We start from the raw sequence: 72089 nt of genomic DNA on the forward strand, positions 1-72089 counted from the left end.
CGAATATTGACAAAACATGCAGTGAATTTTCTTATTCAGAAAATGAATCAAAATTTGATCCAAAAGATTGTTCTTCAATAACTATACATCAAGGCATAGAAATTCTACTTGATAAGTGTAAAGTTTTTTGATTGGTCCAGAAAAAACGAGTCTATATCAGCTGGTACAACAGTATCTGGGGTAAAAAGGATTTTTTTAAATTGTTTGCGCTACGCAAGAGATTTCTGTTTATTTTGAATTGACACTATTAAAAAAGTATGCATCGCCATGCTTGAAGAGTTTAAGATGCTTGAAGAGGGCTGGAACTAGAAGAGGGTTTAAAGGCTGGAACAATAAAAAAGTATTTGTTTTCATTATTACACTTTCGTAGATTTTTAATCAATGATTACAATTTGTCATGTACTCATTTATTAAAAATCATTAAACATCATTACAATTGTTTGTTTGTAACTCGGCAGATTTGTTTCAAATAAATTACATCAACAAATTACAAAAAACAACAACTTGGAAAAAAAGCTATAATAGCGCAGACCAACAAGGTTTTTATAAACGGCAAGAACGAGATCATAATTTGCGTACAACACCAGATGAGGGGTGGAAGTATTTTTCAATCTTTAAAAAATTTCAATATTTTTTTTCATTTAATGAATATTTTTTCAAAGTGAGTGAAGTTTAATTAGGTAAAAATTAATTTTCTATCACAATTTAGTAAAGGTTTATTTTCACTTCATTATTGATGCTGTTTATGTTTTTATAAAACAATATTTTAAACAAATTAACTTCTTCTTTGCATAAAAGTTCTTTAGCCTATTTAAAAATTCAATTGAACTCTCTACTAACTGAAATTATTCTTATTGATAAAAAAATCTAATTTAGTTTTTAAAACAAATTCTAATTTAATTATTTTTTAGAGCAACAACTTTACACCTAAACAAACTTTTTCAGCATAATGATACAAAAGAAAAAAGCAAGACCATCAATGACTATTAAAGAGCAAACTGAAAATACTTCATTATTGAAATATTCATTTCATCGAATTCGAAAAAAATTAGTATGAATTAATACGAATAATAAAAATAAATTCATTAAAAATAGAGTAAGGTTTTTTTTATTGTATTAATTTTTAAAAAAAGTAGAAAAAAAATTTCTCTAAAATTTTTTTTAAGAAAGATTGTTACTACTAATAAGAACATAAAAAAGACCTTTATTAAATATAAATATTTTTCATTTTTTAATGTTATTAAAATACTGTAGAATCCCGTTAAGTCACCGTCTGAAGGGGAATAGATCTATAGTTTGACTTTGCAAACGTCCCAGTTAAGAAAAGCTCTTGGTATGTTGGATAGTGTATTAATCAAAACAAATAAAAAGTCATAAATAAAAGTGTATCAATGAAAACAAATGTCTGACTGATCAAGCTAGGTGACTTGAAAATATCAACAGGGTTTCATTAATATTATTAACAAGATAAGAGACCTATCTTATTGATAATATTGAAAAAATCTGTGAAAATATTTAGTGTGATGAAAACATATGTGAAAAAATGCAGAAGATTTAATTATAAGTGGTCTAGTTTTAATGAGTAAATTCGGCCATATACATACAATATACAAAAATAGAAATGTTCTAGAAACAAGGTAAAAAGGCTTTTATTGACTTTATTTGGCAATATAACAGTTATAAACAGAAGGTTAAATTACAAGCTGCTACATTTTTCTGCAAATCACTTTGAAGCATTGCACAGCGGACCATAATTCATTTTTACTAGACAAAACTAATAACTCGTCATATAAAAAAGATTTAAGAACTTTTTTTGTACTGTTTACTAATTTGAGGATTGCGGTTTTAATGGTGACATTAGTTTTAATTTGAGGTTGCTATGGATATCTAAATTGCTTAGCCACCACATATCTTATTAACCTTAAAAATTTAAATGGAAAAAATAAAACTGAAAAAGTAATAACTTTATTGGATTACTGCACATAACTACCACATTGAGTATTTTTATATTACAAATGTAGTGGTATTATGGATTTTTTATTTGGTTGATAGTGACACCTGAAATGCCTAGCAACATTCATTTTGCATAGTTACAACTAATTTGGCAGTCTGATTAAAAATTATTTTATGCATTTAAAAATCTTGACACATTCCTAATTACTAATTTTAAGTATTTTTATGCAATTCCAGGGCTCTACTTTATATTTCATGAAACTATTACATAACCCATATAAAAAGGTACCTAAAGCAGGTAAATAATTGTTCAATATTTGAAAATTTGGTGAGACAGAAGAAGAGCTTTTAGTATACCCATATAAAACCTAGATGATTAAGTTTATCAGTTTTATTTGTTGGTGGTCGACTGTTATCGTTCAGTTTGCAATTTGTTTTTTTCTGGTAAACAAGAACTCGGTCTTGTCAGCATTCAACTTTATACAATTTGCGTTAGTGTATAGATTACAAGCTTCTATAAGCTTTTTAATTCAAAACAGGGTAGAACTAAAAAGTGTGATGTCATTAGCGTAGGTTACAACTCCTGTGTAAAAATTTGAATGATGCTAATACCACGGTAGTTATTCAGATCAGTTAATGATTTTTTATAAGATTTAGCAAGAGGTATAATAAGTGATGTAGACATCGATTTTGGGGCCTGACCATTATTAATAGTAAAATTAAAGAATTTCCTTAGCCACTCTGTTAGGGCTTTGCAACATGTATGTTTTAAATGTTCTGCAGAGATTTTAAACGCATCTTTGGTCTTGTTTAATTTTAGGCAAGAGATAGCCGTTTTAATACTTTCATCTGATATTATTACCAAATCCAATTTGATACAAGTTTGATGTGGTAATAATATCAGATGAAAATATTAAAGGGTACAATGCTTTGGTGTTTACACGTTTTTCGCAACTATCGGCAAATTCTTTAGTGATTAAATCCTTGTCTTTTTTATTATTTATAGTAAATAGTTTTGAGTTTGTATCAGACTTTACATATGTGAAGGCATTCCAAAAGTTTTATGGGTTGGTATTTTTTAGCTTCTTGCTTTTTAAATATTGCTTAAAAAGGTTATAATTATGAGCTTTTTTGACAGCATTACGGAAATTTTTACATGCCATTCGATATCGATTTTAAGTGAGCGAGCTTAAATCTTTTTCGAAACCCATCTCACGCCATTTCTTAAATCAAAAGTAAGAACCTATTTTCTTCTGCTTAACTCGGGAGTCCACCAAGATTTTGAGTATAAAGATTGTTTTTTCAAGAATAAGTGTTGGTCAAGAGCCTCAGATGCACCTTTTGTAATAAAACAATAGATTTCAATAAGTTCTTTGTCGTAATTACTATTTGTAAAGTGAAAACTTTCAAAATTATTATTTAAACACTCATTATATAGTTGCATAAAACTTAGATTATTCCAGGCATAATTAGGAATGCTATTATTGTCTGTAATTTTGTAAACATTTCCTCGGAGAGATTGCCCGCTGAGTCCAATTACAATTGATGTTGGCAAATGATCACTCATATTTTGAGATGTAAAAGGGGTAACAATACAATTCTCATTCTGAATAGAAGTATTCCTTAAAAGACCTATGTGACCAATGTAAGATGCGTTTGGTAATGTATGATGTTGATACGTTATTTAGGGCCAGAACCTTTAATTACGTCTACTTGTTCCAAATCATTTGTTTTTATAAATTCTAATAAAACCATGGAGTAGCTATTTTTTGTGCAGTTTGATCTCTCTAATAAATCATATATTCCGTCAGGAAACGATTGAAAATCACCAATTACAATTACTTCGCCAACACTTACATAACTATTAATAAGGCCTTTAATTACATCTAATTGATTCGTGTATTCATCCATAGATGTTCGATTATTTCGCGGTGAAGAGAAAAAAAAATACCAATAATTTTAGTATTGCTTTAAATAAGGTTAGTTACAAGAATATGATCATTTTTTAGAGAATAATGATCATTTTGAAACAAATTTTTCCGAACAAGAAACGAATTTGCACCAAATGGTCGAAAATGCTTGTGTTTATTTGCCTGGTGGAAATATGAAGAGTGAGTTTTTTTACAAATATTTTTGATAATGGGATATTCTAGCTTTGAAAACCAATGTTTGCATATAAAAGTTATATCACGAGAAGCTATCAACGATTCAGTATATTCAATGTTTAACGTAAGTCCATGGGAAAAGTACATAACTTGTATGTTATTGGAAGTATGTTTTCTATTAATGCGCTGTCTGAATCCATTTTTATATATATAAAGCTTCCTGGTTTCCATTGATTTCCAGATTTTGGACAACACTTAAATATAAGCACTTTTTTCGAAACGGTTTTCGATTATTATTATAATGTTATCCCATAGAGCAGGGTTAAATACTATGTTTTTGTCAGAGCTGTTTATTAAAACTTTGTTAGATCTGTTGTACTAATTTTCTTTGTTTAAATTAGGTGATATGGCTGTGATACCTATTTCCGTTTTTAAATAGAGTTTTAAACCCTCTTTATTGATTTGATTGCTAACGCCTTCAACTACATTTGGATAAGACCAGAGTTTTCTTTATCAATGGAAGCAGTTAGTAGAACTTTCTTATTATCAATTACAAATTGAACTGATATTGGTTCATATTGTAGCCATTGTTTGTTGTTCTCTTCAAAGCAAAATTTAGAGTTTTTACATTTATAACTTTGTCAAAGATGCTTTATGAGATTAGACAGGTTATTATTTGCAGTTAAATTTATACCATTTACAACTGTATCCAAAATATCAGGATTAGTTAAGTTCAAATTTTCTTGTATTACATATGAACAAATATCAATATTTTTCATGTTTTAACTACATAAAAAGTATGAATTTCATTAACAAAATCTTATTAATAGATATTTTATGATGCATAAATAATAAAACAAGTTTGTAACACTAATCAGGTCTTGCTGAGAGCCAATTATAGCATAACCATTTAGAATAAAATACATATAATGTTTTCGCCAGATAAAATTGATCAATCCCACTCTTTGACAATTTATCTTCTTTTTCTTTCATATCTCGTTGCTCATATATTTGCTGCGACATCATTCACCTATTCTTTTTTTATAGAAACATCAAATTTCTCAGTGTATTTTCTAAGTAAGGCGTACACACATATACCCGGTTTTGCATCCATTTAAAATTAATATAAATTCCATTGAATTAAAATAAATGAATATAATAATAATAAAAATAAATTTAAATGATATTTAATAAATAGATTTATAAATAAAACCTTTTTTTTTGAATAAAATAACATGTTTAGAATGCGCATCTGTTAAATGTTTTAATTGAAAATCACGATTGTTTTAATTGGTTGTCACGATGTATTAAATGAATGTCGTGCTTGTTTCAAAAGGATGTCATGTTAGTTTTAAATGGATGCAAAACCCGGTTAATCTGTGCAATACTTATAAATTTATTCTAGTAGATAAGAAAATATATCATAAAGAAGATTTCTCTTTTGACTTGAACTTTGCTCGAAAAAGTCACACAAAACTATATCAACAACAACTTCGTATTTTTTTTAACTGTTACCTCTTTTTAACTTAATCGTTAAGCAACTTAAGTTTCACGGAATAAAAATTTTAAAGGTTGTTAGTGTGTTTTGATTCGATGTGTTTGTCAAAATAATCACGACTTCTATAAACTTTTCTACAATGCTAGTATATAGATGACTTTTTCCTAGCTGAGTGAAGGTAAGCATGCTTAGAAAAGTTTGAAAAGTCACTGACCCTTCTTTGACAAACAGCGCATTTGTGTGGTTTAAAATTGTTATGAATTCACATATGCATTTTTAATCCGTATTTCGTGTAAAATATTTTCCACGAAGTATGCATAAATGAGATTTCTTTTGCGTGATTGAACCAATTAGACCCAAATCAATCCCTGATCGATAGTTGTTGTAAATTCCTTCATAAGCAGCATTCCAAATGTCATAATTAGATTGATCTCTTGGAGAATTGTAGGTATTTAGATATACCTCACTTTTCTCAACTTTTTTACTTGTAAGTTAAATCAACATATTTGATCAGGGCATTGCAGTTGGAATCGGAGTCGCGGAGTCGGAGTTGCGACATTTTTAGCGGAGTCGGAGTCGTTAAAAAAAATCGCAACTCCTACTCCAATTGTAAAACTTCTCGGTATTGCACAAGCATGTACAAAATATTTAACCTTCAAAGAATTTTTCATATATTTGGAAAAAAAAAATTTTTTTAATGTCGCGTAATATTTTTTAAAGAATTCAAAGACTTTTGCTCTGGAGTCGGAGTAGAAGTCGGAGTTGGTACTTTTTTTTTCACACCCCTGTATACGACAAATATAAATAAATGCCAAATAAGTTAGTGTATTTTACAAAAACAGACTGCTCAATGTTCTTGAAGAACAAGACAGTAATAAATTCGTAAAGCACAACTTGAGGTTTTACGCATGCGCAATCTCAACATTCTATATTATTCAAAAAAAGGTTTTATTTTAATATAAATTTTTATCTTTTTATTCAATTTTTTAAAATTATTTAAAATTTTATTTAAAATATAATGTTCATTTTCCAATTACTGTCGAGGTATGTCATCTGACCTAAGACACGCTTCGAAAAAGCATGCCTCACGCATTCTTGTAATTAGTTCATTTCTTCCAGCTGGGGCCGTATTTCTTCGCATTATATATTTGAATTTCTTCGTATTATTTTTAAGATAAAAAAAATTTCTTCACACGGATTCAAGAATGATGAATATGATGGCAAATGTTGTATTTGAACGTTCTGAGCCCTCATCTCAACATTATTAGAAACATTTATTTCGTCATTTATAAACATTTTACAACGATCTTGTTGTACAATTTTTATCAATAAAATTTAAACAAAAATTAATAACGACAGGAGCAAGTAGAAGACAGAAGACTTGTCATCAAGCCCCTATAGTAAACGTAAAATATTTATTACAAAGTTCTCATTATATAAATTTACAAATACTCGTTATATAAAACAAGTTAAGACATAATTACAACAAGAATACGACAAATTGCAAAAATTAAATAAATACATACAGTAAGAAATATCACAAGATTTTTTTTTTATTTTCATTTTAAAATACAAAAATATGTTTGTGTCTGTTAATTCAAGTAAATACTGTTTAACTATATTTTTAAAACAATTTATTGAAGTTATACTTTTCATATTTTCACTAAGAACTATATTCCACAGACGAGGCCCTCTATATGAAATTGAATAATCAGATCTTTTAAGAGTTGACTTAGGTAAATTAAAATTATGGATAGAGCACTTCGTTAAGTATTTATGATTTATTTTTAGAAATCGGTTATTAAAGAATTTTGGAAGCATGTCATTTTGATATTTAAACATGAATAACAAGTTTTGGAACAAATTTAACTCATAGACATTAAGAGCTTTTATTTCCCGGAGTAACGGCTTGGAGTGGGCGTATTTATGCACATTACATATAATTCTACTGGCTTATTTTTGCTTAATATATATATTTTTTAATGCTGAACGGCAAGTACTTGCCCAAGTAATATTACAATAGCTTATGTAGCTATGGATAAAAGAGTAATATAAATCTATTCAACATTTTTACTTAGTAGGTGTTTTGTTTTATGCATAATGTCTATAGTTTTAAAAATTTTGTTTTCAACTAGCGTATTATGATTTTACCAATTAAGATGTTCATCAAATATTATTCCTAAAATTTTAAGTGATGAAACTCTGTTTACTATATTGCTATTTATTATTAGCTGAGTAAGTTGCAGAGGCAAGTTATCGGATTTAGATTGATGATGAAATAAAATGTACTTAGTTTTACTGATATTCAAAGAGAGTTTGTTTGAATTAAACCAGTCATTTAGGTTTTTCAGCTCACGATTTACTGTAAAGAAAATTGTTTTTATATTGGAATGGGTATAAAAAAGATTAGTGTCATCAGCAAAAAGAACAAAATTAAGCATGTTTGAAGATAGGTAAATATCATTTACCTAAACCAGAAATTGTAAGGGTCCAAGAATAGAGCCTTGAGGAACTCCGCAGCTTATTGTTTCTAACTTTGTACACGTTGAATCATAAGATATTCCTTGTTTTCTATTTTTAAGGTAACTTTGCAGTCATTTTAAGTTGCTATTTATTACTCCATATGTTTCTAGTTTGTACAAGAGAATTTTATGATCAACAGTGTCGAAGGCTTTTGATAAGTCAATGAACAACCCGAGAGTATAACTTTTTTGAGCAAAACCCATCCAGAATTTGACTGGCTAAATCAGTTACTGCATGATGTGTTAAATGCCCTTTCCGAAAATTGTATAAGATATATGCTTTTCAAGATAACTATACAGTCTGTTATGCATAATACGCTAAAGCAACTTTAACAAGAAAAACAAAAAAGGATAGATATAGGTCTGTAGTTAGATGGTATAGAATCGTCGCCATTTTTGTATACAGGGACTACTCTTGCTATTTTTAATTGACAAGGAAAAATACCAGTTGTTATTGAAAGATTGAAAATAAACAAAAGAGGTAATTTAATAACATCAAAAACAGCTTTTAGAACATTAACATTGATATCATCAAAACCGGCACTTTTATTTACTTTAAGCGCATTAAAGGATGCCTGAAGTTCTTTTAGAGACAGTTCCGACTCATCCATTACATAGTGTATTTTTTTTTAAATAGGATTGGAATGTTTTATTTCCAGGAGTTATATCTGCTGCTAATTTTTTTCCTATGTTTATAAAAATTTGTTGAAGTTTTCAGCTATTTCTTTCTTATCAAATATTTGTTTGTTCAAGGTTAGCTTTAATCTATTTAGAATAGTGGTGTTTTTTTGTAATTGTTTTTTTCCCTGTAACTTCTTTAATTACTTCCCATGTCTTTTTACTATTTCCAGTTGAATGTTCTAAGAGGATAGAATAATAATTTTTTTTAATTTGCTTTTTATTCTTTCAAAACAATTTTTATACTTTTTGTATTTAATTTTATTGTTATAAGTTTTATTTTTTAAAAAGTTTTTATACAACCTTTGTTTATTTCTGGATGATTTTCTAAGAACATTTGTCATCCACGGATTATTAAAGTTTTTGGAATTAGTTGTTTTTTTAATTTTTGGAAAGGATCTTTCGTATTGTTTCGAAAACAACCGTAAAAATAAGTTGTATGCATCATTAGCATCACTGCACTCAGTTAAAAGATTCCAATCAATTTCTGTTGATAATTCTCGAAATTTTATAATAGATTGGTTGTTTATTTGTCTTAGATATGTTGCGAATAAATTTTTAGATTCAGGAATTAAAAAGTAGTTTATAAGAAAATTTGGAAAATGATCGCTGATATCAGTTTTTAATATTCCACTTTTGATTTGGCAAGTCATGGCAATATTAGTGATAATGTTATCAATAATTGAAAAAGTATAGCGTGTTATGCGCGATGGTTTGTTAATTACAGGTATTAAACTGTTCTGAAATAGAGTATTTACAAACCGTTTAGCGTAGGAATCATTATTTATTTTTTTAATATCTATGTTAAAATCACCAATTAAGTAAATATGTTTTTTAATGACTTTTGGCAATATATTTTTTAAGTGTCTTTGAAACGCCTAAAAATTACCATTAGGTGGTCTGTAAAGAGAATTTATAAAAATATTTTTGGTTTTCTGATTAAGAATTTCAATTGTTAACGACTCACAATTAGCGTCATTGACACAGAGGTTTTGTAATTTTCTAAAAGTAAAAGAATTAAGAATAAAAATACTTACGCCCCCGCCAACGCCGTTTTTCCTGGGTTGGTGTATTGAATTATAACATGGTAGAAAAAAAATTAGAATTTAACTCATCGGCATTTTGACACCAATTTCTGTTAGACAGATTACACTAAAATTGTAGTTTAAGTTTTTTAAATTTATTTTTAGGGATTCAAAATTTTTACTCATACTCCTGATGTTCAAATTTAGTAATGAAAAATTGGATAATGAAGAATTTAAATAACTTGAGGCATCACTTATATTAAAATAAACAGTATCTATTGAAAAGTTATTAAAATAATTCACGTCAGGGTCAAAGTCATTTGTTAAAAGTATCGTGTTTTCTCTAACAGATATATCAAAAACATTCAAAATATTATTTTCCGCCATTTAAAAAAAAAAATGTATATATATGTTACCTTTAAATATTCATTCAAAATATATATAACTTTTTAATTTTGATTTAATTTATTATTTTTTCTAAATTTAAATAAAGAGTTTTTTGAAGTAATAACTTTATCATACCTAAGATAAACATTTTCACCATTAAATCGCCTTTTCTTCACTTCCGTCAATAGCTTTTTTCTTATATCCACAGTTTCACGGGAAAATTCTACGTTCACATACACGTTAGTTCCTTTAAGCTTGTATGATTCTTTCAGAATTTTTATCTTGTCTTTATACCTCAACAAATTAATAATAATTGTTCTGGAGTGTCCTTTTCTTTTTAATCCTGTTCGATGAGCCCGCTCTACATCTATTCCAGTTAACCCTAATTTATTTGCAAAAAGCTATTGAATTTTTTCTTCTGTTTCATTCCAGCTTTCTTTTTCAGTTTCCAACAACCAATCAATTCTCAGATTTTTTCTTCTGGATCTATTTTCAGATATTCTTTGTTTTTCCTTGATATTTTCACTAAATGATGTTTCTTTTCTCGATTTTTCGTTTTCTCGTTCGTTGATACTGGCAATTTTTTTATCGAACAGCTCCTCGTGGATATTCAAGCTCACCTTAACATCTTCTACATCATTAACTAATAACTTTATTTTGTTAGAATTATCATTAACTTTTTGTTCAACTTTTTCTAGTCTTTCATTGAATATCTTGGTGTTTGCATTTAAAATGTCGCTAACAATTTTTTCTTGCTGTTTCAATATAATCGCCATCTCATTTTTGTATTCTGAAAACAATTGCTGCAGTTTCTTTTTTATATTCTAAAAACATTTCTCTTAACATTTTTTGAATTTCAACAATTGTGACTGCCATATTTATCAAACTTTCCTGTTGTTATTTTATTTTTTCTTCTTTTTTTTGTTGTAAATAAATATATGTTATTATAAAATTTGTTTAAAGATTAAACTTTTTTCAGCCATAAAAAAAAAATACACGTCCGCTTACTTCCGCGCGCATTGTGCATTATGATGGATTCTGACATTATCCATCACCATGGTGAGTTTTTCCTCTGTCCCCAAAACTCGTACAACTTCATCAATATATTCTTGAAACAAAACTGTGTTGACTGACACACTGACAGCTTTGCAGTGAATAATATTTAAACCATTGACGGCCAATATCATCGAAACGTTACGCTGCCCAGGGCGAATGATCGGGTTTGGTGTTAATCCTCTTCTTGCCCATGAATGACTGCGGAACATGTGTAAATCAAATGGACTTTCATCAATAAAAACAATGTTTCGATAGCAATGAATAAGCGAGACTGAAGTATACCACCTAATATATTCAATTTGAAGGTTTTTTACATCATTGTTGTTTCTTCTTTCATAAATTGGACGAGTAATTTTATATGTGTATCCAAGATTGGTCACCCATCTCCAGACAATTGTAATCGATACATTTACATTTAATGCATATTTAATTTCAGTTATAGTTGTCGTTGTATTATCGTTTATAAGCTCTTCAATTCTTCCACTAATCTTTTCATTATAAATAACGTGACGAGCGCCACCTCTAGAACCAGGAAGTGTCGAATTCGTTCAATCGTACCTTCTTAAATTTGATTATATTATGTTTCGATTAACTCCTGTCAACAATGAAGCTTCAGATTGAGTTTTTCTTTGATCAACGACTAGATTTACAACAAGATCTCTCATGTTTTGGGAAACGGAAATTCGTGGCATGAAGATTCAGATTGAGTTTTTTGCGACAAGGAAATTTCAGATTGAACATTTCTTTGATCAACAACCGATCTCAAAACAAATTTTCGCGTATTTTGGCAAACAGAATTTCGCTGCATGTTTTAATGAAAATCTAATATGCACATGCGCTAAATGTTTTAATAGGAAATCATGTTTGTTTTAATTATCATCATGCATGTTTTAATTGAACGTCATGGTTGTTTTGTCAATACAGTATGTGTATAAAAAATATGTACCGGGTTTTGCATCCATTTAAAACAAACATGACATCCATTTAAATTTAAAATAAAGTAATGTAATATTAATAAAAAAAAAATTTAAATAAATAAATATGTAAACAAAACCTTTTTTCTTTTAATAATATGAAATGTTGAAATTGCGCAGGCGTTAAATATTTTAATTGAAAATCACGATTGTTTTAATTGATTGTCACGATGTTTTAAATGAATGTCATGGCTGTTTTAAATGAATTTCATGGTTGTTTGGAATGGATGTCATGTTTGTTTTAAATGGATGCAAAACCCAGTATATAAATAAAAAAAACTCCATTTCTCAAATGAATCTTATTTAATTTAGAAAAAGTGATTTAAAAAATCTGAAAAAATATATTAAAAAATGGTTTTTATAACTACAAAATTAGTCAATAATATTTTAAAAATAAATCAATTAAAAACCACAAATATATTTTTGTATTGATAGATTTTAATCTATTATAGAACCTGTTTAATCTCCTTGCCTGAACTATTCTAATAACATTTTTTTGTCGCCTATTTTCAACAACTATTTATCAGGTGCAAGTTCTATTTTTATATAAAACAAAACATGTTTAAAAAAAATAAAAAATACAAAACTGTTTTTAAGTAAAAAAAAATACCCGGCAAAATTAAAAAAGCATCATAATTTTCAATTAAAGTTATTTATAAAAACGCGCATTGCTTTTATTTTCCCCCAGGGTACTGATAACCCTCGCTACTCTTGCCACTGTATTTTATAACAATTAAGAAACTTTTTCGAGACTTCTCATGTAACAGACATTCTCTTGTATACACTTGTACACTTTTGTGCAACCTCTTCTCAATACTTGTCTACATACTTTATGGATAATCACCAAGCCAATACATTAACAAAAAAAAATTACATAAAAATATAGAAAAGTCTACAAAAAGCTAGTTTCTTAACATTCTGCAGCCGTATTCACGTCTCTCCGTTTAGCTTAACGGAGCTTTTGTCTAAAATTTCATTACAATATTTCTTAGTAAAGAAACGACGAAAACTTCTATAAGTTCGTTTAAATAAAACTAATACCAAAATAAAACATTTATGTCTAAAAAGCTATATTTTTAAAGAATTTTTTTATTAATGTAGTTAATGATAAGTTTTTGACTAACGCTCCGTTAAGTTTAACGGAGAGGTGAGAATACGGCCCCTGCTTTTCAACACAATAAGCTCAGATTTTTTGGTAATTTCTACGCTGAAAAATGCTTCCGAGCTTGCACAAATAGTTTTAAATAAAAAAGCTTTCACATAATAATAAGAGAAATAAAAGGTCAACCCAACTTCAAATGTTTCTATTTCTGTAGACTTTCTTCTTATTTTTACGCTATTTGGGCAATATTAAAAAATATTTTCACGCGAATTCCTTAAAAAAATTTGAATGGTGAAGGGACTTTAATTATCTAATAATAATAAAAATTATTTTAATTAACTTTTTCCGAATATTTAAGCTTACACCTTGAATTGAAACTAGTTCGTTAGTAAGTAAAGCAATGAGAAAACTTTAACAAGTAAATGCAAAATTAATTGTTGATGAATTCTTCTATTTCAAAAATATTTTAGTTTGGGTTTATAAAATGAATTCATATTTAAAATATGAAACAAAAAAAAAACTCTAATTGCACGATTTATCAACGATAAAACCAGAGATTTCCCTGCTTTTCTGATTAAAAAACACATGATTTCGCCTCATGTCTTCAGAGGCGATTCTACAAATAATATGAAGAGGGGGGGGGGGGGAAGGGACAAATCCTTAAAAAGTACCAACTGATGCCTTAAAAAAAAAAAAAAAAAGATCAAAACTAAAATTTACCCGACTGAGTTGTGTCAAATACCCGACTAGGCGACTAAATTCGTAAAAAAACCGACTATAACTTAAAAATCGCCTTCTTTGGGGTAAAAACCTCTGCCTGTCTTATATCCGTTATATATCCGTTATAAAAATAAGTGCATTTCATATATTAACTTATAATTTATTGTTTATTATAACCTAATCCATCCACTTATCCGCTTATTATTTAGACTTCATAGTAACAATAACAACAATAATAATAGTAACAATGATAATAATAATTCTCCATAATTGACAGTTGACCTACAAATCAAAGTTGTAATACAATTTTTTGATCGAGAAACATGTGGTTATAGGACTTCCTAAATACTCTAATAAATCTACTTAGCTCTACTTGTTATATCAGCTACGGCTGAGAAAAGTTTTCGTAGACAGATGATTATCAAAAACTATACGTCTTATTGTCTGATTTCAGTTATATGACTTTTCTAAAATATAATTTTACATACCAAACCATTGTAGTAATGTTAAATGTTAATTATTTTATTAGAGATAGTTTTAATCTAAAATAAACTCAGTAAACTTAAAATTTTAGTTGTTTAGTACCTCGGCTGCACGTACCAGTTATGGTAAAAGTTATATTTAAACATCTATGAAATATAATAATCGTCTGTGTAATCCTCAAAAAAAGTTTTCTGGACGTCATTGCTGCAGATAGAAAATATATTCCAAAATGCTAATAAAATTTCTCAACAAATACATCGTCTGAGCATTTTTTAACCCCACCCTACACGCCCCCCCTCTACCCCTCGTAACCTTTTCCTCCCGGTTTTCTTTCTCCTTGCCTATCTCCCCTAGCTTAAGACTTCAATCCGCTACTGGTTTTTTTCATCTTTTATAGATTTAATGTAATTCATAAACAGCTTTAATGCATTGAAAGTGAATAGACATTGTTTTGTAATATTGAGATTAACAAAGTTCAGACGAACCTAAAAAAAAGTGTTATTGTGTTGCGAAGTAGGTCGTAGTTATTGCGGCGATGTTAAAAGATGGTGATAGTGTATAAAATTATAGAAAAATATAGATTTATAAATAACAGAAATACAGAGTACTATTTCTTAAGTTGTTAAATTATTTTAATATTTTTCAATTATATTATATCATCAAGTTTATTATGGCGCGGGACTATGATCATCTTTTCAAGCTGCTAATAATAGGAGATAGTGGTAATTTTTTTTATTTTTACTTGAAGTAGTTAACAATCTTACAGCATCATTTAATATATTTTTAACTTAATTTCTAAAATCGCTTTTTAACCATTTACTTTTAGGTGTTGGAAAAAGCAGCATATTGCTAAGGTTTGCTGACGACATGTTCTCAGGTATTTATATTATTAGTATTTAAAATATATTTTCTATCTTCATTTAAATATCTATTATAGATAATCTATACCAAAAACTATTTGAGAACTTACTTTACATATGGTATTGTATTAACTTGAAGTACTTGATTAAATTATTTATTTTTATAAATTTTAACCATTATGTAGTTTTTAATTTATTATATTATAAAATCTGTGAAAATTAAACCATGATCATCAACATTGCCAGAGAAAGTCAAATTTACAAACTTTACAAACTTACTATTATCAAATACAAATTTCTGTATCATATCACTTAGCCATCGTGAAGGCAACTTACCCAGGAGAAGAATAATTATAATATAAAACTCTTAATTTAATTTTAGGTTATTATTTGTTGAAGTAGCTCCTAAACCTTAGATAGTAATCTTTCAAGTTGTAATAAAGCACTAAGTGTATTCAGTCCTGATCTGCAAAACAAGTTTATGCAAAGAAAAAGATCCTCTTCAAAAAGTTACTTTAATGTCATATTTAAATTAGAAAATGGCATTATGTAAAGCAGTCATGGTAAAGTGGTTAGAGTTCTAGCCTCAGAATCAAGAGGTATAAGGCTTGATGTCTGCTCTGCCTATATGCGACATCATTAAGGAAGGTGTTCTTACTAATGTCACATATAAAGCCTAAACTTCCTTTTTAAATGCTCTTCTGCACTAATCTGTAATAAGATAGTTAGGTTTTTCTTTATATTAAAATTAAATTAAAAATTCTTGTTCACACAAGTGTGGAACCATGGGTATTAAGCATAAAAATAGAAAGAAAAAAAATCTATTGTCTTTAGAAATGTCTAAGTGTTAAGCAAGTTACAAAAGTTGTATAAATCTTTCTCTTCTAGATCTTCCTTACATGGGCGACCAATATGGTCATATGGGAAATATTGAAAAATGTTTCCAATATGACCATATCACATTAAAAAATGTTTCTCTTATGACCATATATAGTCATATGGGAAACATGACTATTTAGGGTCATGTTTCCCATATGAAAGATATGACAGCATTTTGCAAACTTCAAATTTAAGTATGCTTATGCTTATCTCAAATGAGAATGTTTTTCAAAAAATTGTGATGGAAGCATGGGAACAAAGATACCCCAAAATGTTAGCCCCTTCTACCCAAACTTTAGGGCAGTGAGTAAAATCTTTTAATAAGCACTTCAGTCCATTTTATGATCTCGTAATATAATTAAGCTAAAATGTTAATTTTAATTTTATTGCATTCAAAATGTTAATCTTATTTTAAAATGGGTTTAACCAATTTTGTAGCACTTCTGGTTGTCAAGAAATTTGCATTTTTATACTACCTAATTTGACATTTTTTAGACAAAAAAATGCGTTTGTTTATTTTAGTTTTTTTTTAACATTTTTTTTACCATCATAACTGCGTAAAAATTTTACGCAACCACTTTAGGCAATAATCCATCTGTTATCATTAAACAATATACAAATAAAACAACTTTGAGTTCACAACTAATCTTTAGAAAAAATATATATACAGAAAAAATATATATACATTAATATAGTCATAGACACATTACACATTAATATAGTCATAACTCTATTACAACATTAAATTGTGAAAAAGTAAAACACAAGTTTGCCTTTTAATTTTAAATTTTCTTAAATATTATAAATACGATATTATAAATATTATAGATCAATATAAGCGATATATATCTATACATATATATATATATATATATATATATATATATATATATATATATATATATATATATATATATATATATATATATATATATATATATATATATATATATATATATATATATATATGTATATATATATATATATATATATATATATATATATATATATATATATATATATTTAAACAATATAAATAATATAGATTAATATATACGACTAATTTATAATATTATATAATTTATAATATATTTATAATATAATATTACTAATGATATATAATAACTATATACGATACGTTATAATAACTATAAACAATATAGATATAAATATTATTGATTAATATATATATGACTAATTTATAATAATATGTTATAATTTATAATATATTTCTACTATAATAATATTATTAATATATATAATAACTATATATGTTACGTTATAATAACTATAAACAATATAGATATAGATATTATTGATTAATATATACAACTAATTTATAATAATATTATATAATTTATAATATGTAATATATTTCTAATAAAATATTACTAATAATATATATAACTAATAATTATTTCAAATAAATTGTAAAATAGGCTTTTTACAAAACTATAGCCTTTCCTTTTTTAAGGTCAATAAGCAATGGAAAAGTCCATGCTTGATTTTCCTCAGTCTCATAGAAAAGTCCGGGGCGACTGAATAAGTGTGAATTTCATAACTGCGAATCTGCATAAGTGCGACTGGTGTAAGTGCGAACTGGCATAAGTGCGAACTGGCACAAGCGCGAACTGGCATAAGTGCGAATCACTTGCAAAAACTGGCATAAGTGCGAACTAGCACAAGCGCGAACTGGCATAAGTGTGCCAAAAGAATTTGCAAATATTGGCATAAGCGCGAACTGGCATAAGTGTGAACTAGCATAAGTGCGAAACAATTGCAAAAACTGGCATAAGTGCGAACTGGCACAAGCGCGAACTGGCATAAGTGCGCCGAAAGAATTTGCAAACATTGGCATAAGTGCGAACTGGCATTAGTGCAAACCAATTGCAAAAACTGGCATAAGTGCGAACTGGCACAAGCGCGAATTAGCATAAGTGCGCCGAAAGAATTTGCAAACATTGGCATAAGTGCAAATTTACATAAGTGGCGAATTGGCAAGTTCGCACTTATGCCAATTCGCACTTATGCCAGTTCGCATAACTCTTCTCTCAATGGGCTCTGGAAAAGTCCTTGTTCTAATAACTGATTGCAAATTACTGAACAACTCATAGTTTGTTAAGTCTATTCGCTTACTACCATGCATTTTAGTTTTGTAAAAATATTTAGGTTTACATTTAACTTCCATAACATACCTATAAAAACCTAACTGTTCTTTTAATATTTTTTTGCTTTTAAATGTGTCAACTAACAAAACATATTCATCATCTGCTTCTTTTGAGGTCAACCGCACCTTCGTCCTCGATTTTAACAACTCATTAACCAATTAAGCTTTTTTTAAGAAGGCTTTATCTTCAGCTGTTTTTTTAGCTTTATGCTTTTCAGACAACCTTTCAGTAATTTCAAACTTTAGTTCTAAATGACGTTGTTTGTATTTATCTTTCATTTTATTAAAGTTTGTTGAAGCTTTTTTTAACAATGAGTCACCCTCATCTAAAGTCTTTTTATCCAACCAGTCTAGTGTTTTGTTTTTATACCAAATAGTATAAGCTTGTATAGTTTGTATTTTGGCATTTGGCTTTATACGAATTAAAAGATCCAATACCGCAAAGTCACTTTCTGACGCTTTGTTTGTTGTTGGAACATTCTCTGCAGCCTTACTTATATTATCAGAAGGATGCCAATATTTACCTCCAGGAAGTTGATCAGCAGATTGTCTTTCCAGAATAACTAACAAAGAATGACAAATTACTTCTAATGTCTGCTGTGTTAAAATATTTAAATCAGAGTCATTAGTCTCTTCAAATAATTTATCATACAAAATATCTTTATGAATATTAGCATGACTTGGACTGAATATAGGTGTTTTCGAGATCATAATCGATGATGCATTTTTACACAAATCTGAAAGTTTCATTTTTAGGGTTAACAAAAATGGATTCATATCAAGAATACTCTTTTGTGATTCAATTATCTGCCAAAGTGGACCTGTAATTATTTTATCAACTATTCCAAGAGCCCGCACTTCTGCTAAATATAATTTGTTGCTAATATCTTCTTTAACTGCAAGTAAAAGATTATTTTGATTTGGCCAATTTTAAAGAAACTCTAAAATATCTTTTGAATGAAAATACAAAGCTGCAACCAAGGGTGCAAGCATACACTTACTTTGTCCTTTACCAGCAAGAAATGCATTAAAATACCCAGCAACTCCAGCTTCATCACTTCCCCTTACATGAAAAGCTTTACATGCAGTTCTTATTAATCTAGTGGCACCTGATTCAGCAGTATTGAATGCAAAAATATTTGCATAACTACTACTTAAAACTAACTTTTCGAATAAGTTAATTGTTTTATCAGTTTTTGTTGCAAAGTTAGGTAATAATTTTGCCTTTTTTTAAACCTTCCCAGTTCTTTATAACATTAGGCAGTGACTTTCTCCTCATATATTTAAGCTTTAAATTAAACAGTGGATTAACTGGCCCATGATCAGACATGGTAGTTTTAAAAGAACATACATGGTTAGAAAAATTGTTTTCCTTGGTGCTACTTTCTAAAATGTCACATATATCGTCTAATGTTTTGTCTGTGATGTTTAGTGGTACCGTCACTGTGAAGACAATTTCCCGAATTAATTTCTACAGTGTTTATCATTTCTTCTGCAACTTGAAGTTGAGCAAGTGCTACAAGAAATTGATTTAAACTTTTTACAGTCGCATATTAAAGACGTTAGAGCAAAATTGAGATCAATTGCAGATGGAGGTGTTTTTTCATATAAAAAATAATATATTTTTATTAAAAGATAAATGCTTTATTTAAAAAAAATATAATAGTAGTTTGTTTTTTTATTTATAAATAAGTTATTGATGTTTTTATTTTGTCCGATAACTTCCGCATCACCCGTTAATTCTTTTATTTCCTTATTTTGTTTCTTTTTTAATTGATGAATCTTTGCTTTATTACTTGCATGTAATAGTTTATATGTCCTTCTAGGGTCGTTAGATGTAAATTTTTTTTTCATATTACTAATACGAACATTAGCAGATTTGAACTTATTTATACAACTAGATGAAGATGGGTCACGTTCTTTGAAAATATGTTGTCGAAACAAACTAATGTATAATGCATATATAATTTTGCTTTGCCAACTTGGTTATGGCACTTAGGATGTTTTGATAATTTGTGTGTTTTAAAAATTCGCTGAAAAACTCAAACTAAACTGAAGAGAAAATTAGAATAAATAAACCATAAACTGAAAAGAAAAAAAAAATCTTAAATAATAAAATAAAAGAAGAACCAGTAAAAATAAAATTAAAGAATTAATATATTTTATAATTTAAAGGAATCTCAATTAATAGTTCAACCTTTTAATTAATTTGATTTAAAACCATCTCAATTAATAGCTTAAACTTTAATTTTTTCTATATCACTATGTTAGTGTAGTGCTTTGGTTGATTTAATGTTATATTTATGAGGCCTGACTGTTTGTTTGGCGTTAGGTGAGGTTTAGAATCCTTTTAACAGGAAAAATTTTTATTAAATGTTTTTTTTTTTTTGCTTAATAGACATTACAAAAAATCAAAGTTTCAAATTTTTTAATAATTAAGTTTTGAAGTAATTAAGCATGGAATTAATAACTTTGAAACTTAGATTTTTTCTAAATTCTACATTTTCTAAAAGAAGTGAAACACTTTTAAATTAAGATAAAGATACAAATGATTTTATTTTATCATTTGTAAGATTTTTGTTTTTGTTTTTTGTTTAGAATTGTATATTTTTATTTTATTATTTCTTTTTCAGTTTATGGTTTGTTTATTTTTAATTAATTTAGTTTAAGTTTACATTTGTTTATTCAGCACATTTTTTTAACACGCTAATTTTCAAAATTTGCCTTGGCCCAGTTGTCAAAGCAAAGTATTACATTTGTGGTTATATAAGGTGTGACCACACACATTTTACGAAAAGGCCTGTATACCATTTAATATTATATATATATATGTATATATATATATATATATATATATATATATATATATATATATATATATATAAATTATACTATTTAATATTATATGGCTTATTCTGAAGGTTTGTCTCAGTTTAATCTTATCTATTATGCAAACAATCACATGTTTACAAAAAGTAAACAATTTGGTGCATTTAAGATTTCAAGGTTTTTTTTAGGATCTTATATAACAACAATTGGCGTTGATTTCAAAATTAGAACAATTAATATTGATGGTGAAAAAGTCAAATTACAAATCTGGGACACTGCAGGACAGGAAAGGTTTAGAACAATAACTTCTACGTAAGTTTTTTTCATCCAAGTTCAAGTTATTTTTTTTTTAATTTTAATTTTAGTCTAATAATAGTTTAAATAAAACTATTATTTATAATTATAATAATAATTTAATTCTGTTTTTATGAAAGATATTGAAAATTGTATTTAGTGTTAGCGCTTATTAGACATTATAATCAATTTAAAAAAAAAGAAAGTAAAAAGATATATTACGTGTGCATGCATCTAAAAATAGAGTATTGCTATTCATTGTTATTAGAATACCAACAATATTTTTATAGTTGTAAGCAATAAACAACTGAGCTGTCATAGAAGAGATTCAAGATTGGCTGCCTGCTCTACGCTACCAAAAAGTGATGACTTTTTGTTATTATCAGGAAGGTCACTAATAGAAATGAGGAAGAACACAGGACCTAGTATGGAACCTTGTGGTAACCCAGAAGTTATTAGAAATAAAGGAGAGTGTTGTCCATCAAGTACTACTTTATTACTGTGGTTAGAAAAGAATAGTAATGATCAATAGTTTTAAAAATATTCCCAGATACACCATATTAAGTAAGCATATAGAAGTGACCATCATGCAGACTTTAAAATCTTAAATATTCAATGAGAACCTGTTATAACAGTTCAAAAAATCACCAATGAGACGATTGAATTCCGTATTGATTGTCAGAGAGCAAGATGTAAGATACCAATATTAGAAGTTTGTTAATTAAGGATCCAAAGACTTAACTATTAATAGTAAGAAAACTGTTTGTGCAAAGTTAGAGGGGGTCAGAGCAATCTTTAGAGTTTTTAAAAATTGGAACCACTTGAAATATTTTCCTGCGATCTGAACCACTTGTACTATTTTCCAGCGATCAGAACCACACGTACTATTTCCATCAATTAAAACCACTTGTACTATTTTCCAGCAATTGGAACCAATTTTACTATTTTCCAGCAGGCAGAAAAAACAAGATTTAGTTAAGCACTTGTTAAATTATTCAAAGACTATTGTAGAGAGTTCTGTTCTGAAGAGTAATTATGTATGGCCAATAGGAATGTTATTTTAATCACGAGCAGTATAAAAATTTAGGTGTGAAATAACTTGAGCCATGGAAGCAACAGTAATTTTGTAGCCTAAGATTGGATTAATCTGTTTCTTTGGGATGACAAGAAAAGTGTGGTCAGGTTCAAGAGATAAATTAGAAGAAAAGTTTTTTGCAAACAGTTCTGCATTATCTTTTGGAGAGGCAATAAAACAAGACCAATATATTTGAGATGGAATGTTAGACTTTTCTTTTAGAGTAGGTAAAGGTAAGGCTTGACTTAAAACCAACAATAAGGAATAAACGCTTTAATGCCTGTCTGGAGAATAGAATCAAAATTGTCAGCAGAGTAATGAAAGACATCAATCTAAAGTTCATCAAGAATAAATGTGGTGAAAAATTATGTGATAAATGTAGAAGAGGTACGTTTTAGTGAGATCATAATATGATCTGTTCAGAATATAAACTAGTACATAGAATTTTTACAATTTTTTTTTAACAACAGAAAGGTTCACATTAAGAATAAAATGGTAAATTTTTGTCCATTTTTAGGAAAACTTTAACTTGCTCTTAGACCCTGATTTTATCTAATTTGAAAAATAAACAGTCCAACAAAATGGTAATTAGTTCTAATCGTCAAGTTTAAGGTGCTCTTCCTTTATTTATAAATATTTCTTCAATATGCTGAGACAAGTTATGTTCATATTTTAAATAAACCTTAGAAAATAAGTTAATTAAACTTACCAAAACAAATTAGTTAATAGGTATTAACAAAAAACTTTTCAGCTTTTTTGTAACTCCGCCATCTTATTTCTGTATAAAACTGTAGTTTTTTTTTGTCGATAAATTAAATTTAAAAATTTAATTTATGCACAAGCTTGGATTTTCTAAAGTTTATTCAAAATATGAATGCAACTTGTCTCTGCAATTTTAGATTGTTATAAGTAATTTTTAGAACAATGAAAAATCATTGAAAATTACCAAAACAATAAAATGTTTGTTTAAAAATCATATTTTATGAATACAATAAAAAAAACTTTACTATTACAAAACAAAAATCAAAAATTGACAAGTGTTTAAAAAGTCAAGACAAAAAAATATTGACATAATCCAACTTTTTCTACCGCTATGATTTCACACACACAAGTAAAAAGAAATGCATCTCACTTTTTTTCTTCTGAATGTAATTTGATAACAAGTTTCTGAACTAATTTAGCTGCTTTATCTGAAAAATCATTCACAACATCAAGATTCATGTTTTAGGTTTTTGATAGAAATTGTTTAAAACCCAATACTCTAAAGAAAACTTTCCATTGAATCTCAGCTTTTCCATGACCAATTGCAATCACGAGCCAATATTTCTCTGTAACTAGTAGAACTAAGCTTTAAGCTCATCAGAATGTCTTTATCCAGCATCTATCTTTCTAAGGAATATTCCTCAATACAGGGTTGGCATTAAAAAACCCGCCCAAAAAACCAGCCTTAAAAAAAACAATAAAACCCGGGTAATCTGGGTTTTATTGGGTTTTTTAAGATATTAAATAAGTTTATGAAATATTATAACCAACTTTAACATTATAACTATAATATAACTAAATTATTATTAACTATTATTATTAACTAAATTATTATTAACTATTATAACTAACAATAACAGCTAACAGACCAGGTTTACTAATATTTGAATCATTATTTAGAAATACATTATTACAATATTTATTCAAATATTTTTATCGATTGAGATTTGTTAATCTTTTATGTTATTTACCTCACAAGGTGAATTTAAATGACTAGTAGTGGCCAGAGAAGGCCACTACAGTCGAGAAGGTTACCTTATTGTGGTTACAACCCTCTCTCAACTCTTTAACTCCTAAACACGAATCTTTATAAACAAGGCTGCTGCATGGAGAAACAAGTTTGTTCATTTGAATTTCAAGTTCAAAGTTAATTGAAACTTTAGTTACTATCTCCCATTCCCTAGCCTTTTTTTTGCCATTTTTATAGAATAAATTTAAAATAAATTAATACTTATAGATTTAACATGAAATTTTTCTATTATAATTTTAAATTATATTTAAAAATCTTTTTCAAAATAATTGGAAAATTTTTTGTTATAATTATTAAATAACAATATATAAAATATTTATTTTAAATAAAGTTAAAGTAAAAAATGAAACTAATTTTTAATATCATTAAACAAAAAAACAAAAAATTTTTTACAGAGTGGAAATAAAAATAAAACCCAAAAACCCCAAATTTACCCATTAAAACTTATAATTACCCAAAAAACCCCACTGGGCCGGGTTTTTGCCAACCCTGGAACTCACTTTAGACCAAAAAGTCTCTTAGCTCTGTTGCCTCATTCTTTACATTTCTGATCTGCAATTGCTATAATGACTAAATATGAATCGAGATACCAAGTATGTCTCAGTATGAATTTAGAAACACCTTGAGCCTCAGCTTAAAAGTTTGTATATTTATTATGAAACAATTAGTCAGACTGTGTACCTGTATCAGAGCAATTGAACTTAGCGCAGCTCTAAGAAACCATCCAGTATAAAAAATGAAAAGAAACTTTGTGGTTTCATTGATTTCTTCCTTGCTTTCTTTATTGATTTTGGTTATTAAGGGATTTTGTTCATGGGTAAAAACAGTTTTAAGTAAAATAAACATGCCAGATTCATGAATCTGGCATGATGAACAGGTTTTGAAAATGATTGTGAAATTTGAATCAGTCGCTGCTTAAAAGTACCGTCAAATAAGTTCTGCCAAATTTTGACAATCTTTAACAAAATTTCCAAACAAAAAACATTTTACTAAGTTATAATTAAATTAAATTACTTTAAACAAAATTATTATTTGAATAAAATTGGAAAATTAAGCAAAAAAAGGCAAAACTTTTACTATAAGTTTTTCTGGAAATAGAGTCATATTTAGATTTTATTGAATTGATTTATAAAGCCTTGTATACTAGGGTGGGTCATATTTTTTAATTTATTGTCACTACTACAAAAAAAATGCTATAATATGCAAATGAAAAGAAATCGAAGAAAATTCGAGCTTCCTTCAACATCTTAGGGGGGTCACTTTTGTTTAAACTTTTTAAATAGCACTTTTCAAATTTAAAAAGTTTAAACAAAAGTTTCTAGCGTAGTTTGAATTCACCAATAATTCAAATGGAATACTTCAAATTTTATTTAATTAACTATAACCTAATTTGACATTGACCCTATTTCTAATTTCATTTTTCACTCACTTTATCACTCACTGTTCTATTGTTTAAGATTGGTGAATTATAATCATACACAAGGTCATGTAAAAAAGCGTGTTAAAATTCACACATTTTTTTATGATTACTTTTAAGGGTTATTTTAATGACTATTGTAGTTAAAGAATTGTCATAGGAGTTTTAATTTGTGTATATATATATATATATATATATATATATATATACATATATATATATATATATATATATATACATATATATATATACATATATATATATATATACATATATATATATACATATATATATATATATACATATATATATATACATATATATATATATATACATATATATATATATATATATATATATATATATATATATATATATATATATATATATATATATATATACATATATATATATATATATATATATATATATATATGATTTTATGTAATGAACATGATAGAATCAATAACTATCAGATAGTTGTTTTATAATATATAAATGCTATAATCAAGGCCGTCCCAAAAGGGGATGTAGGGGGTATCCCACACTCCCCAAAGCTGTCATATAAGCATTTGAGTTAGCACATTTAGCGTTTGAGTTGGCAAGTTTTGAACTATGGTTGGCAAATTTCAAATATGCAGACATCTTTCTTTTTTTTTTGGTGTCACTAGTTGGCAAAAAATACATACACCCCCCCCCCACCCCCCACCCCCAATGAGAGACCTCTTCGAGACGGCTTTGGCAATAATCCAACACTCACAATATTGTGAATGTTCTGAATGCATATTGCAATATTAATATTGAAATATGCATACTTTAAATATGTTTTGATTGTTAATGATTGTTAAAGTTTAACACATTGTAGAATTGTTTGAATGTTTGTGTATTGATTTGTTGGCATTTTATATTAACGTTCACAAGAGAACATCGTTTTTTCAAATTTATTTTTTGTAAATGTGGATTACGAATGATTTTTTATTCTTGTTCTTTTAAAATTGCATAAAGAACTTGAAGAAAAAGTTTATCATAACCTGAAGTGAAACAAACACTCAGTATTTAGCCAACCCTGTAAATTTCCATAAAGTCAATTGCCGACAAAAGCAGATATCTTTCAGCATTATCTTTACATTAGACACACTAAGACTTTCTCACAATCCTTAGACTCTGAAGAACCATCAATCAAAGACATAAATAAGATAGTAGCTGATGATATGGTAAACATATGGTTGAGGGTGGGGTTGCCAACGATATTATATAACAGCATTCTGAAAAGCTTGGATAAATTGGTTACTGATACAAAACAATTGAAATAATATGTTGGTGAAAAGAGAAGTTCATCTACATTTCAGTGCCAAATTGGTTCTTTCAATAAAGTATTTGACATTTGTCCTTGTAAATGTGTTAATTGTGGTATCAGGACCGGTTAAGCTGCCATTGTTCCACCAAAATTCCTTTTAAGGAATGGGAGTTTTGGTTCAATAAAAAGACAGCTCACATAGTGGACACCATCCCAAATATCGCAATGTATTTCTGTACAAATAACTCTGTCAAATAATGGAACAAACAGATTTTGGCAATCAAGATGCATGCAAAATCATTAACGCATGCTTAAAAGATATATAACTTAATTCACCACAATACATATTAGATCCAGCAAGATTTAAAAGACAAAGAAACCTGTGGCGACAAAAATAATTCGAAGAACATACAGAATTATCCATAGGAATCATTGGAATAGGTCTTGATGGTTGTATAGACAAAACCCTAAGATTAGTGAAACAGGACGATGGTAAAGTAAGCAGAGCTACTTCTATCAAAAAAGATCATTACATTATCTGTTCATATCCCAACAGCATCTACTTTTATCACATTTGTCCTCAAAGTGGTAAAGCAGTTGATGTGGCAAAAGAAGTTATTTCAGTTTTAAACAACAGAATTTCTCTTGTAACTTTACAGAGTGTTTTTTGTGATGGAACCAATGTAAAAACAGGCTAGAAAAATGGTATCATTCGTTTACATGTTTATCATTCATGAAAAACGTCATGGAATGCTTGTTTCCGCTTCAAACTCGAAACTTAAATATCCAAATTTTGACAGTAAAAAGAACTTTATATAAGGATTTTGCATTTTCACATTCTTTTTTATACAAATTTAGCTTTTATTTTTTATGCAAATGTTTTTACTTATTTTCAGGTGATATGTAGGTGAATAACAGTGGATCTCATACCCATAATATAATATAAGCAAAAGTTGCCCCCTTTAAACTAAATTCAAAAATGCTAATATTTTTCAGGTAGTCATATTACATGGTGTAGCAACTTTTCCCACTAGTAACGATGCAAAAATCAGAAAAATTAAAAATATGACCCACCCTATTGTATACTCACCTTCTTAAAAACCTTATTGCTAATTATATATCAGCAAAATTGAATAGCACTCAGCCTATGCTCATAATTCCAGGAATCAGTAGGAATTAACAATCTTTTTAAACATTGATGTTCAGTATACAAGTCGTTCCAATAAACTTTAAATTGTTTTTTCTCTGGTCCAGAATTATAACTGTTTTAATAAAGTTCTCAAAAAAAGGTAACATGGCACTCAAGCTCCTTTTGGTTTCCCTGTGTTAGCATTAATGGTGTCAAACAAAGACTCTGAACTTTATCCTCTAATCCAAAGTTAGATTTGAGTTCTTCTATAGCTTCTTTTTGGTGTTCTCCAGAACCTGAATTAATTTTTTTTATTTTTGTTCACTCCCAACAAGACTGCAAACAACCAATATTATGTTGGGAGTTACTAGATAACAAAGAATAGAGTTAAAGAGCAATGCTGGAATTCCAAACTGGGTTTGTCCTTTAATCTTAGCAAGAAAAGTTAACCTATCCTTTAAAAACTGTTTTCCTTCAGTATATTCTTTGACAATTTTTTTTTGTAACTGACCAGTTGGACATTTTAGTTTGAACGATCAACTTTTATTTAGACATCCTACAATAGCACTCAGTTTAACTTCAGATATTGATTTTCTCAAAAAGTAGTACTGAAGAATTTCTTCAGTACTACTTTTTGTAGTAGCAAATTTATTGTTGGGAATAGTAGAATTTATTTTTCTTGCTAGAAAAGTATCATCAATTTTTAAAATTTTTTTTGGTTTGTGGAATCTTATTAAATAATAAAATTTTATGTTAATCTAAAAGTAAATGTTTAAATATAATTATGGAAGATAAAAGAATCTTTAATAAACAACTAGCGTTGGTCGTGCACTCAAATTAACTGTTAATATTAGGATAATATTAAAAATAGATTAAATTTTTAGAAAACTAGTAAAATAAGTAACAAAATAGCTTTGTTGTGCATTACAAAGTAAAAAAATATGACATAGCTGATAACAAACATTTATCATTCTACAGTTGTTTAGTGAGGTTCAAAAAAAATTGCCTCAGATGCTAAACACTGTTATCCCAAAATAACTGTTGTTGTCTTCACTGGTGTATTTTATCTCTTTTTTCTTTTTATGTTTAATACAAGTTTATCAATATGCTCCACAATGGAGAGTAGGCATTGTTTTAAATTGATGTTTGAAAATATAATTCACCATATAATTCACCTAAATAAATGTTTCTAAATATATATTATTAAACGAATAGTTTTATGTAAATTATTAAATATGTATGATTTGTTAGTTATTATCGAGGCACTCATGGTGTAATTGTTGTTTATGATGTGACTAACGCTGAATCTTTTGTCAATGTTAAAAGATGGCTTCATGAAATAGACCAGAATTGTGATGTAGTAAACAAAGTCTTAGGTTAGTTTTTTAGCAGTAAATAAATGTTTATACATTAAGTCTTAAATTATTAAATAGTTTAAAAAATATTAATGGTGAAATATTTTTTTAGTTGGTAATAAAAATGATTGTTTAAAGAATAAAGTTGTTGATACTCAAGATGCAAAAACATTTGCCGCTCAAATGGGAGTTGAAGTATTTGAAACATCAGCAAAAGATAATCTTAATATTGAACAGGTATTTTTTTTTTACAACTGCTTTTGTAGTCAAATCTTGCAATTTATTTTTTAATTTTTTAAACAGTTTAAAGTTCCTAAAATTTTCTGTTCCTGTGTTGTTTTTTTTCTGACAAGATTTTATTACCGATATATAATATAAAATTAATATTTTTTATTAAATATAATAATTAATATTTATTATATAAATAAATATTATTTATTAGATTATTAAACTACAATTTAAAAACTTTCATATAGTAAATTCTAATAATTATAAAAATTAAGCTCCTAAAGAAAAAAATCAAATTGTTTAAGTGTTTAGTTGTTATATATGTAGCTGTTCTAAGTCTTTGTATCTAACATAAGTCTATGTGTCTAACATGGAAATTGTCTAATGATGTTGTCATTAGATAATTTGCATGTTAGAACATGGAAATTATAAAGTCGTAAAAATAATATTTTATGTTTTTCTTAGCTTATTATTTTAAAGACATGATTTTTTTAAATATTGTGTATTTATGTTACTATTTATAAAAATTAAATGTTTAGTAAAATTATAAATTTAGAGTAGAGAAACTTACAGAGAAATGTGATTATATTTTGTTTTCATTTTACATGCACTGACAGAATTTGTAGAGGTGAGGTAGAAGTTAAAGTTATTGAGAAAGTTTTTTATCTGAATATTTTGTAATTAGTAAGTGACAGAGGGTGCAGCTAAACATGAAGTTTTTTACAACCCTTGCTCTGGCTAAATAATATTAGCAGGATTTTTTTAGCCGGGGCTAGGATGTAATGTGTAATATATTATATATTTATGTATATATTTGCTATTTGTTTATATGTTGGAATATAATATATATATACAATGCTTATATGTGTATATAAACTTTAATTCACATTATAACAAATCAAATACAATCATATGCTATTAATCTATTGGTATATTACTAGTATATGGTATAGTACACATTGCCCATGTTGTTTACTGTCTTTTTACTTAATACTTATGCAGCCCTCGCTAAAAATTCTTGCCAATATTATTATTACTAGCTGGAGCTAAGGCAAGGGTTGTAGAAAATTCCATACTTAAATGAATCCATACTTAAAAATATATTATTCAATTTATCTTGGCTTTAATTTTGATCCTTGATTGTGCTATAGTATGATAAAGTTAAAGAGTTTTTTATCACTCTACCAAATTAGAGGTGTGACAAGAAGATGGCTCAGTATAACAATAACTTTGATTGAATTTTAGTTATTTTTTATCAAATTAAAACAATTTGTTTAAATTTATGATTTTAAGGATAGATGTGCATATGATATCTTTTTTAGTATAACTATTTTAATGTAATTTTTAGTAATATAGATTAAATTAAGAAAAAAATTTCTGTCTATAAAATATCTGGAAAAAAATATTTTGTTTTATTGTTTTTTTATATAGGTGTTCAGTCAAATTACCGCAATATTGTTCATTTGTATAGATTTTAAGTCATGTTAATGAAATGGTTTTTATTTTGTTGTTTATTTATATAGGTGTTCAGTCATATTACTGCAATGGTTTTGCGTTCTAAACGTGAACAACAAAGTAAAGTATTAGAACAAAAGCATTCTCAGGGAGGAATGAAACTAGAAAAAAACAAACAAAAAAAGAAATCTGGCTGTTGCTGATTCAAATATAATTCTTTTCTTTTTTACTCTCTTCAATTGTAATTTTCGCTATTGGTGATGCATATTGGTGATGCATATTGAAATCCTGCTGAAACAAAGTCGTGTCTGTGTAAAAAATAATTTCATTTTATTGTGTAATTAAATTATGGAGCAAAAAATTGAAGTTAATGAATATGAAGTTTAATATGAAGAAAATTTCACTATACACTGTTTTTTATCTAATTTTCATTTGAAAGATGCCAAACACATGGTTTTGATTCAAGTCATGGAAAGACTTTTTTTTATAAATATTTTTTTTATTTTCATCTTTTGTTAAAACTCTAGATTTATAAATTATAATGTAAAATATTTTGCATTGAAAGATCATTTAAAAAAACTTTCATATTTTTGCATTTTAAATAATTGTAAGCTTATTTTTGTTATTCTAGCTAATGATAGTAGTTATTAAATATAAGTTTTATTGATTATTTTTCTCATTTTTTGGGGAAGTGGTATGTGGGTGGGCGGATGAAGGAGTTACAAATATTTTATTATGAATAGAAAAATAGATTGCAATATATCTTTCTATTCTACACTTACAGCAGTATTTGAAGTAACAAAATTATAGAATACAGTTATAGTATATAAAATATATAGTAAATGAATATTAGTATAATAAGTAAATATAAGTTATAAACAATAAATATAGTATATATATATGTGTGTGTGTATATATATATATATATATATATATATATATATATATATATATATATATATATATATATATATATATATATATATATATATGTATATATATATATATATAAACCCTCGGAATTAAAATAATAAGGTTGGCAATAATTTGCAGATCTTAATCTGTGTGAGGTTGGCAGAAAAAAACAAAGGTTAGACCATAAAACATAAACAAAGTTGGCAAATTTTTGCCAACCTCAACCACTTCTTGGTCGTCATTGCTGAATACAATGTCCCAAAATCTAAGGGCTGATTTATACACACACACACACACACATATATATATATATATATATATATATATATATATATATATATATATATATATATATATATATATATATATATATATATATATATATATATATATATATATAAAGAGAGATATTATTAGAATATTTTTTACAATTTTAAAAGTAGTTTAATAAATATTGTAATGTTGTTTATTTTATAATTTTTTAGTAACTATTTAACATTCATATTTATTTTTACATGATGTGTCTTTGCTCATACATGTCGTTGAATCACTATTATTAAAAGACAAAAAAAAAATGCTTTTAAACAGTTTGATAAGTGGTGTATCAGTTAGTTCAGTTTTGAATCAAGATCACAAACAGTACGGGAAAAAATTTTTATTTGATGATAATGAAGATACATGTTGGAACTCTGATAAGGTTTTTTAGTTTATTGAATTGTGATGAATCATGATGATGGTCATCATCATGATGATTATAATCATGATGAATAAATTTATTCTGTGGTTATTTTTAGGGCAATAGTCAACATATTTGCATAAAGTTTGAAAAACCTGTCACGATAACAGATGTTACCATTCAATTTCAAGGTGGTTTCTCCTGTCAACAATTTAATATTTACTGCAGTTCTAAAACTTTTTCCGTGTATCCTGAGGATGTTAATTTTGTTCAAAAGTTTGCAATGGACGGATGCAATGAAGCTACCGACTCTGTGAAGATTGTATTTTTAAATACAACAGACTTTTTTGGAAGAATTATTATTTATGATTTAAAGTTGTATGGTTTAGATGAATAAGTAATATAAAAAGTTATGCAAAATTATTGGCTTGCAATAATAAAAATTAACAATAGTTATAAAAATAAAGTTTTATATTGTGAAGTTTTAAAATATTATTATATAATAAAATAGTTATAATCTGCATCTGCTATTTACAGATTTTTAAGAAAGAATGAGTTTCAATAAAATAGTTTTTTGTGGTTCTGCTAAATTTTTGCTTCCTATTACTCAAACATGGAAATCTTGCATTTTGCAACATTCTTACAGTACAAAGTTTCAAACGAGGTTTATTTATTATGTTATGTAGTTTATAATGTAGTTTTTCATGCACAAAATGTTTTCATTGTTTAAAGCAAGTGTTGTGAATTTAAAATGTTTTCCTTGTTTAAAGCAAGTGTTGTGAATTTAAAATATTTTTCTTGTTTAAAGCAAGTGTTGTGAATTTAAAATAGAAATGTATTGAAACTCAATGTTATTTTTTATTTTGAAATTTATTCTTATTATTTTAATTATCATTTTTCTTTTTATAATATTTTTTTCAAAAATACTGGTGCTTTACAAATTTGTTTGTGACTGGGTTTTACTGTTGTGAAGTCTTTTTTTACTGCAGTATGGAACAATTGGCTTAAATGTTGTGGGCTAAAGCATAAAATGGGATAAGTGACAAGATAAACTTGTTATTGGTGTTGAGATTTTTCAAAACATTAGCAATAACATTAGCAATACCATACACCATTTTGAGGAGAAGTGTATTTCTTAAGCACTACATAATTTACATTTTAGCCTTAATCTTTTTTTTTTCTTTCTATTCTTATGCCTATCTATAAGCATATCATTCTTATGCCTATCTAGAAGCATATCATTCTTATGCCTATCTAGAAGCATATCATTGTATGTATGTTATTTAATTTGTAGTCAATTTTTTATTTTATATTGTTAAATGTTAGGTATGAAAGAATTTAGTAAAACTCTGTCAATTAAATTTTTTGTTGTTGTTGTATAAGGAATCAGATTAGAGTGGAAGTTCTGCTAGTTAATCAAGTTTATAGATTTACTCATAAATAAATCAACTAACATTCTGAACATTTGTTCATTTTTCTTTGTTTATATTACCTTCTTTACAAAAAAAAATTTCTATTAGCATTTGATATTTCTCTATGGGCTTTTTGCATCATATATAAGAAAGTTATTTAAATAAAAAGTTATGTATTTAAAATAAAATTTTAATAAAGTTTTGCTGTATGTTTTGCAAAGAACTCATATTGGATTATCTTTTTTTGTTTTGTAGAGATGTTACTTTGGATTATGACCTTTACAACCAGACAATATCAAATCTAGATCCAATTATTGTTTCTCATGGGTTGTTTGGCTCAAAAAAAAACTGGCGTTCTTTGTGTAAAAGAATAAATGAGTTAACTGGTAGAATGGTATTTTTGTTTTACTGCATATATATATATATATATATATATATATATATATATATATATATATATATATATATATATATATATATATATATATATATATATATATATATATATATATATATATATATATATATATATATATATATATGTATATATGTATGTATGCATGTATGTGTGTGTATATATATATATATATATATATATATATATATATATATATATATATATATTGTATATATGTATGTATGCATGTATGTGTGTGTGTGTGTGTGTATATATATATATATATATATATATATATATATATATATATATATATATATATATATATATATATATATATATATATATATATATATATATATATATATATACACACACACACACTTGGAAATCAGGAATTTATATTATTCACATATTAAGTAGATGATTTCACTTGAATATTGTTGTTTCTTGCCAATATAACAGCGTTGTTTTATTACTCCCATCAGAGATAACTCTGGTAGTAAACTGGTAGAACAATCAGCTCACAATCAAAAGGTTTAACTCCATCTTATGCCTCTGTAAGTATTGTGCTCAAATCTGTGCTTAAATACTGTGCTTTCATGGTACGTAAGTACTGAGCTCAAACCATTTCTCCATACAGCCAACCCCAACACGTACTTGAATGTAATGCATTCAAATATGTGTTGCGGTATGCATTCAGGTACAAGTTGGGGTACCTGAATGCAAACCCCAACCCTACTAAAGTACCTTAGTAAAAGTTTTTTTATTATGGATTTTTAATTAAGATTTTGATAATAATAGTATGAAAACTTTACTAGAAAATAGTTGGAAAAATCAGAAGGATCTCTCGATTTTTTTTAAAAAAAAGAGTAGCAGAAAGTTCTGGAGATTAAAAAGTTCTTGTTTTACAAGGCCGTAACAGAATATTTTTTACAAGGCTGTAACATATTTTTTGTAAGGCTGTAACAAAGTATTTTTTGGGCAACAGACTCTTGTAGAGTTTATGTAAAAAGTAACATAAGCATAATTAGACTTCTATCAATAGATTAACTAGTATATGTTAAGAAGAGTGTAAGTTCCTACCCTCGTAAGTTTTATATAAGTAAAAATATAATTGGTGTTATGTGATTATGCAAAGACAAACCCAGTTTTTATTTGGGGATACCAATTTTTCATGGATTACAGTGATAGAGAGTGGGCCCGAGGAAATTTTCTAGTTTCCCTCAATCAGACACATCCATGTTTTTTCCAAGTTAATATGTGTGTATATAATATTAATAATAATAATAACATAAATTGTTTGTAAATTATACTAATTTTAGTGTTCACCTTGTTTATTTTTATCTAAAGCTAAATAGCTTTAGATAAAAATAAACAAGGTGAACACTAAAATTAACTTTAACATTTCATTTGATGAATAACAATATTTTGTTAAAACAGGTGGGGGGATTATACTCATTTTACGCACAAATTTACTACACATTTTATTGAAACTATTTTATTTAAGAATGTTAAATAGTAAATATTATTTGAAAGTTTTGATGATCAATTGTTCAAAGTATTTTAAACTACTAAAATTAAAATTACTAACATCATAACTACTGAAAAAATTTAAAATTTTGAAACAAAGTATTAAAATAGTTTTAAAAAAGTAATTAAAGGTAATTAAATTTGACAGAAATTAAAAGACAAAAGAAATTTAAAACTAATTAAAAAAGACAGTAATTAAAAGGCAAAATATGAAACTGTTCTATAAATAATTTAAAAAAATTAACATTTAAAAAAACTAACAATTTAAATATTAGCAATTATTTTCATTTTAACTTTACTAAAGTTTGATAATATTCACCGTTTTAATTTTAATGCACAAAAGTGATAAGTATGTTAAATTTAAATAATAAAAATGTGTGTGTGTATATATATATATATATATATATATATATATATATATATATATATATATATATATATATATATATATATATATATATATATACATATATATATAATAATAATAATAATAACAATAATAATAATCTTTGTTTGCGAAGACCTTTTCATCAATATCATCTCTTGATTCCACTAGTTGAGTTCTACCTGATATTGCCAACAAACAGGTTGATCCATTGCTTGACATTCGTATCACTCCAGCTTCTGTATCTAAAGTGATTTCCTTCTCAGAACTTTTCTACAGCTTGTGGTTCGGACAACATACATGTTATAGTCTTGCAGAAGTGTTCTCCGGAGCTGTCATCTATACTTTCAAAACTATTCAACAAGTGCTTATCAGAGTCTTGTTTTCCAGCCTGCTGGAAAGCGGCATCTGTTATCCCTATTTTCAAAAATTCTGGAGAGTGATCTGATTTGTAATGCATTGTAAACATAGTCAAACCTCCTCTTGCTGCCAACCTCCAACTATTATCAAATCATTGTAATATTGCTTCTCTTTTCTACAAATACTATAATGGGCACTGCTCTAAAGAGCTAGCGTCTCTTGTGCCATCTACTAAAATTCATTTTCATGTTACTCGTCATTCAATTAGTTCTCATATTTTTTCTGTGACTGTTCCTAAATGCTCCAAAAACTCTTATTTGTCTAGTTTTCTTCCTCAAACATCAGTTCTTCGGAATTCTCTTCCTTCATCTTGCTTTTCTGGTTCATATAATTTGCAATCTTTTAAGTTGTCTGTCAATCCTTATCTTGCTCTACAATCTTCATCTTTTCTCTTCCAGTAATTTCCAACTCAAATAGTGGTTGCTTGCAGCCTTGTTGGAAGCGAAGATGTTGAATATATATATATATATATATATATATATATATATATATATATATATATATATATATATATAATATATATGCATATTTATATATGTATATATATATATATATATATATATATATATATATATATATATATATATATATATATATATATATATATATATATATGCAATTATATAGTTTGGTTTACTGGAGTTATCTTGTTTGCGGATTAAGCCATCAATATATCATTGTTGTTATGTATGTGTATTTATTGTGTTTACTTTAGAAATTGTCATATATAAGTAGAGTAGTTCATTACACTTATATGAAACTTATATATACTACTTATATATTATAAAATTGATTACATATAACTTTTTTTTTTTTCATATATTAAATGCAGGTAATCTGTGGTGCTTGAAATAGATTAATGAAACTGATTAATGAAAGCCCACAAAGAAACATGAAACTATGAAAAAGGAGGATAAGTAATAGCACAAAGAAAAATGAACAGATGTTTAGAGTAAACACACATTTATTTTAAGAAGATAAAGCTTATACAAAAATCATAATCAACAGTAAATTTATTGTTAAAGTATACCTAAAACAAAGCAGGACGCATAAGTAATCATAAATCTTCATTAAAAGTTTAACTTACTATAAACCAAAATACATATATGCATAAATATATCAATATTTAAAATGAATAAATATAAAACAATAGGAAAGAGAATAAATATAAAATGATAGTAAAAGATAAAGAAAAAATATTATTGCTTTGGGTAATCATAATTTATGTAGTGATGGTAATAATGCGGTAGTGGTGTAGTGGTAGAGCGCTCGCCTCATAAGCGAGAAGTTCCGAGATCCCCACCATGTCCCTGGTAGTACTGCGCTCATTTTGTTACTCCGCGCAGCAGCCTTGTTCGTCAAGGTTCGTGTTTCGTAGTTATAGAGTTGAGAGAAGGTTGTAACCACAAAAAGTATCCTCCTCGACTGTAGTGGCCTCCTCAGCCTTGGGGAGGTGAATAATTAAAAAAAACTTCACCTTAGAATCTCGTTTATTATTAATGGCATATATATATAATAATATATATTATTAATGATAGATTTAACATCTATACATAGGATTTATATAATACTTTTAATATTCAGGTTGTTGCTTTTGATTCTGTAAATCATGGGTCTAGTTCACATCATTCTGATATGAGCTTTGAAGCAATGGTGTATGACCTCCAAAATTTACTGAAAAAACTGCAAATAAAGAAATCGATACTTGTTGGTGAGACACTAAAGTTATTATATTTTAAATAACATCTACTAAGATCATATTTAAAGATTTTTTTATGAATTTAATAGCTGAACAATGGTTGTTTATATGAGTTTTGGGTTTTTTTATTTTTTAAATGTAAATAAATCACTTTGCTTATTTGCCTTAAAGGCTTCATATTAGTTGGTTTCTTTGCTGCAATAGTTGCATGATTAAATTTAAGCGAGAATAAATACGAGATGAATTTAAATGTTAATAGTTGTCTTATTGGATCTCAAATAAAGGGATTCAAAAATTAAAAAAATAATCATTTTATACTAAAATATATTTAGATTTTACTGCAAAATGGCTGTTTTTAACTAAAAATGAAAGTTTTTAACTAAACTTGAAAAAAGTGCCTTTTTTCAAGTTTTTTTATTTTGATTTTTTTTCTCAATGTTTTTCATAAAATGTTTATTATTTTTCAAGTTATTATAAAATTTATTTCACAAGATAGTGTTCAATTTTCTTAAACTTTTTTAAAACAATAATAAATTAGTAAAAGTCACTTATCAATTTTTTATTTAAATTTAATTTTTTTTTAATAAAGACTTTTCAGAAATCGTTTTTTGAAGAGTCTTTAATAATGAAACATCAAGTAAAGTTAAAATATTTTTATATTCTCATGTATGTATATATATATATATAGTATATATATATATATATATATATATATTGAATATCTTCACTTCCAACAAGGCTGCAAGCAACCACTAATTAAAGTTGGAAAGAAAAAGAATAAAGATAAAGAATTAAGAAAAGATAAAGATTGTAGAGCAAGATAACGATTGACCGACAACTTAAAGGATTGCAAATTATATGAATCAGGAAAGCAAGATTAAAGAAGCGAATTTCAAAGAACTGATGTTTGAAGGAAAAAACTAGACGAATAAGCGTTTTTGGAGCATTTAGGCACAGTCACAAAAAAAAGATGAGACTTAATTGAATGACAAGTAACACATGAATGAGTTTTAGTAGATGGCACAAGAGATGCTAGCTCTTTAGAGCAGTGTCCATTATAGTATTTGTGGAAAAGAGAAAGAGAAGCAATATTACGACGATGTGATAATGGTTGGAGGTTGGCTGCAAGTACAGGTCCGACTATGTTTACAATGCGTTTTTGCACCTTGTCTAAAAGAGAAATGGCATCATTAGAAGATCTGCCCCAGATATGGCAGCAGTATTCCATACAAGACCGGATTTAAGTTTATAGAGATAGAGAATAGAATCTGGAGTAAGAAAGTGTTGAGCTTGATCAAGAGATGCAACCTTAATAGATGCTAATTTTGCAACTGATTTGATATATGGTTCCCAAGAAAGATTGGAAGTAAGAGTTAATCCTAGAAGATGAAGAGTGGATGACTGATTGAGTACATTACCGTTCATAATATAGGAAGATCTAAATTATTGTGATAACGATTGGCTGAAAAAATTTGAGTTTTATCTGAATTGAAGTTCACCAGCCACTGAGAGCCCCATGCTATAGCAGAATTGAGATCCTTTTCAAGCTCAAATGCCCCCTCCAAGCAATCAGAGAGTGTTGGCTTCTTATCATGACAAGAATAAATGCTAGTATCATCAGTAAACAATGCCACCCCAGATGTGAGAATATCTGGAAGATTGTTAATGTAAATTAAAAAAAGAAAAAAAGGCCAAAGACTGAACCTTAAGGAACCCCTGAATTTACAAAATAAGAAGAAGAGTGCTGTCCATCAAGGACAACTTTTATACTATGATTGGAAAGAAAGTATTCAATAATCTTAAAGATGTTGCCAGATACACCGTAAGAAGAAAGCTTATGGAGAAGACCAGCATGTCAAACTTTATCAAAAGCTTTAGAAATGTCAAGAGCGATGGCCTTAACCTCTCCACCTTTATCTAATGCACAATAAAATCTATCAGTTATTACTGTTAGCAAATCAGCTGTAGAATGAGAAGATTGAAATCCATATTGATGATCAGAAAGTAAGTTATTAGGTTCAAGATGAGAAATTAAGTGTTTGTTAATTAAATATTCAAAAACCTTGCTTATGATAGGAAGAAGACTAATGGGGCAGTAGTTAGACCAATCAGATTGCTCTCCAGAATTTTAAAAAATAGGGATAACAGATGCCGCTTTCTGGCAGGCTGGAAAACATGACTCTGATAAGCACTTGTTAAATAGTTTTGGAAGGAAATCATTTTAGATACAGAAGCTGGAGTGATACGAATGTCAAGCAACGGATCAACCTGTTTGACAACTAAATCAGGTAGAACGCAGCTAGTGGAATCAAGAGATTATATAGATGAAAAATTTTTAGCAAACAATTCAGCTTTGTCTTTAGGTGAGGTGACAAAGTCTGAACCATAGAAGAGAGGTGGAATAACTGATTTGCCCTTATTATTGAAACTATTAAAGATTTTCCAGAAATTACGAGAGCCTAATTTTTGTGATAAAATACGAGATTTCATTTCCTGAGAATAGCAGGCTTTGGCGTTAGACAAAAACCTTTTTACAATGGTTCCAAGCAGTAATAAATAAACGTCTGTTTTCTGGAGAATTATTTTGCTGATAGATATGAAAGTAACGGTTTTGATTGGAAATTACAGTAGCACAATGTGAGGAAAACCATGGAGAAGAGTGAGGCTTGGCCTGGAATTGTCGAGAGGGAATCTACCCAAGGGCCATCACGAAGAAAATCACAGAAAGAGTCGCAGTCAGCTTTAAGGTAGTTGTAATAGGTGCAATGATAGGGGGATTCTGATGATGAAGAAGAAGAATATATTTGTTTTAAAGATATCAAACTGTGATTAGAAGCACCTAAGGGTGAATGTGGAGAAACTGAGCATTGACTAGGATCAGAAACAAGACAGAAGTCGAGCAGAGAAGGTAAATGATTCGGGTTGTCTGGAAAGTGAGTTGGAAAGCTAACTATTTGAATTAGGGATTGAGAAAGGCAAAAGTTGTGGGCTTTAATGCCTGCAGAGTCACTGACACTAGAGCCAAGCCATTCTGTGTGATTAGCATTAAAGTCACCGACAACAACAGTATTGGCTGATGGATAAAGAGAAAGGGCTCGGTCAATATTATCAGAAAAAACATCAAAAAGAGTGCAGTCTTGAGATAAAGGAGAGCGATATAGAACAAAGAGAAAGGCAATCGAGTAAAACAAATGGGTGAATTCTTATGAATGTAAATGCTGAGGCCAAGCATCTGACTATTGGAGTCTTTATGAATTAAAGGAAGATAACCATCAACACTAAGATCACAAGATGAGACAGCTGAACTCAAATTAGTCTCAAAAAGAGCAAGTAGGTCTAGTGAACTTTGCAAGAGATAAGGCTCAACAGAAAAAAAGTTACTTCGAAGACAATGAGTATTAGTGAACGATAGGTTTATAGAACTTGGTGATGACGATTGCTTTTTGTGTTTTAGAGTTTTTGGTACTTTATTCATTTTTAAATTTGTTAAAGAACTTGACTCAAAGCATATATAGTACCCAGTACACTGTTTAATAGCCCAAGAAATTGCCTCATTACTATTTATAAGCCCTAAGCTGTAACAAAGGGCTCCAAATGTGGCCTTGGCAATGCACACCAAAAATACGAACAGGGACACCATCCATGCGCAAATATCAAAGTATTAACATGGGACTGTTAATACTTTGATATTTTTCAGTTGTTGATGGCTATCAGCTGGCCTCAGAACCATAAAACTGAGTTGTAAAGTTATACCCTCATTAGGAGATAATAGAATGAGTTGCCTAGTCATAAAAACAGAGACACAAGCAAAACCCATGCATTGAGTCAAGAAGGTCCAGCATTCAACATCCTAAACTGGAAACAATGTATTAAAATTACATCTGCGCCAGCCTAAAAGATGAATATATATATACTGGCCTTGTTTTAAAGCGTTGCGCTTAGAATGATTTATGAACGCCTCAAGCAATTTTACATAAGCTGTAAACGATTTTGGTTAAGCGACTTTTTATCATTTTTTAACTTTTAAGTTAATCTATAGCGGTAAGATAAAAGATTTAATGTTTAAAAAAATGAAATTAACATTTGAATGTCGTTTATATAAAAATATTTGTTACAATTGTTTGAATGACAATTATTTTAAATATAAGCACTAATGGAAAAAACTCAAAGAAATTTAAATTTTATTTTGTTTTTGTTTTACTGTAATGATTGATTTTTTTGCTGGAAAAATGTTAATACTTTAAGCTTGAAGCAAAGATCATAATAATATTATTTATTTCTGATTAAAAACATTTGATATAATTTAAAACCACTTTAATAAAAATATATAATTTTATTCTGATAAAAAAAATATAATTTAACTTTGATTTAAAAAATATTTAATTTTGATTTAATAAATATATTTAAGTTTATTAAAATTAAAGTTTATGTTTGATTTTAACTTATCTGTCAAATTTATTTTAAAATGTTAATGAATATTGGTGAATATTTAAATTTTATTTGTTCTTTAAGAAAAAAAATTAGCTCATTTTTATCGCAATGGTTTTTTCAGTTTCCTTCATAAACATTTCATTTTTTACGCAAAATTAAATTTTAAATAAACAGCTGCATCAAAAATTTGCTTAAAATGTAAGTTTTTTTTTTTTTTTTTTTTTTATAACGCAAGTTAAATTGCAGCGATTATTTTTTAATAAATGATATGTACAGTGATATGATCTTAATGTTGGAAAAATAATATTTGCTTTTACAACAAAATTGTTAATAAAATAATAAACTTTTCATGAATAAAGTAAATAAATTAACATAATTTTTTTATTTGTTACTCGCTAATTTTTTTAAATAAAAAATCATTTGTATTTGCAATGCTGCAATTAGGAATTAAAAAAATAATCATTTAAAAATTTAATGTATTTTAATTCATTTATGCAAATGTCGAGCAAAGAAAGAAGTTTGTTAATACCAATCATTTTTAAATATGTAATATTAAATTTAATTATTTAATATTAACAAAAAATAAAAGAAAGTAAACATTTTCTTATAGTAATAAAAAAGAAGTTAAATAATATTTAACTCATTTTGCGGTAAATAATATTTTTGCAGTGATTTAAAAAAGTTAATGTCTTTAAAAAATAATTTACATTAGGCTATTGTGTTAAGGATTTTTTTAATTTAAAATAAGGCCTGATATATATATCAGTCTTCTTATATGTATATATATATATATATATATATATATATATATATATATATATATATATATATATATATATATATATATATATATATATATGTATATATATATATATATATATATATATATATATATATATATATATATATATATATATATATATATATATATGTATTATATATATATATATATGTATGTATATATATATATATATATATGTATATATATATATATATGTATATATATATATATATATATATATGTATATATATATATATATATATATATATATATATATATATATATATATATATATATATATATATATATATATATATATATATATATATATATATATATATATATATATATATATATATATATATATATATATATATATATATATATATATATATATATATATATATATATATATATATATATATATATATATATATATATATATATATATATATATATATATATATATATATATATATATATATATATATATATATATATATATATATATATATATATATATATATATATATAGGAAAAACAAACATTGAGTTTGTAAATAGACTTTTATTTTAAACATCAACTTTTGTTTTAAAATTTGAAAAACAAAATAGAAGTTTTGCCATTTTTATTTTAACTATCACTGATCTATCCAGAATTTATTTGGGGACACCAACATAAGAGTATAGAGATCGTTAGAGGACCTTTTGTAACAAAATACTCCTTTTAAGTGATTATGATAACAAAATTTAATTTTTACAGCAAAACTATAGCTATATGAGTTGCGATTAGGTCACCTTCATACTTATATTGAGTCATATTATATTTATTATATTTTTTGTTATAGCTATAAATTGTTTATAATTAAAGTTCTTTATGAATGATTTTGCTACTTTAAATGATTGTTTATATTTATTAAATAAATAATATCCAAAACATAAATGAATTTTACATTAAAGAGCCTATTTAACACTAAAATAAGTTTTCCCATTTGGTAAGTGCAAATGCTTTAAAAAATGGCTTTTGACAAGATTCTTCATTATTTTTATTAACTTTTGCAATCATTGATTTATAACATAACAAGGTCATTAATTCATTTAAAAGTTATTTTTTTTTTTTCAAATTGCTGTTCACTTACATTTCACACTTAAGTTTTTCAGCACAATTATTATAATGCTATTAAGTTTTAAAAAACTTAATTTATTAATTTATTTTAGTACCTTTTTATTACATTTTTACTGCAATTATACTATTATTTAATGATAAATAATAGAAAGTTCAAAGCTTATAAAGTTTAGTTTTCGCATTGTAAATTGTAGCTATATTTAATTGTAATTGTAATTACATTGTAATTGTAGCTACAATGTGGTAGAGAATTGTACATTAAACGTATTTTAAAACGAGTTAATGTTTTTATTACAGCAATTAAAAAAACACTTTTGTGGTTTAGTGTTTTATATTTTAATCTAATCACAATGTCTATTTAATCTATTCATAACATATTCCATACTCTATAGAAGTGAGTTTTAATCAAACATTTTGATTGGCTTATAAAATACATTTCAATGATTAGCATTAAATATACTTTAAAAGTTGCATTTATTACTATTTCAAAACAGACATTTACAATAAAAAATTTTTATAGGTGATTTAATATTAAAGCAGCGAGACAATAAGTAAAAATTTTATTTTGACTTGTTTTATGACAAACTTGTTGTTAAGATAGAAATGTTTCAAGTTAAGTTTGGGATGAAATTTTAGCGCCCAAACTAGAATACTGGTGTCAAAATCATATGTCACTGTCAACTGAATATGTCTCTGTTACCTGGATGCATCACTGTCACTTGGATATGTCACTGATTATTTTATTTAGAACTCATTTTAATTGTGTTTTTTTTTTTTACAATGTAAAAGGTTAATACTCAGTATTCAAAGTTTGTTTTGCCATTTTATTATAATTTTTTTATTATTGTTATTTTTTTTTTTTCTTAAAAACTATATTTAAATTTTTATTTTCAAAATCATATTTAATACAAAGTTTTTTTAATAAAAAAATTTTATTAAGCAATCTATTTCTTTAACAAAAAAATTATTTCATAATTATTTCACAATAGCGGTTAAATGCTTCTTTTTTTTTATGGCCTAATATTTTCTTAATTTTAAGGAATCTTTTGATAAACGCATTTTACATCAAGACTTTCGGGGTTAGTAATATTAAAGAATCTTTTGATAAACGCATTTTACATCAAGACCTTCAGGGTTAGTAATTTTAAGGAATCTTTTGATAAACGCATTTTACATCGAGACTTTTGGGGTTAGAGAATTGATTTTTTATGTGAAAATTTAATTTTGAGTACTCTAAATCAAAATGATTTACGCTGCTAAATGGGCACTAACATGATTTTTTAAAGTCTTAGGTATGACATTATCAAGCTTTCTGCAAACTCTAAACTTAAGTATGTTTGTGTTTGTATAGAATAAGTTTTGCATCAAAAAAAAAATTAAAACCTTGGAACAAAAATAATCTAAAAAATTTCTTGACTTTCCTTCCCCTAAATGGATAATGTAATGAAATTAACAATAATTTCATTACATTATCTTAAGATACATTAACTTAAGTTAAATTTATTGATTTTAAGTCATATTGGCTTTAAATTTCATCAATTAATTAATGTTTGAAAGTTATGAACATGTTTAATTTATTACGCCTTCAATTTGGTGAGAGTAAAAACTTTACACTCTCAAAACTTTCCAACACTTTTTTTTTTGGATTTAAATATGACTGAAATTAAAAATTTTAAGAATTTGTTTTGTACAATTATATTCTACCAAATAATCAAAAAAAAAATTTCTTTTTTAATGTTTAATTTTTTTTTTTGCTTTCAGTATATAATTTTTTGAAATTATATCTAAAATTTATTTTTTGTTTTTTATATTTCTCTTGATATTTTGTTAGTTTTTTTTCCCCTTTTGATATTTTGGTATAAGTTTTTTTTTTTCTCTTTTGAAATTTTGGTAAAGTTTTTTTTTTCTCTTTTGATATTTTGGTATAGATTTTATCACTTAATAAATTCCTTGCCTTTTTTTTTTTTAAAAATCAACTTTTGAGTAAATTTCATGAAAATGATGGTTCAACCATGTACATATGTACTGTCTAGACCCCTCACCCCTTCTTTACATTTTTGCTTTCTTATCCCTACCCCTTTATACACACTTGTACACTTTTAGATAATGCTCCCATAACTGTATACATACTTTACAAATGTACTTAAATTCAAATTAATAAATTCAATGAAAGTTATTATATGTAGTATAGAAATTCAGATAGTAATGTAATTTTTAAGTTATTGTTAGGTATTTAAATTTTAATTACCTTTTTAACAAAAAATAAAAGCAGACAGTGTAAATATACAGACAGATATGCAAAATTTAATACAAATTTAATACAAATTTAATTTTTTTTTGATTTACACATTATTTTGCACTATCCCTATTTGATTGCTAATAAATTGGTTGTTTTCTAAAATATGCTCATTGTTCTTAGGTCATATTTGTTTAAAAACACTTAACTGTTATATATTTAAAAGTATTCAAGTTTTATTTATAACGAAAACATGCTGTTGTATTTTTTATTTTTTAGTTTCATAATTTTATAAAATTTTAAGCATTTTTCATTTTATGCACAAAATCTAATTTATTTTGGTAGTTATATTAGTTTTAAAATAAATTTTAAATTATTGTGTTTTGTAGGTAATTTCTTATACTTAACATTTTGCTTAATAAATATGGTTTCCAATGATTCAACAAATTGTGACATTGGAGCGTTGTTTCAATATCACAAGCTTTAAATGCAATTCTGGAGCAATTTTAAATGCGGATTCCAAAATATTTTCTATAAAAATCACAGTTTTATTTTTATAGAAAAAATAATTCTTTAGAATTCAGAGTCCAAAGTTTAAGAAGTCCATCTTTTTTGATTCTGGATTTCTAGAGCCAAAAAAATTAATAAAACTTTGCATCCCTGGAATGTACATGATTTATTTTAATACAGTTTAAACTTGTTGAGTATTAAAAACTCCACTATATTTTTTGTTCTAAATGTGTTATGTTATGTAAAAAATTCAGAAATTAATTTTTAAAGAAAAAAATTAAATTTTATGGATTAAAGTTAAAAAGTTTTATCTATCAACACCTTTACAAAGAACGTTAAAAGAAATTGTAAATAAGAAAGTAAAAATTAAAAATTTACATTCATATAACATTGTTCATTTTGTTTAATCTATTTTTAGGACATAGTATGGGAGGTATGTTAGTCATGACAGCAGCGCTTATGAATCCAAGTGATTTTAGTAAATTAGTTGTTGTTGATGTTGCTCCCACTGGTCCAAAATCTTTAATAGAGATATTAAAATACATGAATGCAATGAGCAATATTGATCTACTCTCTATGAAAAAAAGAAAAGACATCGAAGAAGAGTTAGGAAAGAGTGTAGAGGTACATATATTTGTTGAGTACATATGTATAGAGGTACATATATTCATAGAGTGTAGAGATACATATATTTATAGAGTGTAAAAGTACATATATTTATAGAGTGTACATATATATTAAATTGTTGTATATGATCACAAGATGTTTATATAAAAAAAATGCTTTGTATATTTAAGTGCAAATTGATTCAATTGAATTCAAATCTGAGGAATAAGTTGACCATTTTTTTCCACTAATCATATTTTAAATGTGCTAGTTGCTAGTTGTAGTGATTGGATAATTATATGCTTTAGAAACTGTTTTGAATAAAACTTGAGTCATTAAATTCAATAAAAAATTTTACCAAAACTAATTGGCTCATACTTTACTTTCTTTGGTTGGGTAAAAAATATGGTTTAAAATGAAATTAAAGTCTAAAATTAATAAAAAAATAAATTTTATATATTGAAGTTGTTTAAAAAAATTAATTTTTTTAAACGACTAAACTAAAATTACTAATAATTGTACTTTAACTTTTTTCATATTTATTTTTTGATTTTTAGTACCAGAATAAAGAATTTTGTTCTAGTTTTAATTGTTTTTGTTTTTACTTTTTTTGTTTTTAACTTTTCCTGACTTTACATTCATTTCATTTTCAGTTTTTAGCATGTTTAAGTTTTTGAAAAATTTTTCTTTTCGTATATTGCTAGCAAGCTGTATAAACAAGACCATTATATTGCTGAATCTGTCACCATTTATTTTTTATCAATTAATTCTTGAGGATCTCTATTTGCTTGTACCAAAATCTTTGAATGTTTTAGTTTGATAAAATGACATCTCTCATCCTATAGACAAGTTTGTTATCAGGATGATTAATCTTTCAGACAGGATGATTAATCTTTCTTACCTTGTCTGCAAAAAGAAGATTATTCTTTCTTATTTTGTCTGTGAAAAATTGCAAGAGATAGTGTTTTAATCTTTTATAGATAAAAGACTATAAGGTCTTTGTTTTTTATTAGTTGATTTTTTAAAAATTTTTAATATTATCTTTATTCAACTATTTTGTATTTCTCTTCTATTTAAAAAGAATCCTTGAAACTTTCATGTTTTTTTTTGTTTTGTTTTTTGTTAAAATTTGAAAAGTTTTACATTAGTTTAACTATGTACATTGTAAATATCACAAGATGTAATTGTAAATATTACAAGATGACTAGTGGCAAGTTACAAAAAATGCAGAATATGTAACATGTGATAACTAAAAACTCTGGACAAAATTAAAAATTGTATAACTTTTAAATTTAATGATCAATTTTGTTAATTGAAAAAATTTGTTATAACAAAAATGTTGTAAATATTCACGCCATGATGATGAATAGCATCTACTCTTATAAACATAACAGCAGCTAGCTGATGTACATAAAGGTTATGACATTTTCAATTTTTTTTTGAATTTTACTGCAGCCCTAGCACCACACGATGAGCAATAATGCCAATATGAGATATATATTACATTTTGCTTTTCTTTTACAAAAACCTAACCTAGCATACAGATTAAAATATATTGTTAGAAGTGTGGCATTATAGGAACAACCAAATTTTATTTTTTAGGAACCTATTAGTTTTCTGTTCTCTTATATGGTTATATAGATTACGTTTAAAAATATGATAACTCTCTAAAATACCATAAAGAATGTGCTCAAATTAAATTTGCAAATGCGATTGATATTTCAAAAACAGATGGCAACTGGTTGACAACTGAAGAAAAAATATTTTATGAAATGCAGATTAAATCACAAGGAAAAGTTGGCTGTGCAACAACAGTACAAGTTAAAATGCATCCATCAAAAGTTGACAAAGGAAATACCTCAAGTGCATGTAATCTTCCTTCTTCAAATAGAAATGTAGAATCTGAAATTGCTTCCAATTTAGTTCCTTTAAATCACAAGAGTTTGTGAATATCTGACCATGGTGTTGATATCCCTATATAAGGCATCTATTAGAGAATCACAGAAAATGTAGCAGAATTTTCAATCTTGAAAATTCGGCTCTGCACTTTGATGGTAAGAAAGTTAACAAGCTAGAAAGGCAAGTCATTGTACTAAAAAATCAGCACCATGAAGTTTGCCCAGCAGTACTAACTCTTAGTGATGGAAAAGCATTAACAATATTTAATGGATTAACTGAGGTGTTAAACCATATCAATTATGGGAAAACAATAAAGTTATAATCTGTGATACTACAAGTATTAATACTGGAGTGAAAAATGGAGTTGTTGTACTGATTCAATGGAAATTTAAAGAAAAATAGGTACTCTTATACCTCAGTATATAGGGTGTCAACATCATGTATTGGATTTAGTCCTAAAGCATTCAATTGACCAAAATCAAGGTGGAAAGACAACATCTCTCAATATATCATGCTATTTTGTGTAAGAAGTGAGTGACAACTATGCGAATCTAAAAAATGACTTTTGACAAAATGATATAAAAATCAAATTTAAAAACAGCAAATAGCGTGACGATTTGTAGTTTTTATATGAATTAGGAAATGCTTACCAATATTACCAAAACTTATGGTACCATGGCCATATGAGGTTGCCTCATATGGCCATGGTACTGTAAGGTGATTTTTGTCATAACCCTAATGTAATGTATGTTTTATGTCATTTTTCTTGATTGAAAACTCTGTTTTGAGTCTAGGTTTTCAGCCTGCCAATTTTTATTGTAAATCAATCTTTTAAGTTTAAACTAAAAATCTTCAGTTGGGCGTAATTCTGACGTATCTGGTTTTGCTTTTTTTGGTACATATTCAATATTTTGGGATTTTAGATTTGTCACATTATTTACATAGTTCACTTGTGAATTTCACAAGTGAACTATGTGAATAATGTGATAAAGCAAGATCCGGCTAGAAAATGATTTTGTCATTTTGATGGTTATTTTTGATGAGTTTTTCTAATCTTATATGACAATTTGAAATATAAATATTTTCATTGACTGCTTGGCCTGATAAAGCAATTTAATGCTAGGGGTTTCCTTTCCTCAAGAATGCAGCCCAAACAAGTAGTTTTGGCTCGAATTTGTTTTCTCTTTAACCTTACATCATTAGATGCTGCATTTATGTCAGAAGAATAAAATCCAGTGTTTCTAGTGTTTCCAAATGTTGTTGTTCCAAACGGTGTTGCTCAAATAAAACTATGATTCACTGTCAATAACGACTATTTTTTTCAAAAAGTCTAAACAAGTTTATGGTATCTCGAATAAACAGCTGTTTTTTTGAGTCGGTGTTCTTTAAGGTGTTTTAGTTTTTTTATGATAACAAATACTTGTTTTTTATTGATAATTTTGCATATGTGTGGTTGTGTAATATAAAATTTTATCCAGATTTTCAGTTATCTTGTGATAGTATAAAATAGAGCAATATATTATTAAAACCTAACGACCGGTTTTCAGCTTTTGCTTTAACAAATGCTAATTTGGCAATGGATTATACATTTGGCTTCCATAAGAGGTCAGTACTGAAAGATAATCCAAAAAAAATGGTAGAGGACTCAGTAAAAGTTTTGCCATTCATCAAAATAAGAATATCAATAATGTTGTAATGATGATTAGCAGTAATCAACTAAATTTTGTCTGGGTAAAATTTACCAGCCACTATGAGCTCGAAGCTGTCACAGATGCAAGATGGCATTCAAAATTGGATATCTGTTATAAGCAATCATAAGTGATGGTTTTTTGACAAGACTAGATTTTATAGTTATGTCACCAATAAAAGCCTTAGAGGTAAGATTATTTGGAAGATGATTAATTTAGATGCAAAACAACACATGACCAATATGAAATTTTATGGTACCTCAGAAGTTACTGTAATGAAAGTGTTTGAAAATTGAAATTAAAAAAATAACATTTTTAACAACCAAGAAAACAAGGTTCAGTAAAGCACTTATTAAATAGTTTAGAGAGTTTTGGAGAACACTTGTTGTCTTATTTTAAGAAAAATAAGACAACAGCAACTGCGTTTTCAATAAAATTTAAAAAATCATCAAAGTTAAAAAAAATAATAATAAAATAAACAAGAACTTATATGCGACTGAACATAAACAAACATATATACAAAGTGAATTATGAGTGGATGGACACCGCGCCAGAGATTTGAACAAAACACAAACATACATTTTTATAAAGTAGTTTATGGGTGAACCAGCACTGCGCAATCGGTCTATACAGAACAAAAACATACAAACTTATTAAAAAGCCTACTCACTAAATACATTATTCATTATATCATTATAGACTACTGTTTCAGGGGTCTGGTGCATTGCGGAATTTTTTTAAACATATAAAGACTCACTATAAGTTTTTATAGTAACATACGATTTAATTATTTCTTTTAAGTTGTTACTTTTTATCTAACAAAGTGTTGCTTAATTTTATAAAAATATTTATAAAAATTTAATTTATAAAAGAAAAGAAAATAAAATTATAAAAATTATAAAAATTTAGAAATAATTCTAAACGTAATTTATTTTGTTTTAGTTAAGTTTTTTTCTTCGCTAAGAATTCATATCTTTTTTTAGTTTATTTTTTTAGTAGTTGTCCCCGTCAAGTTTTTTTTTTTCACTTTTTGAAATGCTCTCAAAACATCTAAAAAAAACCGTGGCCATGTTGTCACAACTAAATATTATGCCATTGCACTCTATATATGACCACTATGCATGGTCATATATAATGAGTGCGATTGCACCCGCTTCCGACCAAGCCTGAAATATAAAACTAGAACCTAACTTTCTAAGATAAAATGTATTAGTAATCTGAAAGTAATGAACTTTAATCTCAGACAATTTTTTGTAATGATAAAAACTTTTTGTTCTCAAGAGAGTTGTTCTTGTTAAAATTTTCCTCAAGAGAGTTGTTTGTGTTAAAATTGTTCTCAAGAGAATTGTTCGTGTTAAAATGAAAGAAATGATTATGATTAGAAAAGTAAATACACAAGAAGGATAATGGGGTAGAGTGATATTTATGTTAAAACTGACAAGAAGGAATAAAAGATTCCATGTCCTCCTGAATCCAGAAGGTTACATTAAAGCTGCAGTTTTCAGCAGAGAGACAAGTTATCAGCCCGATGACTTTCCTAAACCATCTAAAAGAGAACAAGGAGGAACACAACCCAGGGTTAGATACAAAGAGCGAAGTTAATTAATACATTCGTTGAACATCTTAAAGAAATCCTAAAAACTTGTGATTTTTGTAAGATGTTGTGTAGATGTCTTAAAGATGTATAAAATAGTATAGCCTTACAGACCTCTTTGTCTGCTGAGTGTGAATCAAAGGATAATGTTCATCAACTCTGAGATCAGAAACTGAAACAGTAATACAGTAATTATTAGAAAGAACTTGACTCAAACATAGATTTGGTAACTGCATAGCTTATTGCATAGAGTGCATAGCACTCTATGCAATAAGCTATGATTTGAATTTATGTTTGAGTAATCCTAGCTATGCAGTTTACCAAATCTATGTTTGAGTATTACCTAATTTCTGATAATCAACCAAGTTGTAAAGAAGAGCTTTTTAGGTGGTTTTACAATGTACACAAAAAGTACTAACAGGGGTACTATTCATGCGCAACATGGCATTGTTAGTACTATGATATTTTGCAGATGGAATCACCCTCTTTGAGATCTCTTAAAGTTTACAAACCTTACTACTAACCCAGTGGTAGAGCACTTGCTTCAAAGTTAAGAGTTTTTATAGTTTAATGCCTGCTTTGCTTAAATACTCTTTAAAATACTTTTAATGCAAAATATTTGCAGACTTTGCTTGTTCTTCGATTCTAAGTAATTTTATAGACATATATATAAAATTTCTCAGAGGTTAAATTATATTTAAAGGTTACAGACTCTGATCATGTTTATAAAAAAGTATGGAATTATCAATATAATAATAATATTGATAATTCCATACTTTTTTATAAACATGATCATAATATGAATTCATAATATTTATTGGAAAAATAAGTAATCAAAAACTTAAAATACTATAAACTCTAAATTCTAAGATTGGCAGACATTGCTATTATTTAAAAAAAAGTAGTATATTAATCAATTTTAAAAGACGCAATCTTTTCTTTTATTTGATTGACTTTTCTATGATACTTGACTACCCTTAACACAAATTGTTTTTGTTGTTTGTTTCCAATTCCCTAAACTTTTTTATCAGAATTATTCTTTTTGCAGTATCATTACCCACTTTATAAACAATGCATTTTAGAAAATCACTTTAGTGTTTTGTCATTTCATGGGTCTTAAACAATTCAAAAATGTCTTTGTCTTTTTGGTAACGCGTTGGCTAATATCTTTTCCTTCAAAGTCTAGACTTTTACCTTCTTATCGTTTTAAGTTTGTTTTTGTTTTGTTTTTTTGTTGTTGTTTTTTGTGCAGGTTTCCAATTTTTAATCGTTAACTTTTTAAGTAATTTGTTTATCCAAAAAAAGCCTTTATTTGTTTTTATCCTTTATTTGTTTATGACAGATACAGAACTTGTTTTTTTCAAATGTGACAACTTTTTTTTATGTTTGCATATGAAGTATTAGAAACTACATATTAGTATTTGGAACCATACAAGATACTAGAAATCACACGAAACGCAGTAACTATACAAAATTCTAGGAACTACGCGAAACGAAGTAACTATACAAAATATCAAAAATAAATAAAATACCAGGAACCAAATAAATCATCAGAAACTAAACAAAACACTGAATTGCTAAAAGAAATTTAATTGTAAATAAAAATAAAATATCTAGAAAGTTTTTTGAATTATATTTTATGTTTTGACAATGAAAAACTATTTCTTACTTAAGTAAATTTATCTGTTGTCATTTTTAATAGATTAAAACATAAATTATATAAATTATATACTGTCGTGTATTTTTGTGCATTTTTTATATTGTCATGCATTTCTATGTTTTATTTATACTGTCTTGTAATCTTTTGCATCGTTTATATTGACGTGTACATTTGTGTATTGTTTATGTTGACCTGTATTTTTTTTGTGCTGTTGTTGTTTATTATCTTTATTATTGTTGCTGTTTATGTTTGTTGCTATAATTCAATTGATTTCAAATGTTTCATCATAATATTTTAGAATTTCCTTTTGTTTACTTTTTTATTTTCTATCATCCTGCTAATCGTTAAACGTTGTGTTACCTCATTCATTCGTTGCCTCTCTATTCTATTACTTTTTTAGTAATTTTTCTATTATGTCTATTACTTTTTTTTTTGTTGGTTTGTTTTTTGCTTTATTTTTTTATTTCATTAAGGTGTCACTCCAATGACTAGTTTTTAACTATACGAGTGACACCGAACCTAATTTTGTAAAATTATAAATAAATTTTTTTCAATTTTATGGTTAAATAAATGGATTAAATAATTGTAATGGTATTTTAGTTACATAAATAATTATAATGGTATTATAATTATCAAATATTTTTATTGCTTTTGTAGTCTAAGCAAGTGCTACAGTTTTTGATGGGTAATCTTGATTTCAGTCAAGGTCAGTTTACCTGGAAATGTAATTTACCAGCACTCATTCAAACTTATTCAACAAAAAGGTCATTTCCTGAATTTCAGGACGATGTCACATTTTCAAAACCGACGTTATTTATTGCTGGAGGTCTTTCTCAATATATCACGTGAGTATTATTTTCTGGGTGATTAAATTTATAACGTATTTATTAAATTTATTACATAAACATTAATTTCTAGTAGGGTTGTCAAAATCCGGTCATTTATGGAGGAGAGCGCAGTGCAAACTTATTTTTAATTAAGATTTGTACCGCGTTCTCCTACATAAATAGCGACTTTACGAAATCAAAACGCCTACTGTATCGAGAATGTAGAAACTATGATTTTATAAGTCGTCGTTGTCGTAGCCGTTTTAAGAAAAGTATCGTTACGAAAATTACTATGAAAACGTCACTTTATGTATCTTTGTATAGATACAGATCTATACGAAATTACATAAAGTGACGTTTTCATACATTCTGTATAATTTTTTTTTTATAAAAATCATTGATTTGAAGTGAAAAATTCGTTCATTGCGACATTACAACAAAGAAACGAAGTTTAAAATCTTTTTTTTTAAATAAATATAATAAAAATTAGCCCAGATTCGTAATCAGTTACTTATTTCTCATTCTGATAACATAAGTTTTTCAATAGCAATAGAGAACCTTTGTGTTTACGGAGACCCTGCATTTCCCCATAGAGTTTACAATGTAGATTTAAAGGAGCTAACATAGCTTATTTGGAACAAAAATATGAGTAAAGTTTGTGTTTCTGTTGAGTGAGTATTTGGAGATATTGTTAAGTATTTTAAATTTTTAGACTTTAAAAAGAATCTTAAAGTGGGACTTGCTGTTGCATCATAGCCTGCATCATGTTATTTTGTTGCTACATCAAGTATTTTGTTGCTGCAAAATGTGTTGCGTTGTATTTGCTTGTGCTTCAATTTCTCTTTTTTTCAATTTCCAGTTCTTTAATATTTACTTTAATTTCATTCTTCTCTTTTAAATAAGCAATTGTTTCATTGCCATTATTTCTTGACTTTTTTTGAGACTTCTTGTCCTTTGTTTCGCTTTTCAGTTTCATAATGTGTTTCTAATGACCTTTTACGCATTTCTATTGCTTGAACATTATCCACATCAATCTTTGCATTATTTTGCTCCAATTGCTCTTTAAAAATACTTTCAGATTGCTGAAATCTCTTATAAGCATTAGCATTAGCCACATCATAATCTGTCGAGTCACATGTAATTCCGCTTGCATTTTTTTCTTTTGTATTTTTTTTTTTTTTTAACTTTTCAATCAAAAGTTTAATGTGATCACGAGTTGATCTACTGGTAGCTTTAAAATAAGGTTCTGGTAATCCATTAAGAGAGTTGGATACTTTTTCCCATAAATCTCCTATTTCTTTTGATCCACGTTTAAACTGCCATGGCTCGAAGATGAAAACCTCCATTAATAAGGTGTAATTATGCAGCTGACTCCATCGCATTGAACTAAAAAATAAAACATTTTTTAGTTAATTCATTATTTTAAAAAATATATCAATCAAATTATTAAAAATAATTACTTATACAATATAAGTCACCGATTCGTATGACAGTCAGATATTACATATAATTATATTTTAAAAGTTTACATATAGTTATATTTAAAAAATATATCCCTTGCTGAAGAATATGTAATTCTTCCACATGAAGATTCCATAACAAAGATAAACTGCGCTATATTAGTGCATACGCAAACAAATATATATATATGTGTGTGTGTGTGTATATATATATATATATATATATATATATATATATATATATATATATATATATATATATATATATATATTCATATACATATTATTTATAAAAGTCTTTTTGTAATTTATGTATAAATATATATTCCATAGCAATATAAGATTCCATAACAAAGATAAACTGCGCTATATTAGTGCATACGCAAACAAATATATATATATATATTTTCATATACATATTTTTTATAAAAGCCTTTTTGTAATTTATGTATAAATATATATATAGTTAGTAATTCAGATTTGAAATAAAAATTAACCGATTTAACGATATAAATTAAAAACCACAAAACAAAAAAAAACTTTGTGACGTTTTCATAACTATTTCAGGTTTTCAACGCAACGCTAAAACTTTTTTTAAATTCGTAAAAATTTTTACCTTCGGCCTAGAACTTTAAAACGCGATTAGGGTATTACCCTGAGCACACGCATGCGTATTATTAACATTTTGTACTCAGAAGTTGCGGTTGCAGTTGGCGTTTAGATTTCGTAAAGTCGGTAATAACCGGAATTTGGCAACCCTAATTTCTGGATGATAAAGTTTTTAAATATTTTGTTATAAGTTTTAAATATTGTTTTTAGAGAAGAAGACTATCCTTTAATTAAAAAAAGATTTCCCAACTCGTCTATTCAACGAGTTCCTGATGCTGGACACTGGGTCCATGCTGATAAACCAACTGATTTTTTGAATTTATTAACTAAATTTGTTGCATAACTTTCAAAACTTGGTGTATTGTGTAATTTTTTTCAACAATTTGATGAATTAAGATAAAATGATTAAAATTAAGAATGGTAGTGCCAAGTAGACTTTTCATGCTTTTTTTACTTAATTTAAGTCGCGAAAAATATAGACTTCAGATTAAAAATTGTTTTTACTTTTAATGATTTAATTTTTTTTAAATAAAATAAAATAAAAAAGATTTTAGCTTTAAGTTTGTCAGGCTTATAAGTAACAAACTTTTTTTCTAAGTTAAAAGATATGCCGACTCACAATGGATTGGCGAGGTCTAATCTGAATGTACCAACAACAAGGATAAGCAAAATAGATTTTATAGACGTCGCCTAACGGGTTTTGGGTGGGACGAGTAATCTTCAAAATTATTTTAATCAGCTTGAATGATAGTTATTGTCTCTGTATTTAGCAAAAATACACGTTTAAATAAGTTTTTACTTTACTTTGCAACTAAGCTTATTAAATGGCAAAGTTTAATAAACTAATGTTATGCATGTACCAATATACAACGTTCTAGGTTAAGCGACAAAGGTCAATGTCTATTATAATCTAATGTAGACGATATTATTGGAATTACTTGAAACTGTTTCATTTTAGCACTACACGTTTTTTCTTTTGTTTGTTTTACAAAATAAAATAAGCGCTTTAAACTGTATAACCGAGTATAAACGCCATAAATTTAGTATTACAAAGACAGAAATAAAATAAAACTCTCAGTTGAATCTAAGCGCATTTGCAAACAAAACATGCAATAACATTCCTGCACCAAAATGCTTACACGCACGAACGTAAAAGATACGTGCGTTTTGCAAGTACTTATGATTGATTGATAATATTTAACTTTTAAATAAAAGTAGGAGCTGTGACAAGACCGTTTTTTCCAGTGGAGAAAAAACGGCATTTAAAAACCCAAAAAGGTTACATTTCAATGTTTTGAGAAAGTATATACTGATCATTTATAAAAAATCTTTGTATAAAGTGAAGAAAAAAATATTTTAATAAAAATTAAAAATCTTTTATTATTAGTTAAAACATTAAATAAATTATTCAAAAACTATCTTGTTTGGTTTTTAGTCTTCTTTGCATTATACCAAGTGCTCTGTGACTATCTTATTATATCTTCCTTCTTCGTGAACTTCCTGGTTAAAAGCTTTTCCGTGTTGCTCTGTAATAAAGCTATTAAGTCTTCTTGGAACACCTTTAATTTAGTAAAATTGACAATTTTTTTTTTTAATCAGTTAAAAGATACTCCAAGAAGGCTTGCGGTCCTATCACAGAGCACCGCTGAAGAGTATTTAACAAGGAAATTCACGCCTTCTCCGTTATCATTTACTGCAGCTGTGAATAGTAAATGACAGGGTCTCGGCTAAATTCTGAGTTTTTTACATTTCAGGCTCCGGCTAAACAGAAAATTGATAAGGGTGTCAAAACATAATTTAAAGGGTGTCAAAACATAATTTGGCACTCGGTGCCAAAACATAATTTATAATAAATTACATATTATTCCTTTATTTTTACTGGCTTATAATAATATGTTACAGAACTTTTGTTTGGATGAATATTTTCGTGTTTCTTTTTAAACTTGAGGGCCGCTGATGTCAGTGGTCCAAACGGTTTTTGCGTATCTATAATACCTTTTTATCTTAAAATATACAACTTTTAGCAATTTGCGGATTATTGGCATTTATATATATCATTTCAACCAATATATTTTCTTACATTTTGGATTTAAAAATCTTTATGTGTTGTACTATATAACAAATTCAAATTACGGATTGTAGAGAACTAAAATAAGAATAACGCTTGATACTAAATACTTTGCTACCGATAAGCATACTTTGGAATTAGAATGGGTGATTAAGATAAACCATAGGTTCCACATATAATTTGTGGATGCTGCAGATCAACACTGGTGAACCTGTTTTAAGGTGTCTGCTTCTTATTGCAGCCATGCAGCATATGGGAATTCTACGCAATGCATGAATTTCTTTGTCCAAGCGTAGATCCCGGTTCATTTTTTGGGAGAAGTCTTGTTAATAAACACGCATTAATTCAACTTTATTACTCACTTATTCAATGCCATCTAAATTATTCAAATATCGCATGGGGTAGTGCTAAAAAAAGTCAATTAGATCCTCTTTTTCGGCAACAGAAGCATTTAGCACGACTAATAAACTTTAAAGAACGTTTTACTTACGCAAAACCACTTTTATTCGAAATGAGTATGTTTAATATATACAAACTAAATGTTTTTAACGTTCTTTGCTTTATATTTAAATGTAAGATAAACTCAACTCCTATATCTTTTCAAAATTTATATTCAATAAAGCCCGAAAATAAATATGATCGAAGAAATGACAATTATTTATCAACATTATTCACATAAAAATTTTGGAAGGTCTTATATTTTATCGTGGAGCTTTTTTGTGGAACTATATAGTTTTAAAAAATTTTGATTTTTCCCAAAGTTGGAATTTTTCTACTTTCAAAAAGAAACTGAAAAAAGTTATTTTCTCAATAGATAATATTTTCAAGTTCTTCTGAATATTTTCATTTCTCTTTTATAAGTGTTATCTAAATGTAATTTAAAATATTTTATTTTATTTTTATTGTTTTGTCAAACGGTGTTTTATAATTGAGATACCTTATCTTATTTGTATGTAGGTTTTCAAAAACGGTATTTACTTTTCATTTTATATTTTTTTGAAACTATTGGTTTATTATTATTGTATTGTTAAATGGTTCTCGATGACATCTTACAATCCTCTTCGAGTTTCCGTGTTCTCATACAACGACATTTTTACTGTACAACGACATTTTTACCGGAAAATGTTGTTAAATGAACAAAAAAATAAAAAATAAAAATATAAAAAAAAAAAAAATTTTTTTGGAGAAAGGTTTTTACCTCTCTACATTAAGTTAAATTCAACATATTTATGAAGACTTACACAGAAAAAAGCTTTAAAATATAAACAATCAATTTTTTGAGGCTTTTAACTGCTAATGTCTGGAGTTTTGGGTGTTACGATAAAGCAGGTTATAGCCTGTGAGCTGTATAATCTGGTGACTGGTGCATAAAGTAGTAGAGCTTTTGCGCATATATAAATTAATTGATCTCTTTGCACCAGGTTCATCTGAATGTGTGTAATTATTTTGTTGATTTATTGTATCCACCAATAAGAAAAAAAAGTAAAATAAGATAAAATTAAGATATAAAATTTGTTTTAACTATTTTCACTTATATACAGTTACTTTTACCATTTAGAACCCTCTTCTTGACCCTCCTGAACTTGCAGAGCAAGTGGACCTTGTGAGCATGCTAGAGGTGCAGAATATCTATCAAGATGTGCAATTTGCAGTCTCATTAGGATTTCTTTAGGATGAATTTTGGTGCAGTTATTAAAATACAATGTTAACGGTTTTGATAAATTATGTTTTTAATGCATACGGAATAAGATATTAATGGAGATAATGAAAATAATGAAATATGGTAATGATAAGAAACTAGAGTTTGATTACCTTTTAACTACAAGTAGAAGCCACGCTTTTACACTTTTAAGGACATTTATCTGTAATGCTATTTACTATGTTCGACAGTAAGATGTCATAGTTTTAATACTTTTGCAGTTATGCAAGAAACATCATGTTCATTTATAACTTAATTTTTGTGTGTTTTAAACGACTTTTTCCTGGTTATCAAGGTATTAAGAAGACCTGGTCTTGTCATAGAGTACTGCTAATGAAAATTTATCGAGGAGGTTTTTCCAGCTTCATAACCGATGTCGTATATATGGCCAGAAGGAGAATCGAGCCTCAGACCTATTGTTTTTGAAACCGGTGATCAAAACACTCTACCACGCCTTCTCAAAACCGTCGCATATACTGGCATATAGTGCTTATATAAGTGTGTGCTTGAACTGAACTTTACGTTTTTTAAAAATGGTTTGGTTTAGCAAAGTTGCGGTAATCGGTTTTATCAAACAATGGATTGTATGAATATTGAAGTTAGAGAATCTGACTGCATTTACTATGTTAAATGAAACTGACAACATATTTTTAAATTTTGATAACTTTTGAGGTTATAAGAGACCATACTATAATCTTTGATTCATTCTAACCCTTTGGGCACTGGACCCTAAAAAGACTTAAAAGGCGTCTTTTTTTTACGATTCATGCTCACTTGAAATGCATTGTCCTTGAAAATAATTCCCAGCTACACAATCTAAACCTGTGATACTTTTATTATAAACAAAAAGAACAAAAACTAGTTTTCGAGTCTTTATTTGCTATAAGTTTTCATAGAGGGCTGGGTTTACAGGTTTAAGTCTAAAATTTGTACATGTTTACATTTTCAGATTGTTTTGCGTCGAAGTATTTTTATTAATGACATATGGCCGGGTGAATAAAAAAAAGCAAACGCTTTTTTTTATTCACCCGGCATTTTTGGATTTATTGCTCAGCTTTACATAAAGCTGAGCAAAACTTCAAATACGCTGAGTGAAAGCGATTGCTTTTTTTTATTCACACGGCCTATATTTCTAGCTAATGAAGTTTTATATTTATTTTAAAGCATTCTTCATATTTGTTTATAAACTATTAATGTTTATTAACTATTTATTCAACTTATATTACTATTGTTATAAACTATTTATTTAACTATAGTTAAATAAAATGTATAGTTTCGCTTATGATTAAAGATTAAGAAAGAAAATCTAAAGCATTAATAACTTTAAACATGCTTAACGCAAAAAGTCGCCCTTTTACAGTAATTTAATTAGTTATTTGCGTAATGGATTACGATGCAAAAATGCTGCGTCCAATATCCTTAAAAAATAATTAAGATGTGTATATAAATATATACATAAGTAGCTTTATAACAGTAAATTTTAGGTACAAATCAAATTTAATTCGAATGCAAAATAATAAAAAAATGTACAAATAATTAAATCGATTTCATTTAATAAATAGTAGATTCCACTTAATAAATAAGTTTGATTTACAATAGAGTTAATAAAAAAAGTAAAAATAGTTGAACCTTAACTAATTTGATAACATAATATTGTCCGGTTAAGTTTTTTTTAGTTTGGTTAAGTTTTTTTAGATTTATTGTTTGTATTTTTATTTAGATAAACATGGTAAATATGAAATTCCGACTCAGCTTAAGTAATTTTTAGTTAATGATGAATTTAAGATTGATAATTTTAGTAAAGTTAGAATTATTTAACAACCGTCAAGTATCAATCATAGTTATTTGCTATGACCGAATGTGATGTTGCTAAAAGTTTTTATCGTAAATATACTCACTTGTATTGTCAATACGTCAATAGTATTGACTTTTTAGAAGAAATACACTGGTACAAAAAGTCTTTTTTAGTTTATTTGTATAATAATCTAAGAAAAAGGGTGCCGGAACTTGTAAAAATAAGCTAAAAATAGCAGGCCGTGGTAACAATATTTTTTTTTGCACCTTAAGGAAATCTGAAGAAAAAAAGTACGTTATAAGATATTAAAACAAATTTTTGAGCATGAAATAGGATAATTTTTTGTTGCGTTACTTAAGCATTTTTTAATTAGTCTATAAGTATTTATAAGCAGTTGTATTATACATGTACATAGGTTTAAATGCACAATACACTTTTGCACAATTGCACTTTTAAGTAGTTATTGCCAGTTATTATTATCATTTAAAAAATTATTAAATGTATATAAGTATTGTAAAAAAATGATAAAAATATTATGCTTATGATTATTTTACATAATATATATATATATATATATATATATATATATATATATATATATATATATATATATATATATATATGATATAAGTAAAATAAAAAACAATAATTTGTATTAGCTGAAGTAATTTTTTTTATGGATTTGTGTTTTATTGTTATGTTCTAGTCATAATTATTGACATTATCTTGACTTATTGCATTAGAAGTTCTGTAATTTTTACTATTATAATGGTAATTTTTTTTTGTTGCTTGCTACATTTATTAATTACTTTTTATCCATGCTTTTTTTTAATTTAATCATAAATATTTTTATGTTAACATGCATGTGAGCAATAGATAATGTGTGCATGACATCTTTACCCTAGCATCATGCACATATATCTTTATATTTAGCCTAAAAAGAAATATTTTTGTTTTTAGACTTCATACAAGGACAAAGGAGAAAAGGTTAAATTTAAATGTTTTAAAAGTTTACTTTATATTAGATATCATGTTTGCAATTTTATTAGTTAATTAGATTGGTTTAAAACTTTATGTGATAAAAAGTAAATGATTATTTAAGATTGTTTGAACAATATTGCTTATACAACTGTTATATTATAATAAATGAAGTTAAAATAAATAAAATTGAAATTGTTAGAATTATTTGACTAGAATGTTTAAATAGTGTATGTTTAAATTTCAGCCAGAAGTTGGTAAGTTTATTTCATTTGACCATATTCGATTTTGGGTTGGAAATGCTAAACAGGTACAAAGATTCAGATTTTTTATATTTAATATTCAATTATTTAAATTTTTTAAATATTATTAAGTTTTTATTTTCTCATATTTAATGTTATGATATCTAATATTAAGGCCTAAATTCTGGCTCATTTAACAAAATCTAATGTTATTGACTTATAAAAATTATTAATAGCATTATTATACAATTAATGACATTGTGTCATGTTTTTAAATTAGGCTTGTACTTAAGTATTATAGCTAATGTAGATAATTATTTTTTAATTAAAGGCTGCCTCTTACTACTGCACAAGATTTGGTTTTGAACCTTTTTGCTATAGGGGACTAGAAACAGGGTCTCGTGACATTGCTTCTCATGTTGTAAAACAAAACAAAGTAAGAAAACAAAAGTTTTTATAAAAGTTAATTTTTCATTTTTGATTAAGATTAATATTGTGATTAATGTGATAAAGATTAATATTATGTAGGTATAATCTATAAAATATAATTTTTTTAATTTGTACATATAAATTTTATGTTTCATTTTTTCGTTATAGGGGATATTTTTTAATGATGTAGTTTTCTTAAAAAAATGGGTTCTGTTAATTGTAACAACTATTGCACCTCAGTTATACGATATAGGGCTGAATGGGGTTAAAAGTTTTTTTAAATAGTATGATCAGTTAAGTATGCTCCTTGTTGGATTGAATTTACTGTTTTATTTTCATAGATTTTGTTTGTCTTTGAGTCTCCTTATAACCCAGCAGGACCTATAACAGAAGGTGAATTATAATATTATTTATTATAACAACATATTAAAGTTTACATTTGCTGTATACATTTTAATGTGTTTTTTATTTATTTAAGTTGTGTTCTTTTATTTAATTTTTGCTTTTTAAATTTTCTTTTGTGTTATGTTAAGAGCAAAGTCCATCAATTTTTTCAACTCTGAGATCTAAAATGATAGACTCCAAAATCTGGTATTTTTTAAATTATTTTCAAATTATCTGTTATGAATTAAACACAAAATTTAGTTTGTCCTGTAGTTGCTGGAATCTAGAAACCGTACATTTTTTAATACAGCAATTATTTTTTTAAATAAAATAATAGCTTTGTTAAACAAATATTATTAAATCTGCATTCTTTCATTAACATTCATTCACCTGCATTCATTTTGTAACAGGATTGGTAGGTAACATGGCACCAAATGTTGCATGACTGAAACTGCATTAAATGTTGCATGAATGAAATTATTAATAAACACTCATATACACACTACAGCTTTTTGTAAAAACAAAAAATGAAATTATGTTGTTTATTCACATCAGTTATTATATCTATTTTTATGAGCTTTTTACAGCTTTTTTGTAAGCTGGTTACATAGGATAGGTTGGGACCTTATTTACCACTTGTCTAGCTTGTTAGTTTAACATTATATTTAAAAGAAGATGCGAACTTCCTGGGTAAATGTTCCTTTGCTATGCTTTTTGACAAGACCATTAGATCTTCTATAAGCAACTTAATAACTTGAAAAGAAAATAAAACATTATAAAAAGTCACAAATCCTTAACGGGTTCTTGAGACTCTAGACTCTGATTCTGCATCCCTGTATATATATATAGACTCCTTCACATTGACAGGGGCTATTCTAGGAAAATAATTTGGGCAGTGGTACCTTGTGTCGGCGCCTTTCTGTAAGAATTTTTTCGTGAAAAAAACGTCCTTTATTTTTGAATTTGGGCGGTGCCCAAATAATGATAGATGTCCATTCACACTATCATTATTTGGATAGTCAATCAGATTGCATTCCCTTAACCTATTCATTTTCCATAGAGCACTTATATCCTGTTTAGAAAAAAGTATACATAAAAGTATATAGGTATCCTCAGAAAGCACTATAAGTGTAAGCTCCAACCATTACTTACTTGCATTAATTACATTACTATTACCATTACTTGTTATGTGCACAAAAAAAATGATATTGCTGTCATAAACTGATAAAAATAAAAGTTAAATGTGATATTATTGATAAATAACTGATTTTGTTATTGGTGTGCAACTGTCAATGTTACCAGTTTATGGGATAACACTGACATTAGTATATTTCTTGCTGTAAATGTTAACTTACACTGTGAGATATACACTGTGAAATTATCATTTAATTTTTTACAAGCATTTTAAATATATACTAGCACCAACCTAAATTTTTGTTTTAAAAATTAACAGCATTAATAAGTTGTAAAATTGTAATGAAAATGTAATGAAGTATTATTATTTGAAAGATTTTAGCTTTAGTTCTGATAATGTCTAAAAAATGTAGTAGTAGAGTAGTAAAAAGTAGTACGCACCACCCAAGTGGCTAAAAAAGTTTAATTTAGAATTAAAAACTTTTTTTCTAAATATTGTCAAACTATTAAGCTCTACAATACATTAATGACAAAATCTTGCAGTGTTGTAATTTTTTGCGACTGACTTTTCGGTGTTTGATTTAATTTTTAAAATAACTAGGTAACTTTTTACTTCTTTAGGTTCTGGTGTTTTGTTCTTAGCTGTTTTATGTAATAATTATTAGGTGTGGTTTTTAACTTTCTGCAAGTGTTTGGCATGTGGGTAACATTGACATCTAACATGCCAATGTTACCCACATGCCAAAAAAGCCCATAATGTGTTACCTTTTTTAAATGCAATAAGATTTTAAAGTTCTGTATTTTTACTTGCCTTGAGCTATTCTCTTTTTACACTATGTTGAAAACAGGGAGCATTAAGGTTAATTTTTGAGCTAAATAAAATCAAGCAAGTGTGACTATTTTTAACTAGGTTTTTTGCATGCGGGTTGGGTAACCAAACAACACTACGGAGCTTAAAAGTTGAATTCAAGTTTACTAAATAATTTGAACCATCAAACTAAACCATTGTGGTTTTTAATTTTCCCTACAAATAAAATAAAGTGTTGTTGTATGTTTTTACTTTAAATTAAACGATTTAAGGTGTGCAACTATACATAGCAAAGCAATTTAAAAACAGTATGGCTATATATAAAAAAGAATGAAGTATTTCTATTATTTTAAAAGCTCATAATTTAATGAAGTTTGTTAACTTAATTAGGAATGAAAGTTATTAAAATTAAAATAAATATCTAAAACATCATCTGTTGCAATTGTAGATTGTGAGCATGCTGAAATTACCCAGTCTTTTTCATTGAAATTACCTAGTTTAAAGTCCTAAAATTGAAGTTAAAAACATCAACCAAATTGATGATTTTAATTTCAAATGAATTTGAACTATCAATTCAAATTGCTACAGTTGATGAGTTTTGAAAACTTTGTTAATTCTGGCAACATATTAAAATTTTTTTTTCAAATGACTTTATTTTAGAAGATATTTTGTTAGAATTGTTGAAGAGTAACAAGATATTAAAAAAATGTTAAATTGAGTTAATTGAGGAAAAAGTGCACGAACAAAACTAATTAAAAAAATAACAGTGAAAAAACTAACTGGTAAAACGATAACTAAACCTAGAGCTGAAGGAATTTTATTTTTTGTTAAAATGGCCGTTGGTACACTAATAAATTTTAGATATTTACTTGTCGTTGTGGATGTTTACTTTTGATTGTGGGTATTTACTTATAGTAGTTAAATTTGAACAGTTACTTCAAAAGCTCTAAAGTTGTTTGAAAAAAAGTTATCTGAGGCAATGAAATAAAATATACGTTATTATGCTATACTATGTTTACTTGTGGTTTTGAATGTTTACTTATAGTAGTTAAATTTGAACAGTTGCTTCAAAAGCTCTAAAGTTGTTTATATATATATATATATATATATATATATATATATATATATATATATATATATATATATATATATATATATATATATATATATATATATATATATATATATATATATATATATATATATATATATATATATATATATATATATATATATATATATATATATATATATATATATATATATATATATATATATATATATATATATATATATATATATATATAAATATATATATATATATATATATATATATGAATTCATATATTATTTTTATATTGAAGTACAATCGACATACTAATAATATCATTTAAACAAAGTTTTTGATATGACAAACTTTTTGAAAACATTTAAAAAAAAAAAACACACACACATACACTTAATGAATCTTTTGCATAGCAGTATGTCAATTGCACTTCAATATAAAAATATTATATGGATTCATGTAGAATTTATATAGATATACCTATGTAAAATACAGTATAGTATAATTACATATAATATTTTATTTCATTGGCTTATATAATCCCTTTTCAAACAACTTTAGAGCTTTTGAAGCAACAGTTTAAACTTAATTTTTATAAGTATTGCTTGCCAGACCCTCGATAAATATATAATGATAAATAGGTGTATGTACTAGAGCCCTATTTCAATATCATCAGTAACATTTTATGCACAGCTAAATCTGCATTTATTGATACATGCATAAATATTCAATATAGTAAATATTTAAATAAAGTTTTTGAAATGCAATACTTTTTGAAGAAAAATAACAACAACACACTTAATGAAGCTTTTGTATATCAGTCATATGCGAAAGATTCATAAAGTATGTGTGTAAATACAAATATATTTGTGCACTTAACTGATGATGTCATATTGAAACAGTCATCTCCTGCTAATGTATGCTTTAGTACATACATCAGTTGAGAATTTGGCTGGTACGCTTATGTTTACATTTTTTTGTAAGTGTACCTGTCCAAAAAATAATTTTCCTTTTTTTTTTTTTTCACTTGCAATTTATTTAAAATAATAAATATTATAAATAATAAATGTTGATTTATTTTGTACAATTTAAGAGTATGGTAATCATCAAACTAAACATGGAGATGGTGTCAAAGATATTGCTTTTGAAGTAGAAGATTGTGTAAAACTTTATCATGTAAGTCATTTAATATTTTTATCTAAAATATATTTACATCAAAATTATTTTTTTTTCCATTTCAATTTTAACTTTTGTTAACAAATTTAAAAAAAAAAAACTTTAGAAAAAGCTGAATGGAGCTCAGACCTTTCCAAGCCTATTTCTAGTATAATAGTATAGTTCAAGGCTAACACTTTTTTGTGTTGGGTTTTAATTGCTTTTAATTGGTTTGAATGTATATAAAATATCCTTGGAGTTTTTTAAAAATTAATTAACTTCACAAATAATAAAAAATATGCCTCAAATAAATAATAGTTTTTATTATATTCACATTTGGTTTCTTGAGTTTTTTGAAAGTTCTTATCAATTTTTGAAATTTTAGAATCATAAATTTTGTTTTTATTCAATTAAGTTAATATACTTTAACTTGAGTCAGATATATCATTTTTTTTTACAAATGTCATATTAAAAATGAAATTTTGTGCTTCAAATCTTCATTGTGCTACAAAATGTAGTTTTTTTTTATATATATGTATACAAACCCAACTTAGTATTGGATTTCTTCTATCAAAGCTGACCTCAGTCAAAATTAAAACCTCTGGTCTCTTTAAACTAAATCATAATTAAGTTAATGAAATTAATTAAAATACTATTTAAGTTTAATACAAATAATAATTTTTTTCTTTCAGAAAACTATAGAAAAAGGTGGTATATCAATAAAGGAACCTTGGGAAGAAACTGACGAAAATGGCACTGTAGTATTTGCTTGTGTAAAAACGGTGTGTTTTTATTATTTATTTAAGGAGCTAATAATGCGGTAGTGGGTTAGTGGTAGAGCTTGCTTCTAAGTAAGAAGTTCTTAGTTCGATCCCAATGTCCCCTTGTAGTACTGCAGTGCAGTACTACAAAGGGACATTTATTTGCGCAGCAGTTTGTCTCATGTTTCAGAGCAAGTATGCAGAGTCCTAAAAAGGGCTTCTGATTTGAAAGTCACAAGAAAATTACTTCCTACTAGTTTTTAATATTTTAGAAGCTTTAAAAATATAAAAAAAGTTTATAGACTACTATAGGTAAAAAAATTAAGACTTTTCGGTTAGAGAAACAATCAGTTTTTGAACCCGAAGTCTCAAGGTATAATGGTGGCAAGAACTCCGGGACTCAGAGCTTATAAATAATAAGTTCCAAGTCATTAAATTTTATGAATTTTTTTCTTATAATATTTTCTTATAATTATCTTCTTATAAATCAACCAACATGTTTAGAGATTCTGGGCACCAGATACCATGGAAAATTAGAGCTATAAAGCTGGAGTCTTTTTGGGTCTCAGCATCCCTGGTCGAGAGAAGATTGAACCAACAATTAAAAAAAAAAGAGTAATCTCCTTGACAGTAGTGTCTCTGAGGTCATGGGAAAGTTAAGAGTGATAAACATCTCTGAATTTCTAGGATTATCAAAGTGGTGTATATTCTTAAAGGTGCTGCAGAGAAAAAATGTTTTTATCTAAACTTTGATTATTTGCATCGAAAAAATGTAAAATTACAAAACTATAATTATTTACATTTTAATGTCTTTTTAATGCCAACTATAACTATTAGTGCTTGCAAAGAAGATTAAAATTAGTGTGTGCTGTTTGGTTAGTATTTGATTAACTGAACACTATTCATTAGTAATCTATTGATTGTATTGGTAGTATTTTTTTGTTATACATATGTTTCAAAGCCTTACACCATAGTACAGACCACGTACTATTTTATACTGCATAAACAGTACTGAATTGAAGGCAAATTTATAAAGACAAGAGATGTTGTTTTTAAGTTAGTAAAAATTTTTTGAATAATGAAAGGAAAAAGCAAAAGTGTTTATGATGCAAAATGATTTATTTAGCAAAAGTGTTTATGATGAAAAAAAGAATAAACAGTTAATAGTAATGTTTTGATAGTGTGATAAAGCATTTTAGCCCAAGTATAACCTCTCCCATACACTTTTAAAAATAAGATTTTTTTTTTAAAGATATGGGGACATTAACTGCTTTCCTATATCATTATGGGACCTAGGGAGATTTATTAACAAATTTACATCTATAAAACTTATATAAAAAATCTGAAACCTAATTATATTGATTTTTCTAATCTTTTTTTTAAATAAACTTTTATTTGTTTAAATGTTTAATTTTAGTATGGAGACA

General features: G+C 26.7%; 4 protein-coding genes across 4 annotated transcripts in view; all 4 read left to right on the forward strand.

Annotated features, from left to right (window-relative positions):
- The first annotated feature begins 15004 nt into the window (after nucleotides 1-15004).
- On the forward strand, nucleotides 15005-31950 carry LOC100207230 (ras-related protein Rab-35). Its single transcript, XM_065807441.1, has 6 exons — nucleotides 15005-15225; nucleotides 15330-15380; nucleotides 21427-21550; nucleotides 29494-29618; nucleotides 29710-29834; nucleotides 31349-31950. Exons 1-6 carry the CDS (start codon nucleotides 15174-15176, stop codon nucleotides 31481-31483), a joined length of 612 nt encoding a protein of 203 aa, XP_065663513.1. The 5' UTR covers nucleotides 15005-15173; the 3' UTR covers nucleotides 31484-31950.
- Nucleotides 31951-32657: 707 nt separating this feature from the next.
- LOC100203634 (sn-1-specific diacylglycerol lipase ABHD11) lies at nucleotides 32658-58573 on the forward strand. Its single transcript, XM_065807442.1, has 7 exons — nucleotides 32658-32892; nucleotides 32990-33535; nucleotides 34539-34677; nucleotides 38603-38729; nucleotides 48219-48424; nucleotides 55905-56092; nucleotides 58354-58573. The coding sequence occupies exons 2-7, from the start codon at nucleotides 33423-33425 to the stop codon at nucleotides 58484-58486; spliced, it is 906 nt and encodes a 301-aa protein (XP_065663514.1). The 5' UTR covers nucleotides 32658-32892; nucleotides 32990-33422; the 3' UTR covers nucleotides 58487-58573.
- On the forward strand, nucleotides 32770-33268 carry LOC136086197 (nuclear receptor 2C2-associated protein-like). The gene is made up of 2 exons (XM_065808479.1): nucleotides 32770-32892; nucleotides 32990-33268. The coding sequence occupies exons 1-2, from the start codon at nucleotides 32770-32772 to the stop codon at nucleotides 33266-33268; spliced, it is 402 nt and encodes a 133-aa protein (XP_065664551.1).
- A 5758-nt stretch (nucleotides 58574-64331) lies between the features above and the next one.
- Nucleotides 64332-72089, forward strand: part of LOC100200033 (4-hydroxyphenylpyruvate dioxygenase) — a 15554-nt gene continuing 7796 nt past the window's right edge. The window contains exons 1-8 of the mRNA XM_065807443.1: nucleotides 64332-64476; nucleotides 64666-64692; nucleotides 64931-64993; nucleotides 65257-65361; nucleotides 65696-65747; nucleotides 69840-69922; nucleotides 70594-70683; nucleotides 72080-72089. The exon at nucleotides 72080-72089 is cut by the window's right edge and continues 94 nt beyond it. Of these exons, the coding sequence (XP_065663515.1) occupies nucleotides 64474-64476; nucleotides 64666-64692; nucleotides 64931-64993; nucleotides 65257-65361; nucleotides 65696-65747; nucleotides 69840-69922; nucleotides 70594-70683; nucleotides 72080-72089 (433 nt within the window). The 5' untranslated portion in view covers nucleotides 64332-64473. The remainder of the gene's footprint in view (nucleotides 64477-64665; nucleotides 64693-64930; nucleotides 64994-65256; nucleotides 65362-65695; nucleotides 65748-69839; nucleotides 69923-70593; nucleotides 70684-72079) is intronic.

Source organism: Hydra vulgaris, chromosome 10, assembly GCF_038396675.1.
Source record: "Hydra vulgaris chromosome 10, alternate assembly HydraT2T_AEP".
Lineage (NCBI taxonomy): Eukaryota > Metazoa > Cnidaria > Hydrozoa > Anthoathecata > Hydridae > Hydra > Hydra vulgaris.

What these genes read in the sequence shown, in the direction of transcription:
- LOC100207230 (XM_065807441.1), top strand. Translation starts at nt 15,174, where the DNA reads ATGGCGCGGGACTATGATCATCTTTTCAAGCTGCTAATAATAGGAGAT. An exon ending in TGCTGACGACATGTTCTCAG is followed by an intron (nt 15,381 to 21,426) that starts GTATTTATATTA and finishes GGTTTTTTTTAG; the next exon opens with GATCTTATATAACAACAATT. An exon ending in ATAATCTTAATATTGAACAG is followed by an intron (nt 29,835 to 31,348) that starts GTATTTTTTTTT and finishes TTATTTATATAG; the next exon opens with GTGTTCAGTCATATTACTGC.
- LOC136086197 (XM_065808479.1), top strand. Translation starts at nt 32,770, where the DNA reads ATGCTTTTAAACAGTTTGATAAGTGGTGTATCAGTTAGTTCAGTTTTG. An exon ending in CATGTTGGAACTCTGATAAG is followed by an intron (nt 32,893 to 32,989) that starts GTTTTTTAGTTT and finishes GGTTATTTTTAG; the next exon opens with GGCAATAGTCAACATATTTG.
- LOC100203634 (XM_065807442.1), top strand. Translation starts at nt 33,423, where the DNA reads ATGAGTTTCAATAAAATAGTTTTTTGTGGTTCTGCTAAATTTTTGCTT. An exon ending in AGTACAAAGTTTCAAACGAG is followed by an intron (nt 33,536 to 34,538) that starts GTTTATTTATTA and finishes TTTGTTTTGTAG; the next exon opens with AGATGTTACTTTGGATTATG. An exon ending in AAAGAAATCGATACTTGTTG is followed by an intron (nt 38,730 to 48,218) that starts GTGAGACACTAA and finishes ATCTATTTTTAG; the next exon opens with GACATAGTATGGGAGGTATG.